General features: G+C 44.8%; 1 protein-coding gene and 1 long non-coding RNA gene across 2 annotated transcripts; one reads left to right on the forward strand and one right to left on the reverse strand.

Moving 5' to 3' along the window:
* The first annotated feature begins 2,132 nt into the window (after positions 1 to 2,132).
* Positions 2,133 to 9,250, forward strand: LOC132388413 (uncharacterized). Its single transcript, XR_009510218.1, has 3 exons — positions 2,133 to 2,273; positions 5,948 to 6,111; positions 9,038 to 9,250. It is a non-coding gene; the product is annotated as an uncharacterized LOC132388413 (long non-coding RNA).
* Positions 9,251 to 25,428: 16,178 nt separating this feature from the next.
* Positions 25,429 to 54,834, reverse strand: LOC132388412 (zinc finger protein 850-like). The gene is made up of 3 exons (XM_059960764.1): positions 54,723 to 54,834; positions 48,503 to 50,479; positions 25,429 to 26,926 (listed from the first exon to the last, which is right to left on the reverse strand). The coding sequence occupies exons 2-3, from the start codon at positions 49,624 to 49,626 to the stop codon at positions 26,005 to 26,007; spliced, it is 2,046 nt and encodes a 681-aa protein (XP_059816747.1). The 5' UTR covers positions 49,627 to 50,479; positions 54,723 to 54,834; the 3' UTR covers positions 25,429 to 26,004.
* Positions 54,835 to 72,089: the final 17,255 nt, after the last annotated feature.

Raw genomic sequence — 72,089 nt, forward strand, 5'->3', positions numbered from 1 at the left:
TTGAGAAATATACCTGACATAATCACTATATATACCTGAAATATAATCACTATATACTGTTACATATTCAGGCACCAATAACCAGTTCAGGCAACAGTTCGGGAAGGGTTTATATAACAAACAACACGTTTATTAAACACTGAAAACAAACCCCGCCAAAAGTAAACAAACACTAACGTAACCGGAAACAGCTGCTGTGGGGCAGCTCAAACAGTTCTTAAAGCGATGCAGCTCAAACAGTTCTTAAACCGATGTTGCAAAAACAGTTCTTCAAAGTAGGATTGCCAAAAGTTCGAAATGCTCACAGTTCATTTAAAAGGAGAGACTTTATAAGACGATTTAAATTCTCTTTCACGTCGTTTTGCTTCGATCCCCGGCGTCGAACTTCCCACAAAGGATTTACGAAACGAAACGGCTTAAAGGCACTGACCTTTCCTTTATCACACTGTCCTCAATCTCCTGCTATCCCGCAGAGATTAACACGAGAACAGTCAACGAATTCCTTTCAAATAAGGATTAAATAAGTTCGAACCCATTTCACCGTCGAAAATAGATTCTCCTCGATCTTTAACTCCCCAACTCCGATCTTCACTCTCCTCTGATTTTTGAACTAGCAGTATTGTAAAGAACCTCTTGGCAATGACCTTTTAAACTTTAGGCATTAAATAAAACTTCATCTTTCAACTAAACTGCGTCATCTCATTTAATCACGCAGTGGCATGAAGTCAACATGGCAAATCCAGCCACGAACTGGCCCTCCTTACAGGGTGGGGTCTTCCTTTTATAACTTGTAAAAAAAACCTGTCACATGATCTCTACTGGCGGGAAAATGACGTCACTCCACCATCACAAGACCATTACCTCAAATCCAGTAGAGCTTCAACCCCAGTCACGTGACAAGGGTTCCACTGTCATGTCACGAGTACGTAACGGTACTAGCTATCTACTATACAATGTAATCACTCTTATGTACTGAATATCACCATGTATTATTTTACTAGACACATTTTGCTATGTATTTTTTACTAGGCACCTTGTATTCTCTTAGCTACATACTGCGGCAGTTAATGAACACCTGTTTCGCATAAGCAACACTAGTGAGCAGAAATGTACATATATACAACAGCATGGCTTCAAAAGAGATAACAGGGAGGATGGTATGAACAGGAAATATAATGTGAGGGAGGTGAAGGGAGGCTGACTGAGAAACATCCGTGGCCAGGAATGAGGCCCAAGAGGTGAAGTGGAAAGAAATACTGGTGGCGCACCGAGAGCTAGGCAAGAGCGACTGATTAGTTAATGTATCGATGATATGCAACTAAAAGTTGATTGGGTATGCTCATAAAACTGAAATCTAACTGAGATAAGAAATTACTATAAAGAATGCTGTACACCGGAGCTCAGAGGGCTTTCGGTGAGAAGTTCATTGATTGCCTCAGCCTTTGTTTGCAAATAAAGGTTTAAACTTCTCGAAGAATTGTCTGCGTCTCCTGGTCATTTCAAGTAACCACGACAATATCCACCACAGAGGGCGGAGGAGACTCAGTCATCGTTCTCACATAAAACAGAGGCCGGCAGATGTGTGGAGACCGAAGGGATCGAGGAAATGAGGATCGGACAGAAATGTGGCCGAGATGGGAGAGCAGTCACCATCTTGCTGATGGTTAGCGGGGCTGAATGGCCACATCCCGTTGTTTCTCACTTGATATTTCAGTGTTCCTGTCCAGTGAGGCCACAGGAATGTGAAGAGGAATGAGTGTTTATAAACATAGACTGATTTAAATGAAATCTGCACATTTCCTGTGTGGTCCTGAATTGTGTGTCGGGACGGGATGGGAATCGAAATTATAACTCTGAGAACTCTATGACCTGGGGGTGGCTGAAAAGAGATCAGGGAAGACATAGAGGGAAAAACTAAATACGTGTCTGGTGTAAATATGGAAATAATATAGGGAAATAATGAAATAATTTGGGAAATGAGGCGGTGGGTAGGGCAATGTGTGAAGGAGGAGACACAGTCAGCGAGTCACGTGATCCTGTTTTACCGCAGATCAGCAGCATCTGCGGATTTGATTCCGAGGCTCCGCCCAACGACTGTAACGCAATGAGCACACTGCGCATGCTCACAGTCCCGGGAAAGGCAGTGTTGTTTTTTCGTTCTTTGTGGAAGTCGGTCGGCGGTGTGTTCGGGATCGGGAGGGGGTTCTCGCCCCTTTGGACGGGAGCCGGAGGCGGATTATTCTCTGCGGGGCAACACCAACAATTTACGTTCGGTGAGTATTGAAGCCGGTTCCGAGCGGGGAGGTCTGACGGTGTGTAGTGAGTTAACTTTCCAGAACTCAAGCAAGATAAAGCCTGCAGATGTTGGGAATGGGAGCAAAGCGCACAAAATGCTGGAGGAACTCAGCAGGCCGGGCAGCATCTAGGGGAAGAATACAGTCGACATAACCGGCCGAAACCCTTCGGCAGGACTGGAGAATAAAAGGTGGGAGTGAGGAAGAGAGAGAGAAACACAGGGTGATCGGTGAATCCTGAAGGGGGAGGGGATGAACTTTCCCGAACTGGCTGCCTCGCCTCACTTCCTTCACAGAATCTGCCGGGGTCGGTCTGGGTTGTGAGACCTTCACACCGAACCGTCTGAGATGAGCCGCCGCTCAGCCCGTTGTTCTGGTCCTCTTAGCAGGATGAAGTAAAACATGTTTCTATCTTGTTACTGACAGAGAATTGTATATTTGCTGTTCTCTGTGTTATCTGAATGTACTTGCCTGTGATGCTGCTACAAGTCAGTGTTTCTCTGTACCTGTACCTTCCCGTACTTGTGCACTTGGCAATAGATTCAACAGGACCTGAGAAATCTCAGTGAGATTTGATTAGTGATGATCATCTTGGCAACTCGGTAGGTTGAAGGTATGAGACAGTACACTGTAAAATGCAAAACACTACACAGTGTCGATGATCAGAGGGATCTTAGACTCCAAGTTCATGGCTCCCTGAAAGAGACTGCACAGATTGATCGGGTGGTTAAGAAGGCAAATGACATGGTTGTCTTTATTAGTTGAAGCACTGAGTTCAAAAGTCGGGAAGTTGTGTTGCAGCTTTAAAAAACTAGTTAGAGCACATCTGGAGTGTTTCATACAGTTCTGGTCGCCCCCATTCTCGGAAGGATGTCGGGGCTTTGGAGAGAGCGCAGAAGAGGTATACCAGGATAGTGTCTGGATTAGAGGGAATGAGCTGTAACGGGAGGTTGGACAATCTCATGTTGTTTTCTCTGGATAGATGTTTATATGATTACCAGAGGATTAGAAGCAGTGTGTCAGAAGGCAGCGTCCATTGTTAAGGAACTCCAGCACCCAGGGCTGCCCTTTTCTCAATTTTACCATCAGATAGCGAGGTACAGAAACCTGAAGGCACACACTCAGTGATTCAGAAACAGTTTCTTCCCCTCTGCCATCTGATTGCCAAATGGACATTGAACCCTTGTACACAACCTATGCCTCTCATAATCTTATACACCTCTATCAGGTCACCTCTTATCCTCCGTCACTCCAAGAAGGAATGGCCGAGTTCACTCCACCTATTCTCATAAGGCATGCTCCCCAATCCAGGCAACATCCTTGTAAACCTCCTCTGCACTCTTTCGAAGGTTTCCACATTCTTCCTGTAGTAAGGCGACCAGAATTGAGCACAGTTGCGTGTGACCAGGGTCCTGTATGGCTGCAACATTACCTCACACTTCTAATCGCATTCCCACGATTAATGAAGGTCAATGCAATATACATCGTCTTAAACAGAGAGTCAACCTGCGTCGCAGCTTTGAGTGTCCTATGGACTCGGACCTCAAGATCCCGCTGATCCTCCACACTGCCATGAGCCTTACCATTAATGCTATATTCTGCCATCACGTTTGACCAAACAAAATGAACAACTTCAAACTTATCCGGGTTGAACTCCAATTGCGACCCCTCAGCCTGGTTTTGCATGCTTTCGGTGCCCGCTGTAAAAATCTAACACTTTCCACACTATCCACAACACCCCCAAGCTTTGTGTCATCAGCAAATTTACTAACATATCCCTTCACTTCCTCATCCAGGTCATTTTATAATGTTCCCAGATATATGTATACTGTAATTGATTTAGTTATTTATTTTTATGATTATTTTTCTTCTATATTGCGTATTGCATTGAACTGCTCATTCCCTGCCCATCTTGTTCAACCTCTGTCCAGTCTCTCTGCCTCCAGCTTCAGTAATATGCATCAACTATCTGGGTCAAACTTGGTCCACCCTGTATCACTCCCCTTTTCAGTGATATATATCAGCAATCCTTCTAACCATAGTCTTCATTGTGAACTATTCTTTTACACCTTTCACCTCACTGAGTTATTTCCAAAATCACTTTTTGTTAGCTGGAATGCCGGAGGGTCATCAGGTCCCAGTTCTGTTGTGCATTGGTGTGGAGGTGCTCGTTTATGAACAGTGACGGGCTGACACATTTCATTGTATTACAGTCAGCAAGGAGTACTGGGAGAGTTGGTGCTTGGACCCTAGTCCTGTGATGGCTTTGACTTCAGTTAGTGCTTCTGCAGAAGGGGCTGGATGGTCCTCCTTCTGCAATGAAGCAGAAATTTTGAGCAGCTGCACATTGGTTGCGGGGAAATCCTGGACTGCACTACCCAGTGTGCGATCTGTGAGGTTGGGTTCTTGATTTTGTTGGATTCAGTTTTTGATCCAGGTAAAATGGACCCAGGAATCGAGCTGCTTGGGCTTATGGGGTGTTGAGCAAGTACTTCTGTTGTAGGATCAGATGTTAGTTTCTGGAGTTCCTTTGGAAGCATTGACTGCTAATCTGAGGAGTGGCCATGAGTAAATGGGCTGTTCTGTGATAACAACAGGAAAAATAGACCTGCGAGTTTGGTGTTCAAACTGTGTTTAGAAATTCCCCCCCCACTGTCACCTGTTGGCCACTCGGTGCAAGTCAAGCAGAATCTCAAGTTGCTGGAGATCTGCACTAAAAACTGAAAACGTTTGAAGACATTCTGATGAAACATTATTAACCTGAATTGTAAAGTTTGTCCTCTCCCCACAGCTGTTCCTTACCTGCTGAGCATTTCTGGTAATTCCAGCTTCTTTTTATTACATTAATCCTGGACTGGTCTATATTTTCCAATATGGACCTGATTTAACCTGGGAATGGAAATGGCTCGTTCTGTGCTGGTACAACAGTGAAGAAAGCACAACTTTCCCTATCAATTAACCTGGTACCAATTTGTCTGTTTTTCCTGGAAATGTGTTCAGTGCAATTGTTGCCAACAAGGTTCACATGAATGATCGGCTTTATGTATGAGGAGCATTTGATGGTTCTGGACCTGTGCTCAATGGAGTTCAGAGAGACAGTGGGAGTGGTGGAGGGATGTATGCTTAAGTAAAACTACAGAATGCTGAAAAGCCTGGTTACAGTGGACATGGAGAGGATGTTTCCATTAGACAGAGAGTCTGTGATATGAGAGCATAATCTCAGAATAAAGATGCTTCCCTTTAAAACTGAGAAAAACGTTTTGTCCAACAGATGTCTGATCTGTGGAATTTGTTGCAGCAGAGGTTGGTTGAGGTATATTTATGACAGAGATTGATATATTCCAGATGGCTAAGTAGCTGCAGGGTTACAGGAAGAAGGCAGGAATATTGTGTTGGAATAAAAATTAACCATGGTTGAATGGTGGGGCAGACCAGATTGATTGAATCATCTACTTCTGTTCCTGACTGAATGATTGCTCCTTATCCCATATCTTTTTGTGACGTGTAAGGGACAATAAAAGATTGTTTGCTGAGATCATTATATCTGCATTCAACTTTTAACTTTCAGTGAGTTTTGTTCTTAGTAATATTAAGCAGAAATGTTTGGTTCTCCTTTTTATTGTTAATGTGCTTTATTATCTCTCTGGTTAAAGTTCGACCTGCGGTGAGAGGTCTATTGGAAGAAAGGCCCCAACTGGAAGCAAACAACGGCTGAAGACGGGAACAGCAACAAGTGAACCAGCGCGAGGACTGAGAGCATCAACGAGAGAACACTCCTGACTCAGAGTTTCCATTGATTCAGTCAGGAGAAAGTTTGGTGAGTCTCATTTAGTCAAACATTGAAGTCATGGTTCAGCATGGTACGATGAATGTGCTGAGCTGTGTATATCACAATGCAAGAAGCATCGTAGGAAAGCCCGATGAGCTCAGGAAAGGGAATTATGATATTATAGACATTATTGGAACTTGTTTACACCCAATAGTCTGAGGGATTTAGAGGAACAAATTTGTAGAGAGATTGCAGACCATGCCAAGAAAGAAAAGTTGATTCAGTAAGGGATTTTAACTTTTGATATACAGGCTGTCCCCGGGTTACATATGAGTTCCATTCCTGAGTCCGTCTTTAAGCCAGATTTGTACGTATGTTGGAACAAGTACATCCGGTATTATTTAGTGTCAGTTAGTCAAACGTTTGTCTTAGTATACAGTATATATTTTACTTTTCTATGTATATAAAACACTTATAAGTATGTATTCCAATAATTAAACTATTGTGTGGCTTAGTAATAATTATAGCTTTCATCGGGGCAGGGACTTTCACATGCTCCATTATTCTCACTTTATCCATTATCATTTAAAATTGTTACAATAGTTGACCGACTGTAGCCTAATGCTTTTCCAGTGACGGATGGCATTTCACCTCTTTCCAAATGCTTTCTTATTCACACTTTATTTTCAAGTGCGATTGCTTGCTGTCAGTGGAACAGAAACACTGCAGGCGGTGGGTGCTGACCTCTGTCAGCTCCAAAGCTCCACTGGGTCCAAAGAACTGCAACACTAAATTCCCCAGGTCCTAAACTGTACACTGAGACAGGTTAAATGGGACAAGTGGGGGCTGTGCTCGGTTTGGGTATTTGATCCTCCACAATGTTCTGTGTGGGAATTTAAACTGGAGGTGGCAGTGTTTTTTTTACAAGGTCGAGTCGCGAGCTCAACATAAACCCTGCATGGAGGGTACGGGAGTCACTGGATCGACATCAACCCGGCACGGGAGCAGTCTGTCACTAAAACAAACTCGAGAACCTCCGTTCTCTAGCCCAGTGCTGAGCTGACTGCGCCACCAGCTGACAGGAATGGTGGGAGGGGTTTGTGGTGTCAGGGTAAATCTTACTAAGAAAAATTTAAGCCCAATACAAAGTTAAACACTCAACACAGTGTTAGAGGCAATGACTTAAAATGGTGGACTGCATTCTCCTTCCTCGGTTCGTAAGTACAAGTTGCTCGTAAGTCGGACATTTGTAACTCAGGGACTACCTGTATTGATTGGGACTCGAATAGTGTAAAAGGGGTAGATGGGGTAGAGTTTCTCAAATGTGCCCTTAATCAGTATGTAAAATTCCTGACGTAGAAGTGTGCAATAAGCTGTTAGGAAATGATCAGGGCCTGTGACAGAAATTAGTGATCATAATGCCATGAAATTCAAAATAAAGATAGAGAAAGAGAGGTCTGGACCACGGGTTGAGATTCTAAATTGGGGAAAAGTCAATTTTGATGGTATCAGGAAGGATCTGACAAGTGTGGCTTGGGACAGTCTGTTTCCTGGCAAAGGAGTACTTGGTAAGTGGGAGGCATTGAGAAGTGAAATTTTGAGAGTGTAGAGTTTGTATGTGCCTAAAAACATAAAAGTTGAAACGTAACCAGTGCAGGGAACCTTGATTTTCAGGAAATATTGAGGCCCTGGATATTTTGTTCCTCTAAATGCCTCAGACTGTTGGGTGCTGCCAAGACTCATTAATGACTACAAATCATAATTCCACTTCCTGCGCTCATCTGACTTTTTTTTAGTTGTCTTCTGTTAGGTTCTAAAAGCTTCCAAATAATGTTTGCTCTTTTGTTTTCCCCTCTCTTTGGCTTTTATGTTGTCTTTGGCTTCTCATTTCAGCCACGGTTGTGTCCTCCTGCCTTTCCAATGCTTCCACTTCTTTGGGATGCATCGATGACTCAGCTTCCAAAATGCTCCCAGAAACTCCAGCCATTGCTGCTCCGTTGTCACTCCTCCCTTTTCCCTTCCAAACAAGCTTCAACAGCTTCTCTGTCACAGAAACATGGAGAAGTTCAGTAGAGAAATAGGCTATTTGGCCCATCTAGTCAATGCTGAAAAAAACATTTAAGCTGTGCAACTACCTGCACTGGGACCATCGCCCTCCATACCCCTACCATCCACACTCCCATCCAAACTTCTTTTAAATGGTGAAACCGAGCTCATATTCACCACGTGCTGACATCTCATTCCACCCTCTCACAACCATTTCAGTAAAGAGCTTTTCCAAATGTTCCCATTAAATTTTCACCTTCTCCACTTACCTATGACTTCTGGTTATCATTGCACCCAACCTCAGTGGAAAATCCTCCTTCCATTTAACCTATCTTTACCCTCATAATGTTGTATACTTCTGACAAATGCACAAAGCAATGTATAATTTAATTTTTTATGTTTAGAGCATTTTTAGGTGTATAAGCTGATGAGGGGTATTGATCATGTGGATATCCAGAGGTTTATTCCCAGGGCTGAAATCACTAACACGAGGGGACATAGTTTTAAGGTGCTTAGAAATATATACCGAGGGGATGTGAGGGGTAAGTTTTTTTACACAGAGAGTGGTGGGTGCGTGGAATGCACTGCCGGCTATTTGTGTGAGAGTGTTTCAGTTACTGTGGGGGAGGAATCCATGCAGCTCAGTGGGAACAGGGAATAATACCAATCGAGAGAGTCAAACTGAGGCAGGTCACAGATTGGAGATGGCAGAGATGACCCATTCTTATAGAGACAGGAAGAGCATCAGAGAGTTTAATGGTCATTCCAGATACCTGCACTGTGCCCAGTTAGAAGGTGATTTCTCTCTCCAAATTGGGTTAAACTTCACTGTAACAGTGTGATGTCAGAACACACCTTGACAACTCAAGTGATCTCAGCTGAAATGTTGTTCTACACCAATTGATGGATTTTGTAAATCTTTTCACAGGTTAAAAATGACAAGGAATTTGTCTACGGGAATGTATAACATAACACACACGTTTTGCTGTCTCTTTTGATATTTAAGAAGTGGAGCAAGGGATTCACTCGATTATCCTTCCTGCTCAGACTGTGGCGAGGGATTTACTCGGTCATTTCAATTGAAGGTACATCAGCAAGTTCGCACTGGGACAAGGCCGTTCACCTGTTCTGTTTGTGAGAAAGGATCCAGTTGTCTTCCCACCTGTGGACACACTAATCAGATCACACTGGGCAGAAGCTCTTCATCTGCTGAATTTGTGGGGAAAGATTCATTTTGTCATCTAACCTAATGGCTCACCAGCGAGTTCACACCAGAGAGCGGCCATTCATCTGCTCAGACTGTGGGAAGGGATTCACTCAGTCGTCCGCCCTAATGGCACACCGACGAGTTCACACTGGGGAGCGGCCGTTCACCTGCTCGAACTGTGGGAAGAGATTCACTCGGTCATCCCAACTGAAGGTACATCAGCGAGTTCACACCGGGGAGAGGCCATTCACTTGCTCAGACTGTGGGAAGGGATTCACTCGGTCATCTAACCTAATGGCACACCAGCAAATTCACACCGGGGAGAGGCCGTTCACCTGTTCAGACTGTGGGAAGGGATTCACTTGCTTATCCCAACTGAAGGAGCATCAGCGAGTTCACACCGGGGAGAGGCCGTTCACCTGCTCAGACTGTGGAAAGAGATTCACTTGGTCATCTCAAATGAAGGTACATCAGAGAGTTCACACTGGAGAGAGGCCGTTCATCTGCTCTGACTGTGGGAAAGGATTCATTTGCTCATCCCAGCTGAAGGTACACCAGTCAGTTCACACTGGGGAGAGGCTGTACACTTGCTCAGTCTGTGGGAAGGGATTTACCTGGTCATCTCAGTTACTGAGACACCAGTCAGTTCACACTGGTCAGTGGCTGTTCACCTGCTCAGACTGTGGGAAGGGATTCACTGAATCATCTCAACTGAAGGTACATCAGAGAGTTCACACTGGAGAGAGGTCATTCACCTGCTCAGTCGGTGGGAAGGGATTCACTCGGTCATCCGACCTACTGGCACACCAGCGAATTCACACCGGGGAGCGGCCATTCACCTGCTCAGACTGTGGGAAGGGATTCACTCGGTCATCTAAGCTGAAGGTACATCAGCGAATTCACACTGGGTAGAGGCTGATCACCTGCTCAGACTTCGGGAAAAGATTTTCTCAGCCAAATCGACCAAGTGTGCATCATTGAGTTCTTACCGGGGAGTGTCCGTTCACCTGCTGTGAATGTGGTAAGCAATTAACTCAGTAATCAGACACAGACATACTTATTGTTCCTGAGAAATTGGGTTTCGTGACAGTCGCACCAACCAAAAACAGGAAATATAGCAATATGAAACCATAAATAATTAAATAATACTAAGTAAAGTATGCTGTTACGTACCCAGTAACTGGGTTAACAGACCAGCAGAAATGGACGGATACGTTGGTGTCTGGTGGTACTTTAACTAAAGGTGTTTATTAGTAAAATAAGCCAAAGAGTATCAATAATGCAAATATACATATAAAACAGGTTAGCAATAATAAACAAGCTCTATCAATATCTAGGGGTAAATGAATAGTCATAAGAGAATATAAAGTTCAGTTCAGTTCGTCCATGCTGAGGTAGCTGTTGCTGTGCTGCAATTGGAGAGAGAGAGAGAGAGAGAGGGGGGGAGAAAGCGACCAAGAGATTGGGCAGCTGCAGCAGGCAAACCTTCTGTTGTCTTCTTATTCCGTTGTACCATTGTGGTCATTCGGTTATGACCCCTCCGCTCTCAGCTAGACTGTACTTCAGTGGTGGACTCATCACCCTGGCATGACTGGACACACACACAAGTCCCCACCAGCCCTGCCGTCACACTGTGAGCCTTTGTGACTGATCTTCTGATTCGGTCCTCTAAGCCCCCACCCTGTGGGTGCACAACACTCGGTCAGTGTCCACTGGTGTGTCTGAGGAGTGTCTCCCCAGACCCGTCTTTTATCCCCACTGACGGGGTATCAGCCATCCATCAACTCAATATGTCTATGTCCATCAAACTAGGCCACTCCTGCTGTCTCTTCAGGAATGTTAACGAGCAAAGAAGTGTCCCTGCAGCAAAAGGTTTCGTTTACATGTCCATCAGTGAAGCAGCCGTAATACATAAATCAGTCGTCTCTCTCTTATCTGTAGCAAATATCTCTAGCTCTGTTCTTCATCTCTCTCTCGCTCTCATTAGCTGCATAGTCCTCAAAGGGGGGGGGGAAGGGTCAGCTCTGGACCCCATTTCCATCAGGTCTGTTCAGCACACATAACACCCCCACCCTTCAAAGAATCTTCACCGGGTTGAAAATTCACTAGTAAAGCACATTACAGAGTCTAATCTAATACAGAAGTGGTCTTTAACTACAAGGATAACACAGGTATACTTTCAAATTATCACCTGGATAAACAATCAGCAATTACATTGTCATTTCCCTTTACATTTTGTATTTTAATATCAAATTCTTGTAACAACAGACTCCAATTTAATAACCATCTATTTTTATTCTTCATGTTTGTCAAAAATACCAAGGGGTTGTGATCAGTATAAACTATCACTGGTATCTATGCTGGTCAAATGTAGACCTCAAAATGCTGTAATGCCAGGGTAAGTGACAGTAATTCTTTTTCTACAGTGGAGTTAGTTCTTAGCTTAGGTGTATATCACAAAGAGTGAACCACGACATGTGTGATTATAATGTAGTACATTACAGAAGATTGTTCAAATAGTAATCTCTATTTTACTTCTAAGCCTAACTTTCAGTCAACCTACTATGATATCATCTTTAACTTTCACAAGCTTCGTCCAGAAAAACAAAGCTTATCACCGATGTTTTCTAAACTAAGCCCATTTTCTGAACTTCCACACCACTCATTAATTTTAAGCAGGTCATTAATTTTATCTTCAGGATCTTTAATTTGATTAGTTTCCTTGATGACACTAGCAGATGGTCTCTCTGGGCCAAAACAACACTTTAAGTTCTGCCTCTCCAAATCACATACTTGAGCAACATCACCAAGTTGTTTATCCTTAAATTTCAAAACAAACATCTTGTTAACAAACCATTGTTTAGTTAACGGTCCCTTCCCTTTGCACAACAGTCCTGGAACCAAACCCGACTTTACATTTACTTTATTCAAAAGTCGAATAACACTTTTTCGCTCAGTATCTCCAATAACATCCATCTCACCAGCTTTTATCTCATCACTGACTTTTAATACACATGACTGAGAATCCTCACTCTCTACTGGTGCCAAGTTTAACCCTTTCTTCACTGAACCAAGTGCATCTGACCCAAAAGGATTGCATTCCTTTTTAATCAAATCAGACATTTCAGACCTTTCCTGAGTCTCCACACAAGGTTCAGTAACCTGAACACAGGCCAATGGGACAACTGCCTCTTCTAGGCTTTCAATACCAGACCCAGTTTCAAATTCCAAGTTCCCCTGATCCTCCCAGTTATTCTCTGGGCAACACCCATCTGGAGTAAACTCAACCTTGCAGGTTAAAACAACCTCGTCTGCTAACCCAGCGGACTCCCTCAAGGTAGCGGCATCCTTATTATCTCAGAAAGCCTTTGCATTATTGAGAACACATTTAAATTCTTCAACTACAACCAGCTCTATCAATCCAGATACATCATCCATGTCCAACCCTGGACCTTCTAACTGCCACATCTGTTCCTCATCTTGGCTCTGTGCCTCCATAAATTCCTTGCTCACTCCAAAATGTCCACCCAGGGGTATCTTACGGGCCAATTTCAAGATTCTGTTCCTTGACAACACTGACTCTGCTTTGTCTCCCTTACTTTCCTTAGCCCCACTATTCTCCGTTTTACCACCCTCCAACCTCTCCTGGTACAAGGCTGGTAAAAATGTCTCTGCTAAATCAAGGTTGGACTCGGCTAAATCAGGGGTTGTCTTAACAGCTTTCCTCGACATTCTTCTGGTGACTGCACCTGCGGGATTAAATTCAGAAACTATGGGCGGGGGCTCAGTCCTGGCAGGCTTACTCGCGAGCTGAACTGCAGAGAACACATCCCCCCCCCCCCAACCCCCGCCCAGGTCATTCCTGAGTAAGACATCTACATGGGGTATCAGGAGTGCAGACTGTATCCCGATCGTGACTGGTCCAGATACCAGATCACTCTTCAAAAATACTTTATGTAACGGTACGGCCTCAGTTTCTTTTCCAACCCCTTCTATCACGTTCACGTCACCAGTATCTGTCTCACTATTGAATTCCAATGCTCTGTTTAGGACTAAGGACTAAAAAGCCCCAGTGTCTGTCCAGATTCTTACTGGCACTGGGGGTGACCCCTCCCTCACAGATACCAACCCGGTTGAAAGGGATTTCTCACATCACTCCTGAACTCGGTTTAGCTCCTCTTTTAACGGCATTTCAACCGGCTTAACACAGCCCGTCAGCGCGGTCGCCTTTCCTTTCCCCATCTCCTTCTTTGGAGCAAAGCACTTAGATGCTATGTGGCCAGATTTCCCACTGTTATAACACACAACGCTAGGAGACCTGCCAGACGGCTTTTCCTCCTTGTCTTTTCCAGTAGACCCCGGCTTAGTCTCAGACTTAGCCGGTAGGCTTTCTCTACCACCCCTACTACTCCTGTGGTAGCACTTATTTGGGGAAAATTTCATTTGATGGGTTAAGGCATATTCATCTGCTAGCTTGGCAGATTCTGATATGGACTTTTTCTTCTTCTCGTTCAGGTATCTCCGGACATTATCCGGAACACAATCTTTTAATTCTTCGATCAGGATCATCTTTCGTAGGCGGTAGAAATCCTCCTCAACCGCTTCTGCAGCGTACCAGCGGTCAAAGTACACACACTTGTCGTATGTAACCTCTGTGAACGTCTGATTCCACTGCTTCCTTAAGTCCCTGAACTCTTGTCTATAGGCTTCAGGTACCAGCTCATAGGCCCGAAGGATAGCCAGTTTTGCTTCCTCATAATCCTCTGCAGCCTCCATAGACAATGCTGCATATGCACGTTGAGCCTTCCTTTTAAGTACACTTTGTAACAACACCACCCACTTATCTCTAGGCCACTTCTGGATCACAGCCACTTTTTCCCTACAGGAAAGTGTTCTAACAACTCTTCCTTGAATATCTGCATCATGAGATAATGTTCAGCTATCTTACGTTGTATCTCTGCCATCGTCGTCCCTTTCTTAACCTCCTTGAATTCCAAGGACTCCACCATTTCCCAAAACTCAGACTTTTTAGCCTTCTTTAATGCCACAAAGTCTGGACTTAACAGAAACTCGTCAACATCCATTTCTGCTGCCTGTCTTTCTGGTTTCTCACACAACCAGTTCAGATAAGGGAAATCTATCACGTTAGCTAAAGGTGTTTATTAGTAAAATAAGCAAAACAGAATCAATAATACAAATACACATATAAAACAGGTTAACAAAAATAAACATAGAAGTGTAGGAATAATAATCAATAATAAGAAACAAGCTCTATCAATGTCTAGGGGTAAGTGGAAACCAGTCCAAGACCAGCCTATTGGCTCAGGATGTCTGAAACTCTGAGGGAGGAGTTGTAAAGTTTGATGGCCACAGGCAGGAATGACTTCCTATGACGCTCGGTGTTACATCTGTGTGGAATGAATCTCTGGCTGAATGTACTCCTATGCCTAACCAGTACTTTATGGAGTGGATGGGAGACATTGTCCAAGATGGCATGCAACTTGGACAACATCCTCTTTTCAGACACCACCATCAGAGAGTCCAGTTCCACCCCCACAACATCACTGGCCTTATGAATGAGTTTGTTGTTTCAGTTGGTGTCTGCTACCCTCAGCCTGCTGCCCCAGCACACAACAGCAAACATGATAGCACTGGCCACCTCATCATCAGCCTCGTCCGGCAGATGTTAAAGGACCTCAGTCTCCTCAGGAAATAGAGACGGCTCTGACCCGTCTTGTAGACAGCCCCAGTGGTCTTTAATCTAACCACATGTAACTCTCGCTTTGGCCCTCAGCTTAATATGGGGGGTGATAGACCCGCAGCCCGGCCAAACTTAAGAAATCTCCTTTTGTTGGATGCTGTGTGTTGTGTCCCCTGTAGTAAATCAGTACCCTGAAATACAAAACAGTACACAATATGTGATTAAATGATTGAGCTTTATAATTCTTACTTTGACTATAGGGTTAGTAAAGAAAACAAAAAAAAAGAAAAAGGGCCCAGTCTCTCCATTCACGTCTTCTCATCTCTCCCCAGCAAAAGAGCACAAAATCTTTCTTCCAAACTCACAAGAAAGAACATTTCTCTCATTGGATAGCCTCGCACTCCAAAACCCTGTCATCTCTGGTCATAACCTAAACATTGTTACACTTTTGACACACTACCGGTTTCACACTGGGGAGGAAGTTTCAATAAACTGCAGGCTGGATATTTGTCTATCACCGTTGCTGAATGCAATTTTGAGAGTGACTGTCGGTGCTGAACTCTGCAATTATTGCTGCTGCTCACCACACCCAGTTCTGCACCCAGGTCACTGGGCATGGGAGGAGTTTCTTCTGCTGCACATTCACCTTTAATGGGACTGGAGTTTAATATTCTGGACCTGAGACAAATAAATCAGTTCTATTTTAAACTCTGTCTTGGTGAATTTACAACACACCTGGTGTACAGTAGAGTCAACTCAGGCCAGCTGTACCCAGTGATTCTGTTCCACAACAGTCCTTTTAAATCCTCCCGTTTTCACCCTCTCACCATCCCTGTGGTGATGGGTTCCTAACAGTCACCACTCTGTGGGTGAAGAGGTTTCCCTTGAATTTTCTACTGACTGAAGAAGTCGAGCTGACTGCAGTTCTGTCTGAGATGTTCTTCACCCCTCTAATCTCTGGATGAGGAAGAATGACATTGCGAGTTGAACTCCTAATCACGACTCATTTCCACATTATGGGTCACTTTCCCTGCTTCTAAAGTGTTGTTAGAGAACACCACTGTTCTCTAAAAACTGAAAGCAGAATGGGAAACGATTAGTTGAATGCTCAATGAAGCAGGGTCAGAAACCAGAGGCGAGTCTGCACAGGGCAGAGTTTGGGGGTCTGGATGATAGTTGACGTAAGAACATATGATGAGAAGGGGATCAGCAGCAGAATGAGGCAATGAATGACAGAGTAGCAACATTTGGAAGCTGATTGACAGAGAAAATAATTTGGTTGTCTGACTGATGACACAAACAATACCTGGGGTGCGGTGCTCCACTGGTTGAGGAACATGTGTGTGTTGGGAATGGTTTTATCTGTTGGGGGAGTTGTTCCTGTTTGTTTATCCTGTAATATTATATCTGGATGGTTCTTATGGATTGTCCTATCTGAAATAATGTATTGATTATCATCTAATTTGCAAGATTTTGACACTAAAACTGTATTGGGCTTGAATTTATTGTACCTTTATGAAGTGATGGAGGGCATTCATGAGTTTGTATTTTAAAGCAAGATTTTAGTGAATGATATTTGCCATTTCTTTGTAACTTTGTAAGTAATCAGATTGAGTAAATCTGCTGCAGGATCCTGGAATGTGTTGGATTGTGTCTGATTTCTCTGGCATTTTCTGCACTAACTTCCTCATTTGTTAATATTTCATGTATTTTTGATGTTTCCCCCCTTTTGTCAAACAACTTGTCCTGTATTTCTGCAAGGAACTCCTTTGTTTTTTTAGGGGGAGTTCTTGAACTCTCAGTCAGGTGCTCAAGGCTTCCTTGTCACCATCTAGTCTACTCAGATTGTTGGGATGTCTCGCATGGAGGGTCATACTCATTTCACTGGTTAAAGTTTTCTTCCGGTGTGATGATTGATTGTTCTGAGTTGGCCTATCATTTAGGTTTTCTGGTCTGTATTTCTTATCACGATTGCAAATACACACATGGAGTGCTGAATCCTGTTCATTTTTGATGAAAATATATACTTAAAAGTTTTATCTGACTGTTTTTTCTTGTTTTTTTTATTTAAGTTCATCATAAAACAAACATTTCCAGAAGATGTATTTCAGACATTGTAAATATATATCATATAATCATATATGCCACAAATCCCCACATAGAATTTATCTGAGGTATACACTTCTATAAGTGTGAAAGAAAAAACAAGCAAAAGGAAAAAAAAAACTATGTACAAGTAGGGAGTGATCTTTTTTTTACAACATATTCATTGATTTGTGAGAATAAAAGCAGGCCTAGAGGGATTATGTAGTTAAACCATTTTTCCCAGTATGAATCAATTTGTTCCAGATTATGATTATCTTCTCCATCTTGTCCATTGTAATTTCCATCCATGCATTTAAAGTTGGGCTCTCCTGTGATAACCATTTCCTAGTAACAGTCTTTTTACCAGCTGCCAACAATATATTCATTAAATATTTATCTTTTTTCAACCATTCTTCAGGTATACATCCAAAATATATGGTCTTACTCCCCAAGGGTATTTCACATCTAACGATGCCATGTAGGGCATTGTGTATCCCCCTCCAATAGCTTTTGATAACAGGGCAGTCACAAAAAATATAATAATGATTTGCATTTCAATTTCCACAGTTTCTCCAGCAAACAGTGATGTTACTATCATAATGGGATTTCTGGGAGGGTGTAATGAAATATCTTATCAAGTTTTTCCATCCGAACTCCCTCCATTTCTGAGAACTGGTATACTTCCATTGATACCTCCATATTATTGTCCATTCTTCCTCAGATATAATTATCCCTCCTTTCTTCTCCCATTTTGTTTTAATGTTTGAAGTCAAATATGTTTTAAGATTTGACAAACTCTTATGCATGCTTGTAATAATTCTACTACCGTTATCTGAATTATATGCTTTTCTAAATAGCTCTATCATGCATGTGCTTGCCTTGGATACAATTTTAAGCATCCTATTAACATACTGTCGCATCTATAAATACTGATAAAAATCTTGTTTTTCTAAATGTTTCTCTTTCAGCATTTCAAAGCTGAACAGTATTCCTTCTTTCATTATGTTGCAAAGAACTGTTATTCCTTTAGCTGTCCAGTCCTTAAATCTAGCATCCAATTTATTTGGTGTAAAATCTGAGTTATATGCACACCATTGAAGAATTGCAGTATCTCCCTCGAGATTATATTCTTTTATAATAGTTTTCCATATTAAGAGTCAATTTCACCCATGGATTATCAATAGTATTTATGTACCTTTGCAAGTTATTATCAGCCAAAACTGCTTGTATGGGGATGGGAAGTACCCGCTCCTCAATGTTTTTCCTTTGTGCGTCATACGATGGGTTGCTCCAGCATATCACAGCTCTCAACTGTGCTGCAAAATAATAACCTCGAAGAGAAGTTAAGCCGCATTCACCCTTTTCCTTTGCTAATTGCAAAGTTTTGAGATGAACTCTAGGCCTTTTACCTTGCCAAATATACCTTGATAACATCTTGTTCCATTCATTGAATTGATTTTGATTAATCTCTATTGGTAGGGGCTGAAAGAGCTATATCAGTCTGGGCAGTATATTCATTATAATAGACTCACTCCTTGAACTGAAACTGAAAGAAAGGAATCAGGTTCCATCTTGCTATATATTCCTTAATGGTTTTTTATATAAAGGCTGATAATTACATTCTGATAATGTTGCCTAATCTTTTGGCACAATGATGCCCAAATATTTGAAAGACTCTGTTTGCCATGCCCGGGGTTATCTACTTTCAATTTCTCTTGCTGGGCTGTAGTAATATGAAAGTTGTAGCGGTGTTACACGCAGCGTTAAAATTACGACACGGAGTCGGTAACTGCAGTCGAAGGAAAAACTTTATTCGAAAACTTCAGCCTCACTTTTAAGCCTCTGTCAACCGGCCCCCCATGGCGAAGAGGCTCCAAAGCTCTGTGCTCGCAAACCCCCGTAGGCTATCTAATTGTGAGTCGGTTCGGATACGCTAGGAAATGAGGCGCTACATAACCCCCCCCCCCCAGAACCGGCGATACACCCCCCAATGTCCACAGCCTGGGCCAGAACCTGCTTGGGAGGTCGGCCTCTGCGCCGAGGCGCCGGAAACTCGGCCGGTTGCGCCAGGTCCACATGGGCCGGCTTGAGGCGGTCCACCGTGAAAACCTCCTCCTTCCCCCCAACGTCCAGCACGAACGTGGACCAGTTGTTCCGGAGCACCGTAAACGGCCCCTCGTATGGCCGCTGCAGCGGTGGCCGATGCCCGCCCCTTCGTACAAACACAAACTTACAGTTCCGTAGGTCTTTGGGTACGCAGGTCGGGTGCCGCCCATGCTGCGAAGTGGGTATGGGGGCCAGGTTACCGAGCTTCTCGCGAAGTCTGCCCAGGACTGCAGCGGGTTCTTCCTCTTGCCCCCTCGGGGCTGGTAGGAACTCCCCGGGGACGGCCAGGGGCGCGCCGTATACCAACTCGGCCGACGAGGCGTGCAGGTCGTCCTTGGGCGCTGTGCGGATGCCGAGAAGGACCCAGGGAAGCTCGTCCGCCCAGTTGGCTCCTCTCAGGCGGGCCATGAGGGCCGACTTCAGGTGACGGTGGAAACGCTCCACTAGCCCGTTCGACTGTGGGTGGTAGGCAGTGGTGTGGTGCAGCTGAGTCCCCAAAAGGCTGGCCATAGCTGACCACAGGCTGGAGGTGAACTGGGCGCCTCTGTCGGAGGTAATGTGGGCTGGTACACCAAAGCGGGATATCCAGGTGGCGATCAGGGCTCGGGCGCAAGATTCGGAGGTGGTGTCGGTGAGCGGGACCGCCTCTGGCCATCTTGTGAACCGGTCCACGATAGTCAGGAGGTAACGCGCTCCGCGCGACACTGGCAGGGGGCCCACGATATCCACATGAATGTGGTCGAAACGCCGGTGGGCGGGATGGAACTGCTGCGGTGGGGCTTTGGTGTGCCGCTGAACCTTGGCCGTCTGGCAGTGCATGCACGTTCTGGCCCATTCACTGACCTGTTTGCGGAGACCGTGCCAAACGAACCTGCTGGAAACCAGCCGGACAGTTGTCCGGATGGAGGGATGCGCCAAGTTATGAATGGAGTCGAAAACACGTCGCCGCCAGGCCGTCGGGACGACCGGACGGGGCCGGCCGGTGGCGACGTCACAGAGTAGGGTCCTCTCACCTGGGCCCACGGGGAGGTCCTGGAGCTGCAAACCAGAGACTGCAGTCCTGTAACTCGGAATCTCCTCATCTACCTGCTGTGCCTCTGCCAGTGCCTCAAAGTCTACCCCTTGGGAAAGGGCATGAACGGTAGGGCGAGAGAGCGCATCCGCCACGACATTGTCCTTACCCGAGACGTGCCGGACATCCGTCGTGTATTCAGAGATGTAGGACAGGTGGCGTTGCTGGCGGGATGACCAGGGGTCGGATGCTTTCGTAAACGCAAAGGTAAGCGGTTTGTGGTCCGTGAACGCGGTGAAGGGCCGACCTTCTAGGAAGTACCTGAAATGCCGGATTGCCAGGTAGAGCGCCAACAGTTCCCGGTCAAAAGCACTGTACTTGAGCTCGGGTGGCCGCAGGTGTTTGCTGAAAAACGCCAGGGGTTGCCAGCGACCTGCGATGAGCTGCTCCAGCACCCCACCGACTGCCGTGTTTGATGCGTCCACTGTGAGGGCGGTAGGGGTGTCCATTCTGGGATGTACTAGCATTGCGGCGTCAGCCAAAGCTTCCTTCGTTTGAACGAAAGCGGCGGCGGACTCCTCGTCCCAGGTAATGTCCTTGCTCGGACCCGACATCAGGGCGAACAGGGGGCGCATGATCCGGGCAGCTGAAGGGAGGAAGCGGCGGTAGAAATTGACCATACCTACGAATTCCTGAAGGCCTTTGATCGTGGTGGGTCGGGGGAAGTGGCGGACCGCATCTACCTTAGCGGGCAGAGGGGTTGCCCCGTCTTTAGTAATCCTGTGGCCCAGGAAGTCAATGGTATCAAGTCCGAACTGGCATTTGGCAGGGTTGATTGTAAGACCGTACTCACTCAGTCGGGCGCAGAGTTGACGGAGGTGGGACAGATGCTCCTGACGACTGCCGCTGTCTATGAGGATGTCATCCAAATAGATGAACGCGAAGTCCAGGTCCCGTCCCACCGCGTCCATTAACCGCTGGAACGTCTGTGCGGCATTCTTCAGGCCGAACGGCATGCGGAGGAACTCGAAGAGGCCAAACGGGGTGATGAGAGCCGTTTTGGGGACGTCGTCAGGATGCATCGGGATTTGATGGTACCCTCGGACAAGGTCGACCTTGGAGAAGATCCGGGCGCCGTGCAGGTTTGCCGCAAAGTCCTGAATGTGCGGCACAGGGTAGCGGTCCGGTGTGGTAGCCTCGTTCAGCCTGCGGTAGTCGCCGCACGGTATCCAGCCCCCCGTCGCTTTGGGCACCATGTGCAGGGGGGAAGCCCAGGGGCTGTCGGACCGCCGGATGATCCCCAATTCCTCCATTCTCTGGAACTCCTCCTTCGCCAGTCGGAGCTTGTCCGGGGGAAGCCGCCGAGCACGGGCATGGAGGGGTGGTCCCTGTGTCGGGATGTGGTGCTGTACGCCGTGCCTGGGCATGGCTGCTGTGAACTGCGGTGCCAGAACCGATGGGAACTCCGCCAGGACCCTGGTGAAGTCGTTGTCGGACAGCGTGATGGAGCCGAGGTGAGGGGCTGACAACTGGGCCGCGTCCAGGGAGAACGTCTGAAAGGTCTCGGCGTGTACCAGTCTCTTCCTGGGCAGGTCAACCAGCAGGCTGTGAGCGCGCAAAAAATCCGCACCCAGAAGCGGTTGGGCTACGGCGGCCAGTGTGAAGTCCCACGTGAACTGGCTGGGGCCGAACAGTAGCTGCACCTGACGGGTGCCATAGGTCCTTACTGTGCTGCCATTCACGGCCCTCAGGGGGGGACCCGGTGCCCTGCTGCGGGTGTCGTAACTCGTCGGAGGTAAAACGCTGATCTCAGCCCCAGTATCGACCAAAAACCGGCGTCCCGACCTTCTATCCCACACATACAGGAGGCTATCCCGATGGCCAGCCGCCGTAGCCATCAGCGGCGGCTGGCCCTGGCGTTTCCCGGGAACTTGCAGGGCGGGCGGCAACGGCGGGCTTCTGCGCCCCACCGCTGGTGGTAGAAGCACCAGTGTTCATTGGGCCGGGGGTTAGTGGGCTCTGCGGCCGGGCCTGGACTGGTTTGCTGCTGGGAGCGTGGCTGGGAGATCTGTGCGATGGACGCCCCGCTCACCTTTTTGGCGTTCCACAGCAAGTCCGCCCGGGCTGCCACCTTCCGGGGGTCACTGAAATCCGCGTCGGACAGCAGCAGGCGTATGTCCTCGGGCAGCTGCTCCAGGAATGCCTGCTCAAACATGAGGCCTGTGTGTCCCTCGGCCAGAGACAACATCTCATTCATTAAAGCCGATGGAGGTCTGTCGCCCAAGCCATCCAGGTGCAGTAAACGGGCAGCCCGCTCGCGCCGTGAGAGTCCGAAAGTCCTGAGGAGCAGGGCTTTGAATTCTGTGTACTTGCCGTCTGCCGGGGGCGACTGTACGAACTCCGCGACCTGGGCAGCTGTGTCCTGGTCGAGGGAGCCCACCACGTAGTAGTAGCGGGTGTCTTCTGAGGTGATCCGGCGAACGTGGAATTGGGCTTCGGCTTGCTGGAACCATAGGTCCGGGCGCTGTGTCCAGAAACCCGGCAGTTTCAACGAAACCGCATGAACAGAGGCGGCGTCGGTCATTTCTGGTCCAAAAATCGTTTGGACCGTCGGGGTCACCAATTGTAGCGGTGCTACACGCAGCGCTAAAATTACGACACGGAGTCGGTAACTGCAGTCGAAGGAAAAACTTTATTCGAAAACTTCAGCCTCACTTTTAAGCCTCTGTCAACCGGCCCCCCATGGCGAAGAGGCTCCAAAGCTCTGTGCTCGCAAACCCCCGTAGGCTATCTAATTGTGAGTCGGTTCGGATACGCTAGGAAATGAGGCGCTACAAAGTAATTGGGTTTTATCTATGTTGATCTTGTATCCTGATAATTGACCATATTGTTCAAAGGATTGCATCAATCAGGTAAAGAGTATGTTGGTTGCCCTAGATAGATCAAAATGTCATCCACGTAACAAGCCAATTTATGCTCTGCCCCTTTACTAGTAATTCCCCACTTTGTCTCATGTATTGAGCTAATGGTTCCAGATATAATGCGAAGAGTAGTGCTGACCATGCAAAACCCTGTCTTGTGCCCCTTTCTAGGGTAAGACTATTTGATTAAATATCCATTGATTTTAATCCAGCGGTAGGGTTGTCATATAGTGCCTGTATAGTTTTAATAATTGATATGGAAACCAAATCTATGTAAAACTCTGTAAAGAAAATTATAATTAACCGAATCAAATGCCTTTTCAGCGTCCATGCTTATCACTATTGCTTTGATTTTATTTTTTTGTATATATGATCCATAATGTGAAGTATCCTTCGTATATTGTGCAAACACGAGGAAATCTGCAGATGCTGGAAATTCAGACAACACACACACAATGCTGGTGGAACACAGCAGGCCAGGCAGCATCTATAGGGAGAAGCACTTTCAACGTCTCTGGCCGAGACCATTCGTCAGAACTAACAGAAAGGAAAGATACTAAGAGATTTGAAAGTAGGTGGGGGAGGGGGAAATGCGAAATGATAGGAGAGGACCGGAGCGGGTGGAGTGAAGCTGAAAGCTGGAAAGGTGATTGGCAAAAGTGATAGAGCTGGAGAAGGGAAAGGATCATGGGACAGGATGCCTAGGGAGAAAGAAAGGTGGAGGGGAGCACGAGAGGGAGATGGAGAACAAGTGGAGTGATGGGCAACTAAGCATGTCAGGGATGGGGTAAGAAGGGGAGGAGGGGCATTAACGGAAGTTAGAGAAGTCAATATTCATGCCTTTCTTTCTCCCTTATCAATATTGCTTTGATTTTTTTTTGTATATGAATTTGTATACAAGTTCCCTCTCTTCAGCAAGAGTCATTCCTTTGCCGCCTGGCTGGCAGTTTCCGCAGCCACAACCCCCGCATTTTAGCTCGCATTCTGTAACAATACTATCCCACTTCCGATTTCCACACTCCATTTCCATAGCGGTTTTCTAGAACACAGAAGATGACTTCTGCAGTTTTATAAGTTTTGAGGCGAAGGTCTCTTCTGACTTTGTCGTCAAGACTGTCCAGCAGTTGAATCTTTTTCACCTCTCTTGAACCGGTCGGCTCTCGCTGCCTCTAGAGTGCTTCCCAGTCCTTTCTCCACCTGTGAAAATCACGTCTGCTGCCAGTAAACTTGGGAAGGGCCGTCGGTTTCAGTCTGATGGCTGGCGTGGGAAAACTGGAGGAAAAGCCCAATGCCGTCAGTGTTAGTCTTTCAGCATCCTCCTTTCTCCTTGCCTGTATGAAGTGGGCCTTCTTGGAAACCAGCTTGGGGATTTGGAGTTCGAGCCCCTTTAGGCGACTCTGAAGGTGCTTCCGATCCCCTGGCCAGATCATTCGTTCCCACCTCCTTTGCTGTCTTTACCAGTCCTTGCAGATGGTTAAGCATGAAGCCATACGCCTCCTGGTGGCCATCGGGTTGTACAGCAGTGACGTCTTCACATTCATCCTCTGCTGCTTGTAGTACGGTGAGCAACTCAACATTTCCAAAGTTGGTCCAAAGAGTCTCCCGGATTCTGATTTCCTTCAGTTTCAACTCACACTCATTTGCCGTCTTTGCCAGGTCAGCTTTTTGCTGTTCAGTTAACACAGCTACTTTCTCTGTGTTCAGCTCCACCTCCCGTTCTGCAGTGAGTCCGGCCTCCACATCATCATTGGCTTCCATGACTTTCTCGGTTTCTATTGTGAGTTTATTGAAACTCACTCTGAGCTCCTCTTCAGACATGTCTTCATAGGTCCTGGTAATACTGTTGGCCAGACAAGAAAACAATCTTTTTGCTGTCATTCTCTCTAGCTTGAGTTGCTCAACTGATTTCCCAATAGCTTGATCAGACATGTTTGATTCCCTCTGCAGGGGAGAGTACAACTTTTTAGTGATGCTTTGATGTTGTTTTATCTGAACTTGATTTCCTTCCTATTTCAGGACTCCAGGTTATTGCTCTTGCTGTTCCAGCTCAAAGCTCCCAGATTTCTTTTTCCTGGTCAAACAGTGTTGTCAAGCAGTATTTTCACTGTCAAGTCGGAGTTCTTGCTCCCATGTGCAGCTTCCCCACTTGAAAGGGACAGAATACGCCTACCTGAAGGTTTTAACCGGATTCCACTCAATTACCAAACAACTTTCTTTCTTCTTCCTTTTTTATTTTTATTTTCGCAAGTGTGGCAGTTGGTAATTATTAGTCAGTAGTCATAAATAATCAGCGGTAAGTCAGTCATTAGTCTAGTCAAGGATAGTCATAAGTCAGTGGCAGTAGCATTAGCATTAGGATCAGGTGAAAAACTGGCTGCCTCTCGGACTTTGGAGATGATTTTGGACCTGCACCTCTGTTTCTCTACTGGACCGTTATGGTTCCAAACTGGGTGAACTCTCTCGAAGGTTCGCAAGCTCTTCTTAAGCCTCGCACCGGTTTCAAGAAGTCCCTGCATGCGATGATCCCGGTGGCGGAGTTCACCCAAACGCAGTGACAGCAGTGCTCCTTTCCCTGAAACAGTTTCAACAATTATTTAAAGTTCGGCATCTTACCGCGGGTTGTGACGCTGCTCCTGGCTGCCGATGTGACGCTGCTCTCGGACTGCCACTGTGACGCTGCGGGGTCCGCCCAAATGTTCTGGGCAGAAACCGCCCTCAGGCAGTAGGTTCCGTCCTCTCTGCCAGTGAATTCTTGCTCTTCCTTGATACCTTCCTGAAACTCAAGTTTGACTTGACAGTCATGCACATTTGGTGGAGATGGCCGAGAAAATCTCTGACCAAAGACTGAGCAGGTGATCAGCCTCTACCCAGTGTGAACTCGCTGGTGTCTCAGTAGATTAGATGACAGCGTGAATCCCTTCCCACAGTCTGAGCAGGTGAACGGCTTCTCCCCAGTGTGAATTCGTTGGTGACTGTGTAGGCTTGATGACTGTGTGAATCCCTTCCCACAGTCTGAGCAAGAGAATGGCCTCTCCCCAGTGTGAACTCGTTGGTGACTGCGTAGGCTTGATAACTGTGTGAATCCCTTTCCACATTCTGAACAGGTGAATGGCTTCTCCCCAGTGTGAATTCGTTGGTGACGGTGTAGGGCGGATGAATCACTGAATCCGTTCCCACAGACTGAGCAGATGAATGGCTTCTCCCCAGTGTGAACTCGTTGGTGACTGTGTAGGGTGGATAACTGAGTGAATCCCTTCCCACAGTTTGAGCAGGTGAATGGCCTCTCCCCAGTGTGAACTCGCTGGTGATTTTGTAGATCAGATAATTGAATGAATCCCTTCCCACAGTTCGAGCAGGTGAATGGCTTCTCCCCAGTGTGAACTCGCAGATGTCTCTGTAGGTGGGATGAATTACTGAATCCCTTCCCACATTCTGAGCAGGTGAAAGGCCTCTCCCCAGTGTGAACTTTCTGGTGTCCCAGTAGTTGGGATAACCGAGGGAATCCCTTCCCACAATCTGAGCAGTTCAATGGCCACTCCCCAGTGTGAACTGACTGGTGTCTCAGGAGGTGAGATGACTGAGCAAATCCCATCCCACATTCTGAGCAGATGAATGGCCTCTCTCCAGTGTGAACTCGCTGGTGACTCTGTAGGTTGTATAACTGAGTAAATCTCTTCCCACAATCTGAGCAGGTGAATGGCCTCTTCCCAGTGTGAACTCGCTGGTGTCTCAGTAGGTGAGATGACTGAGTAAATCCCATCCCACAGTCTGAGCAGGTGAACGGCCTCTCTCCAGTGTGAACTCGCTGATGTACCTTCAGTGCAGATAACTGACTGCATCCCTTCCCACAGTCTGAGCAGGTGAATGGCCTCTCTCCAGTGTGAACACGTCGGTGCGCCAGCAGGTCAGATGATCGAGTGAATCTCTTCCCACAGTCTGAGCAGGTGAACGGCCTCTCCCCAGTGTGAACGCGCTGGTGAGCCATTAGATCAGATGACCGACTGAATCCTTCCCCACAAATTCAGCAGATGACCAGCCTCTGCCCAGTGTGAACTGACTGGTGTGTCCACAGGTGGGAAGACCGACTGAATCCCTTCCCACACACAGAATAGATGAATGGCCTTGCCCAGTGTGAACTGACTGGTGTGTCCACAGGTGGGAAGACCAACTGAATCCCTTCCCACACACAGAATAGATGAATGGCCTTGCCCAGTGTGAACCTTCAGTTGAGATTACCGAGTAAATCCATTCCCACTGTCTGAGCAGGAGAACGGTCTCTCCCCTGTGTAAAATGACAGACGTGTCAGTTGGTCAGATGACCGAGTGAATCCCTCCGCACAGTCTGAACAGGAAGGATGGCTGATTGAATCCCTTGCTCCTTAAATATCTAGACAGCGACAGCACAACTGGTGTGTTGCGTTTGAATTCCCATAGACAAATTCCTTGTCGATTTTAACCTGCAAAAAGATTTAAAAATCCATCAGTCGGTGAAGGACAACATTTGAGATGAGATCACTTGAGTTGCCAAGGTGTGATCCGACATCACACTGTTACAGTGAAGCTCAACACAAGTTGGAGAGAGAAATCACCTTCTAACTGGGCACAGTGCTGGTATCTGGAACGACCCTCAAACTCTCTGATGCTCTATAAGTATGGGGCACTTATGCCATCTCCAATCTGTGACTTGGCTCTGTTTGACTCTGTCCTTTTGAATTAGTCCCTCTTCCCACTGAGCTGAAAGGGTGTCTGGCCCCACGGGAACTAAACCCTCTCACGTAAATAGCCTTTGTTGACGTGCAGCTGGGGTTTCCCTTTATGTAATGTTAATATAAAGTTCCACAGTTTCAATGCCATGTCATTGCCATGTCCTGACCTGGCTGGTGGCATAGTGGCATCAGTGCCAGACTTCGGGACGAAAGGTCCCGAGTTCGAATCCGGCCGGCTCCCCTGCACGCTTTCCATCCGTGCTGAGTTACGAGCTGGTGATCTCTTTGGAAACTCACCTGGCAGAAGTTTCCCCTCATGTTCCCCTGAACGTTTCACCTTTCACCTTTCACCCTTAACCCACGGCCTCTGGTTATCGTCACACCCCACCTCAGTGGTAAAAGCCAGCTTGATTTTACCCTATCTCTAACCCTCATAATTGTAGAATACCTCCATCGAATCTCCCCTCAATCTTCCACATTCCAAGGAATAAAGTCCTGGCCTGTTCAATCTCTCCTTGTAACCCAAGTCCTCCAGATCTGGCAACATCCTTGTGAATTTTCTCCAAACGCTTTCCAAGTCTTTACATCTTTCCTGTAGGTTGGTGACCAAAACTGCACACAATACTCCAAATTAGGCCTCACCAATGTCTTGTACAAAGTCAACATAACATATAATTCAGTACTTCGGATTATGAAGGCGAATGTGCCAAAATCTTTCTTTCCGTCCCTATCGAAATGTGTCAACAGTTTTAGTGAAATTTTGACCTGTATTCCCAGATCCCATTCTTCAACAACACTCCTCCATGTCTGACCAGTCACTGCGTAACACCCACCCTGGTAGGTCCTACCAACATGCAACACCTCGCATTTGTCTGCATTGAATTCCATTTTCCATTTCTCAAGCCATATTTCCACCTGGTCCAGATCGCACTGCAAGCCATGATAGTCTTCTCACAGTCCGCTGAATCCCCAGTCTCAGTTTCATCCACAAATTTGCTGATCCCAAACCATCTGATCATCCAGATTACTGATATAGATGACAAACAATAACAGATCCAGCACTGATCCCTGTGGCAACCACTAGACACAGGTTCCAGTCAGAGAGGCAACCATCTGCTACCAAACTCTGGCTTCTCCCAAAGACAGTGTCTCACCCAATTTACTGTCTCATCTTGAATGCTGAGTGACTGAACCTTCTTGACAAACCTCCCATATGAGACTTTGTCAAGTGCCTTGCTAAAGTCCATGTAGACAACATCCACTGCCTTGCCTTCATCCACTTCCCTGATAACTTCCTCGAGAGACTCTGTAAGACTGGTTAGACATCACCTACCATGCAAAAAGCCATGCTGTCTATCCTTAATCAGTCCACATCGACCCAAATACTTATATATCCAGTTTCTGCACTTATGTTCTAATAACTTTCCCACAACTGATGTCAAGCTCAATAACGTAACATTTTCTCATTTATCCTTAGACCCCCTTCTCGAACAGTGGAACAACATTGTCTGTCCTCCAATCCTCCAGTACCTCACCTGGCACTACGGATTATTTCAATATCTCTGCTTGGACCCTGACAATTTCTGCACTTGTCTTCCGCAGGGTCTGAGGGAACAACTTGTCAGGTCCTGGGGATTTATCCATGCTAATTTGCCTTAAGGCAGCAAAACCTCCACCTCTCTAATCTGTCCAGGGTCTCTGAAGTTGATGCTGCTTTGCCTCACCTCTATCGACTCTGTGTCCATCTCCTGAGTAAATACGGATGCAAAACCACTATTTACAACCTCCCCCATCTATTTTGTCTCCCGTACAGATTACCATTCTGATCGTCCAGGGTGGGCATGTTTCTTTTCTGACCTTCTCCATGTTTCTGTGACAGAGAAGCTGGCCAAACCTGACTGGAAGGGGAATCTGGTAGGAATGACGATGGAGCAGCAATGGCTGGAGTTTCTGGGAGCAACTCGGGAGCTGAGTGATAGACACATCCCAAAGAAGTGGAAGCATTGGAAAGGCAGGAGGACACAACTGTGCCTGAAATGAGATGCAAAAGCCAACATAAAAGCCAAAGAGAGGGCAAATAATAGAGCAAAAAACATTGGGAAGCTTAAGAAACCAACAGAAGACAACTAAAGCAAGTCAGATGAGCTCAGGGTGTGGAAGTATGATATTGTAGTCATTAATGCATCTTGATAGCACCCAACAGCCTGAGGAATTTAGAGGAACAAAATATCTGGGGCCACGATATCTCTTGAAAACCAAGGTTCCCTGCACCAGTTACCTTTCAACTTTTATTTTGGTAGGCACATACAAACTCTGCACCCTCAAAATTTCACTTCTGAAGAACCCCCACTTACCAAGTGCTCCTTTGCAGAAAACAGCCTGTCCCAATCCACACTTGTCAAATCCTTGCAAATACCATAAACATTGATGTTGCTCCAATTTAGAATCTCAAGAGAGGTCCAGACCTCTGTTTTTCCGTACTTACTTGGAATTTCATGGCATTATGATCACTATACACAAAGTGTTCCCATTCACTAATTTTTGTCACCAGCCCTGGATCAGTTCCCAACAGCTTATTGTACAATTCTACGCCGGTTGTTTTATGTACTGATTAAGGAGCATTTGACAAACTCTACCCCATCTAGTCCTTTTACAGTATGGGAGTCCCAGTCAATATATGGAAAGTTAAAATCACTTACTATATCAATTTTGTTTCTTGGTATAGTCTGTGAACTCTCTAAAAATTTGTTCCTCTAGATCCCTCAGACTGTTGGGTGCAACCAATTCCCAGTAATGCCTACGATATCACAATTCCATGCCCTGGGCTCATCTGGCTTTCCTGCGATGCTTCTTGCATCGTGATTTCCACAGCTCCACGCATTCATCGCACCAGGCTCAAGCATTTGATTACTGACTCTATCTGAGCTCTGAACCACATCTGTCTGGTGTCAAGAAAGCAACCTGTCCCTCAATGTCAGGAAAACATCTGACACTGAATTTTGTGGTGAGGATGCAGGAAAGGTTTTCTTCTGATGACTCTCCATGCAGGTCATATTTGTGCAGGTGTCACTGCACAGTAGAACAGTGCACCACCACTCCAGAGTCTGCTAAATCTTCCTGAATGTTTTTTACAGTCAAACAGGGGTTTTGATTTGCCTTTCTAGCAATCCTACGAGTAGTTCTCCCAAAAAGTTTTCTTGGTCTTCCAGACATCAACTTGACCTCCACCGTTCCTGTTAAATGCCAGTTCTTACTTACATTATGTACTGAGGAAACGGCTACCTGAAAATGCTTTGCTATCTTCTTAGAGCCTTCTCCTGCTTTGTGGGCATCATTTATTTTAACTTTCAGAGTGCTCAGCGGCTGCTTAGAGGAGCCCATGGCTGCTGATTGTTGGGACAAGGTTGGAGGAGTCAGGGTATTTATAAGGCTTTGCAATTTGTACAGCCTGGCCTGTCCTAATGATGATTGCAAACAAGCCATAGCCCTAACAAGCTAATTCAGATCTGAGACCTCGGTAAAATTTAACTGAGAGCTCAAATCTCTTGGGGTGCCCGAACTTTTCCATGGTGCTCCTTTCCCTTTTTTCTCCCACTCTAAAATTGTACAAAACAGAAATAATACACTAAACTCCTGATGAAGGGTTTCGGCCCGAAACGTTGTCACTACCTCCTCCCATAGATGCTGTCTGGCCTGCTGAGTTCTGCCAGCATTTTGTGTTTTTAATAATACACTCATCTTGCTTAAAATGTTGAATGTTTTGTCTTTAATTTTCTGACTTTTGGAGACCAGTTCACCTTCTACTCACTTAACTATTCACAGTAACAGGAAGTTTGACCACTGGTGCCCAGCCGTTTGCATACCACTATATGGGATGGGGTGGAGAGTGCGGGGTGTGACGGGAGAAAGGGGGAGGAGAAGGAGGACTGACAGGGAGCGAAGAGGGAGAACGCGTGGGGTGAGTGGTAGATTTAGAGGATGAGAAAGAGGGGAAGACAATGTGGGATACGGGAGACAGCAGGGAGTGTTTGAGAGAGGGGAGAGGGTGGGATGTAGGGAGAGAGAGAGAGGTTGAGAGTTGGAAATGGAGGTGGTTACAGAGTGGCGGAGGTGAGTGAGTGAGAGACAAGTTTGATTGAGGTACGTGAGAGAGGAGGAGATGGAGAGGGGAAGACAGAGGGTAACTGAGATTGAGAGTGGGATGGCGGGTGATAGGGGTAGGGACGGGTTGTGGAATGGGAGAGAGAATGGAACAGTAAGAGAAATAGATGGAGAGATGGAGAGAAAGAGGGAGAGAGTGAGAGAAATGAAGAGTCATGACAGTGAGGAGATGAAGAGAAACAAGAGAGAGCAGTATGATTTATTACTAGAGGGGTAGAGAGAGTGGCAAAAAAGGAGAGCGCGAGGAAAGGGGTGAAAGAGTGGGAGACTGGTCAAGTAGCAGTGCAACAGGGATAGGGAAAGAAGCGGGAGGGAGAGAGGCGGTGAGGAAGCAAGGATGATTGAGGGGGCGATGATAAGGAAGGGGTGAGGGAGAGTAGAGACAGTGAGGGAGAGAGGGAGCAAGAAGGAAGGGCTGGAGTAGAGGGCCCTATGAGGAAGAGGAACTGTGAGGAGGGTGTGGTGAGGGAAATGGGGTAAGTAGCTAGGGGTGAGGGAGAAAGGCAAGGAGGTTGGTGTGTATGATCTGAATTGTTAGATGAACTATTTACTCAGTCCCCAGTTGCAGGGTCATTAATCACGTATGTTCACAAGTCACGGAACAAATCCACCGTGGGATTACGGTTCCATGCTGGGAATTATGAGTGTGAGGGCAGCTTGCTGTTCTCGGTGTCGGATGTGGGAGGTCCTGGAGTCTCCTAGCCTCCCGGACGTTCACATTTGCGCCTGGTGTGTCGAGCTGCAGTTCCTAAGGGACTGTGCCAGGGAACTGGAGCTGCAGCTCAATGACCTTCGTCTGGTCAGGGAGAGTGAGGAGGTGATAGAGAGGAGTTACAGGCAGGTGGTCACACCGGGGCCATGGGAGGCAGACAGGTGGGTCATGGTTAGGAGGGGGAAGGGGAAGAGTCAGGTACTAGAGAGTACCCCAGTGGCTGTACCCCTTGACAATTAAGTACTCCTGTTTGAATACTGTTGCGGGGGGGGTGAACAGCCTACCTCAGGGAAGCAACTGTGGCCGTGCCTCTGGCACAGAGTCCAGCCCTGTGGCTCAGAAGGGGAGGGAAAGGAAAGAGGAAGGCAGTAGTAATAGGGGACTCGATAGTTAGGGAGTCAGATAGGTGATTCTGTGGATGCAGTCAGGAGATCTGGATGGTGGTTTGCCTCCCTGGTGCCAGGGTCCGGGATACTTCTGATTGCGTCCAAGATATCCTGAAGTGGGAGAGTGAGGAGCCAGAGGTCGTGGTACATATAGGTACCAATGACATAGGTAGGAAAAGGGAAGAGGTCCTGAAAAGAAAATATAGGGATCTTGGAAGGAAGTTGAGAAGAAGGTCTGCAAAGGTAGTAATCTCGGGAATACTGCTTGTGCCACACGGCAGTGACAGTAGCAATGGAATGAGGTGGAGGATAAATGCGTGGCTGAGGGGTTGGAGCAGGGGGCAGGGATTCAAGATTCTGGATCATTCCGACCTCTTTTGGAGCAGGTGTGACCTGTACAAAAAGGACGGGTTGCACTTGAAACCTAGTGGGACCAATATCCTGGCGGGGAGATCTGTGAAGGCTACTGGGGAGACTTTAAACTAGAATGGTTGGGGGGATGGGAATCAAACTGAAGAGACTGGGAGAGAGGAGGTTAGTTCACAAATAGAGAAAGCTTGTAGACAGTGTGAGGAAATCTAGGAATAATGGTGCATATTTCCCTGAAGGTGGAAGCTCATGTGGTGGTGAAGAAAGCTTTTGGTATGCTGACCTTTATAAATCAGAGCATTGAGTACAGGAGTTGGGATGTAATGTTAAAATTGTACAAGGCATTGGTGAGGCCAGAATTGGAGCATTGTATACAGTTCTGGTCACCAAATTATACGTAAGATGTCAACAGAGAACAGAGATTTACTAGAATGTTACCTGGGTTTCAGCACCTAAGTTACAGAGAAAGGTTGAACAAGTTAGGTCTTTATTCTTTGGAGCGTAGAAGGTTGAGGGGGAACTTGATAGAGGTATTTAAAATTGAGGGGGATAGATAGAGTTGACGTAGTTAGGCTTTTTCCATTGAGTGCAGGGGAGATTCAAACAAGAGGACATGAGTTGAGAGTTAAGGGGCAAAAGTTTAGGGGTAACACGAGGGGTAACTTCTTTACTCAGAGACTGGTAACTGTGTGGAACGAGCTTCCAGTGGAAGTGGTAGAGACAGGTTCGATTTTGACATTTTAAAAAAATTGGATAGGTATACGGACAGGAAAGGTATGGAGGGTTATGGGCTGAGTGCGGGTTGGTGTGACTGGGTGAGAGTAAGCATTCGGCACGGACTAAAAGGGCCGAAATGGCCTGTTTCTGTGCTGTAATCGTTATGTGGTTTTACTGCGTACGATTCTGGTCTCCATATCCGACAGCGGGGAGTTTTAACACATACGGGGACCAACTGCATCTCAACCCCAGCTGATGCGGGTGTTTCTACTGTTCAGGTGGCGGTGAGGAAGGCGTTAATCTCGGGTTTGTGTAAATCCAGGGCCGGTTGCAGTGAGAAAGGGCTGAGACCGAGCCGGACAGCAGGAGGCTCCGGGCTCTCCAGTCTTGCATCCCTGGTTTTAGTTTTGCACTGTGTCGGGATCGCGGGATCAGTTTGTTGTGGTTCCCCAAGCTGGGAGGGTGGACGTGGGTGAAGGGGGCCTGTCTATGTGTCGGTGTGGGGTGAATGGTCAGAAGGGTCTGGGGCCACTGGTGGAACGGAGGGTGGTTGGGGTACTGTGGGTTATCGGAAGTAACATGACCTGGGTGGATGGGCAAGGGGTAAATTACGTTGTCATCGAGGGTGGATCTGGTCCAATGAATCAGACAGCTCAGCTCGCGTGTCCTTTCAGGAGGCCACAATTCTCTCATCATCTTAATCACTGACTAATCTTCCTGATAACATTGAGTTGGTTACAGAGCCCCAGAGTCTGGGAATGGCTGGGTGGTAGGAGGCACAGGGTGATGGTGAGAGGCTGTTTCTTGGACTCGAGTCCAGTGCTTAGTGACGTTCTCTGAGGTTACGCCCATTCATACTTGTCATCTATGTCAATAATTTAGTTGAGAAAGTACAGGGTATGGGGAGAGAGTTTGCAGCAAGGTCAAACAATTACTGTTTTTGAAAGACAGTCAGTATAAACACTCCCCTCTCCCCACTCAGAACTGACCAAAAGCTACATCAGAGGATGCAAGATCTTGAACTGAGTAACCACTGTGAGGGAATGGGAGTGGTTTCAAAGGGGTGGGCTGCTGGAAGCACATTACCAGACCTGGAGTGATTGCAACTGGGTCTGACAGAGGCATAACTGGTCCTTCTGGGCACATTCAGTCTCACTCCCCACTATTATGTACCTTCCTTTGTTCAGGTATGTAATGTCTAAAGGACCAGTGTTTGAGTAAATGAGACTCACCAAACTTTCTCCTGACTGAATCACTGGAATCTCCGAGTCAGATGGGTTCTCTCCAGTTGATGCTCTCAGTCCTCGGGCTGGTTCACTTGTTACTGTTCAGTCTTCAGTCGTGGTTTTTCTTCCAATAAATCTCTCACTGCAGATCTAACTTTAACGTGAAAGACAATGAAGCACATTAATAATGAAAAGGAGAACCAAACATTTCTGCGTAATGTTACTAAGAACAAAGCTCACTGAAATTTAAACACTGAAGACAGATTTAACGATCTCAGTGAACAATCTTTAATTGTCCCTCACATGTCACAGAATGATATGGGATAAGAAGGAGCCATCATTCAGTCATGGTAAGACATAAGACACAGGAACAGAATCAGGTGATTCGATCCATCTGGTCTGTCCCACCATTCAACCAGGGCTGATTTTTATTCCAACACCATATTCCTGTCTTCCTCCTGTAACCCTGAAGCTACTTAGCAATCATGAATATAGTAATCTCTGTCATAAATATACCCAAATGGCAGCCTCAACCAACCTCTGTGGCAACAAATTCCACACATCAGACATCTTTTGGCCAAAAATTTTTTCTCATCTGAGTTTAAGGGGAAGCATCTTTATTCTGAGACTGTGCTGTCAGATCACAGACTCTGTCTAATGGAAACATCCTCTCCATGTCCACTGTATCCAGACTTTTCAGCATTCGGTAGGTTTACTTAACCATACATCCCTCCACCACCCCCACCGTCCCTCTGAACTCCATTGAGCACAGGTCCAGAACCATCAAATGCTCCTCATACATAACACCGATCGTTCCTGAGATTATTCATGTAAACCTTGTTAGCAACAACTGCACTGAACACATTTCCAGGAAAAACAGTCAAATTGGAACCAGGATAATTGACAGGGAAATGTTGTGCTTTCTTTACTGTTCTACTCTCACATGTGCTGGCACCTGGCCAAGTGGTTAATGCGTTGGTCCAGTGATCTGAAGGTTGCTAGTTCGAACCTTGGCAGAGGCTGCCTGTGTGTCCTTGAGCGACGACACCGGTGCCATGCTGTATGGGTCCTAATGCCCTTCCCTTGGACAACATCGTTGGCGTGGAGAGGGGAGACTCTAAAAGAGGCCTACAAACTATCACAGCCATTTTCATTTCCAGGTTAAAACAGGTCCATTTCATGAAATATAAACCAAGAAATAAAAAGAAACTGGAATTACCAGAAACACTCTGCAGGTAAGGAACAGCTTACAATACAATTCAATTAATAACATTTCATCAGAATGACTTCAAACATTTTCAGTTTTTAGTGTAGATCTCCAGCACAGCTGCCTGATTTCCACTGTGTGACAGTGGGGGAGGATGGGGGGGGGTGGGGGGTGGATTTCCAAACACAGTTTGAACACCAATCTCTGGGTCTATTTCTACTGTTGTAAACACGGAACAGCCCATTTACTCACAGCCTCTCCCTGTGAGGATGGAATGGGAACTCATCCTCTCCTCAGACTGGCAGTCATTGCTTCCAAAGGAACTCCAGAAACAAACATCTGATCCCAGACCAGAAATACTCGATCAACACCTCACAAGCCCAAGCAGCTCGATCCCCGGGTCCACTTTCCCTGGATCAAAAACTATGATATCCCAGGACCCAACCTCACAGAGTCACACAGCTTAATCTGCCACTCACCGACCCTGAGAGTCTCACACATTGTCCTCCCATCTCTCACTGGGTAGTGCAATCTGGGATTTCCATACAACCAATGTCCAGCTGCTCGAAGAAGGACATCCATCCAGCCTCATCTGTAGAAGCTCAAACCAAAGTCAAAGCCAAAACACCAACAGTTCCATTTGCCTGGAATGCTGATCACAGGACTAGAGCCCAAGCACCAACTCTCCCAGTACTCTTTGCTGCCAGCAAAATGCTGCAGTGTCAGCCCATCACTGGTCATAAACGAGCAACTCCACACCAATGCACAACAGAACTGGGACCTGATGACCCTCCGGCATTCCAACTAACAAAAGCCGATTCTGGAAATGACTCAGCGAGGCCAAAGGTACAAAAGAACACTTCACAATGAAGACAGAGATTGGAAGAAAGTTTGCTGATATATAACATCGAGGAGGTGGGATACAGGGTGAACCGAATATGACCCAGATGGGAGATGTAAATCACTGAAGCAGGAAGATGGGTTTAGGAGACTGCACAGAGGTTGAACAAGATGAGCAGAGATAAGCAGATGGAACCAGGTGGGAGAAGGGATCGTACATTCAGGGGTGCAGTGCTACCAGAGCTCACCGGACAACTGCTCCGATACCTCTGTAAAAAAGTCAAAATAAACAAGCGGGTAATTTAACAGCAGCCACATATTAAATAGAGGGAATTCTACGGAAGCAGGGGGTTGGGAAGTGGGGGTGTTGGCTGGTGGGGAAAAGTACCACTAATAACATTAGGATATTTGATCGTTTTTGGTTTAGTCCTGGAGCTGTGACTGTTTTTTATTTAGGTATTTGTGAAATTCCTTCTCGCTCGACCCATTGTCCAAGGAAGCTGGGAAATAGCTGCACAGAAGTGCAAGCATTTTCCTGCTCTTTCCAACGGGTACCACTGGATTCCAGGAAGGAGCTATATTAAGCAAGGAATGAACATAGAAACCCAAGTTTAGAAGTTGAAAACAATGAAAGAAAAATTCACTGCTCGCTCATCTTCTTCCTGATTTTGATCAAATACACAAGCTAATCATCCAAAATCCTCTTCTACACCTGGATAAATTTAGTTTTGTTTTACAAGCTAAATGGAAAAAAAAAACATTTCTGGGCTATAAGGTAGTTTTACGTCATTTCAACTATCATTAATAGCGGATCAACCCCTTGGCCTCGCTCCACCAACTGTAGCTGATGGGAAAGAGGCTCTTTTTCTCTTTGTGTTGATAGGAAAAAGAGTAATTTAGTGAGGCAATGAATGAGATGAAATGCATTTCCAAAACTCCCAAATGGTTGCTGTCCTCCCGTTAACATTTTTCACTTCCAAACAACGATATTTTCTATTTGTATAAATGCGATAATAATTTATGTAAAGATTCAAACTTCTTTAACTTTTTATATATTTAAAGACTAAACAGGATCTGTAAAGGTCGAACTATGTAACACCCGACGTGTGAGGAGATTGTATCGACACTCACAGATACACATCCCGTCCAACCATTTCTGCGAGAGAAACGGTACGAGGCAGATTTGCCAACCTACCACTTTTGAGAATAACATTCAGCAATATTCGTGGCTTTTGTAATAGTTCATCAGAGTTTATTTTTTCATACTTGATTACTTGGTTCCAATTTAGGTGGCTAAAATTGTAAAAAATGAATTGCTTTATTTCTGTTATTTTTATACCTCTGAGGAACACTGCTAAGCGCTGCAGGCCCTGCCGTCTGCTCTGACTCAGTCGTATTAGTAAGGCTACATCTATGGTGGTCCGAGGATTACTCGCTAATCCTAAAGTAAATTTTTCTCAGTAACAACCCTTTGGCTTCTAAGCAAACAAAGTTATTTTACTTGCTTGATAATTATATTTTATGATAATCGGTTAAGTGCAACAATGCAATATTTTGTCATATTATTAAATTAAGTATTATATGTTTAATTTTACCAGTTATACACTGAAATCTAATGATAGGCTGTCATATTGTTAATGTCTTAGCTATCACTATATTTCTGTGGAGCTCTGGAATTCATATATTTCTTTCACCTTGGTTTACTGCTTGCCATTATAGGAAGCCCTATATATGTCACATCCAATTTGTGCACCTGCTCATTGCACGTATGGGGCAAGGCAGTTGCTCAGTAAATGAGATGAGCATGTACACAAATTGGATATCACAAACTGGAAGTGATTGATAAGTTCATGGCCGAAGGTGGAAGGAGTCAATTTTACAAAACCTAGCAATTTTCAATTATCTGAAACAGAAATACCACAAGAGTTATTAACTTCAAACTTACTCCATAATCACTCAAAGAGTTGAACTACACGTGCAGGCACCGAGCGCTGTATAACTTCACGCCTTCCAACTTAGGCCACGAACTTATCAATCAAACCACCACCCACCCACCCACCCCCCCACAGCTCCGGCAGCTAAAAAATTACCACTTCAGCCCTGCTCCTCAGCCGTCCGGCAGAGCTCGGGCCCGGCCCTTTCCCAATGCAACCGGCCCCCGAGTTACACAATACCGGGATCATTCCCGACTCAACCCTGCTCGAATCGGAGAACCGCCAACAACAGCGGCACTCGGCACCGCGCATGCGTTCAGCAGGCGTTTCTCCGCAGCGCCACCGATGGCCGGAGGTCTGCACATCGTCTCCGAAGGCCGGAGATCTATACAGCGCCACCCGTGGTCGGGGGCCGGAAGGACAACGGAGAGTTAAATCACAAACACGACAAAGTCTGCAGATTCTGGAAATCCAAAGCAACACAAACAAAACGCTGGCCGAACACAGCAGGCCGGGTAGCAGCAGGAATGGAAATCAGAATGAAAATGTTTGGACACCGGGAACTCCCGCACGGAGCGGATAGTTCAAAGGTTAGTTTATTATTAGAGCAGCTATCCATAAATAACACTGAGTTTCTGTTTCTCCATAGAACCACGAAACAAAGAAAGAGCATGAAAGTCGCTCAGGGAGAAAAATCAAACTCCCACCCCACCCCCCGGATCAAGAAGAACGGGATCCCAATCATCAAACCCCAAAACCCACCCCTCCGCACAAAAGGGAACAATAACATCGAGCCCCCCACAAAAAAAATCACCCCTACCCCGCACAACTGCGGTGGAGCCGGTGTCACCAGTGTAGAGGCGGCCGCATCGGGAGCAGCGGACACAACGGGCGACCCCGGAAGATTCACAGGTGAAGTGTCGCCTCACCTGGAAGGATGTTTGGACAACGGAGAGAGTTCGGCCATCCGGCCCTTTCACTGTGACACCCCGAACTCCACGTCAAATCCGTCCAAACGAATCTGGGTGAATTTTAATGACCAATATATATCGATCAGCTGTCTGAGTGATTCCCTGACTCTGAGAGGAAGGGGTATCTATGGTCCACACTGTCAGGGTGTTGAGTTTACCAGGAGACAAAGACTGCAGGGACGAAAGGTTTTCTGTTGACTAATACACTGTGTGTGGACCCCGCTGGCAATTCTGGTGTTGTGACCCGAATCGAGACAAACACCACGCTGCCCACTCCACCAACAACACGGCACAGCCGGACACATAACAGGACACTTTACATCCCACAACCCTGGATTCAGTGATGAAACCCGTGATTAATGTTGTTGTCCCACTGAAAAGTCCATTAAGGTGCTTTTAAATGCCTGCGCTCTCCCACAGGTGACGTCACACAGCTCCTACCCCCCACGCGCCTGACGTCACACATGGGCTCCCCACACCGGGATCTGCCCTCACGTGCGCGGTGTCTTACGTCACCCACGAGCTTCATCGGTACAACGGCTGGGCTAATAATCACGTGACCAGCCCATTCCCCCATCGCTGTCAACAGAGGAGTCAGGAGCTACGTTATTCCCATTGGTGCGAAGCGATGTCAATCACTGGTTACAACCAGTCACGGAGGCGGTCAAGCCGAGTGGGCGTTACCCCGCTGAGTACGTCTCCCGCTCAAGCGCCAACCGCCTCCTCAGAGCGGAGAAAACCTCAAAGTAAATGTCCGCTTTCTGATTTATTTCCATTTCCCTCCGAGGGAAGTTGGGGCGTTTGTGAAGCGTCTCCCGCGGCCGGAGTCTGATGTATCGCTGAGAGGTAGGAGGAGACCGCTCGGCCCGTCGGTTTGATGCCGGTTCCCCGGGGAGGGAGGGATTGTATTGAAAGGATGAAGATGCTGAGAGAGGGGGCGGACAGGATGTTTGTCCCGGTGGGGACAGGAGGGGCTCATCTGTGGAAATGTCTGAGCCCACGGTGGTGTCACCACATTGGGGGCAAACACCGGCAGACTGTTGCCCTGCAAGCGGGGCCAATGGTCCGGGTAAAGTGATAATTATCTGTGCTTTGTTGAGATTGTACCTGGAATATGGTGTAAAATCCCGCTCCCCATACTAACACGGGTTATACAGACCAAAGAACAAACTGCCGGAGGAACTCAGTGGGTCGGGCAGCATCTGTGGAGGGAAATGGACCGTCAACATTTCGGGCCGAGACCCTCCGTCTGGACTGAGAGTGGACGGGAAATAGTCAGAGAAAGGAGGTGAGGGGTGGGGATGGGGCAAGAGCCGGGGAGTGAGAGGTGGATCCAGGTGAGGGGGGAGGTGGGAAGGTGGAAATAGTGACGGGTGGGAGGTGAGTGATCGGGGCAACACGGGGCTGCAGAAGATGGTAATTAATTCTATAGAGGATTAACAAAGAGGTTAGAGAGTATTTGTTAGAGAGAGTGCAATGAAGATACACCAGACTGATCCCTGGGGTGGTGGGGTCATCATATGGAGAAAGATCAAATGTGATAACCCTTTCTTTTAGAGAATCGAGGACTGAGAGGTGAACACACTGAAATGCACAACATCATTACCGGTTGAACCAGGGATCTCAGTCTCTGAAACAGGGATAGACTGTGCGGGACTGAAATGAGGGGAAATGTCTCCATTCCGAGGGTGGTGAATGTTTATAAATCCCCACCACAGAGCGCGGTGAAGACTCAGTGATTGTCCGCACGTAAAACAGATGTGTGGAGACCGAAGGGATCGAGGAAATGAGGATCGGGCAGAAACACATGGCTGAGATGGGTGAGCAGCCGCCATCTTGCTGATGGTTAGAGGGGCTGAATTGCCTCCTGCTGTTTCTCACTTGATGTTTCAGTGTTCCTGTCCAGCAAGGCTCTGGAGGAATGTGAATAGAAATTAGTGTTTAGAAACACAAAACTGATTTAAATGAAACGTGAACATTTCCTTTTTGCGTCTGAATTATGTTTTGGACCTGGATGGGAATTGAGCCGGTGACTCTGTGACCTGGACGTGGAGGGAAAAGGATCGGGGAAGATATGGTGTGGAAAAATAATCATGTATCTGGGGTAAATATGGAATAATGTGGGGAATGCGGTGGATGGGTCGGGCAGCATGTGAGGGGCGAGGAGCAGAGTCAACAGTTCAGGAGGGAGTCCCTCCACCCGTCACCTGATCCCGGTTCCTGTTCACATATTTCTGCAGATCTGCAGCATCTGCGGGTCACTGTTCTATGTGTCCGTGTAGCTTCATCTTTCCCCGTTCAGACAAGGCAGTGAGATCCGGATCTGTCACGTCCTCTCGTTGTGGGTGGACAATGTCTTTTTTCTCTGCAATAGTTTCTGCATGTTTCATTCCACTGTTTTGTGGTGCTGAAGGGCTGCCGATGTTTCTGGGTGTCTGACCCGTTTATGTGAGAATTTAGCCATTTGTATTTATCTGAGTTTCTCATAAATGTGTAAAGTTTAATTCAGCTTCACTTCAGAATTTCCAAAGCAACACCCAGTCAGTCAAATAGTTCCACTCAATTAAAATAGCTTATCACTTTTTTCTCTATTTTTGTACTATATATATGTATATTCTTATTTTAAATCACAATTTTTCAAAACTATTGTTATCAATTAGGTTCTGCTGCTACCGCAGGGACAAATTTCATGACACATGCCGGTGCTATTAAACCTGATTCTGATATTGATATGGGAGACCAACCACCGGTCACCTGATCCCAGTTACCGCAGATCGTAATGTGAGATTGAAGTATTTTCCATATATTTGCTTCCACAGAAATGACAACAGTTCAGTTTCCTTCTGTGGTTCCAGAGCAGAAGCTCAGTCTGTCTAATATTTCCACACAATTAAAATGGGAAATTTGTTTATTATCATCATGTACTGAGCTACAGTGAAAATCTTGCCTGATGTACCATCCAGACAGATGGATACATTTCAACAGTACATTGAGCTGATATACATCAAAATAATCACTGTAACAAAGCATTATGGCTGCAGAGAAAGTGCGGTGCAGATAGACATATGGTGAAGGGTCACGTCCAGTTACATTGTGAGGTTGAGTCCATTTTATCATTCATTTGGCTTATAACTGCAGACAGGAAGCCGTCCTTCAGCCTGGTGTTACGCACTTTAAGGCTTTTGTATCTCTTCCCAATGGGATAGCAGGTTTGCAGCAAGAATGTCTGTGGTTGTGAGGATCTTTGAGTCCGTGGCCTGTTTTTCCGAGGCAGGGGAAGTATAGGAAGAGTCCATGGAGGGGAGGCTTGTTTCTCTGATGTTCTCTGCAGTTCCTTGCAGTCATGGGCAGAGCAGTAGCTAGACGAAGGCGTGAAGTGTCGACAAGGAGCTCAGAGACCTCGGCCTTCACCCTGCCTTGTGTAGCTGGATCCTGGACTTCCTGTCAGATTACCGGCAGGTGGTAAGAGTAGGCTCCATCTCCTCTGTCTCTCTGACCCTCAGCACACATACCCCACAGGGCTGTCTCTTTGGCGCCCTCCTTTACTCTCTGTGCACCCATGACTTGTGTTGCCACCCACAGCTCCAATCTGATAATTAAATTTGCTGACAGCACTACATTGATTGGCCTAATCTGAAATACTGATAACAATCAATCAAATGCCTTCTGACAAGGCTCGGTCCAAACAAACTTTTCACCCTTCTTCAGGAGATTGGTCAGAGGAAGAGCGATAGCAGCAGAGTTCTTACGAAAATATCCATCCATTCCCAGAAACCTTCTAAGAGCCTTCTTTGCAGTCAGAATAGGAACTTGAGAAATTGCCTGGACTTTTGCCCGAACAGGAGCCAACTTCCTTTGACCTACAACATAGCCAAGACAGGTCACACTGGCATGGCCAAATTCACTCTTAGCCAAGTTAACTGTAAGGTTGTCCTAGGAAAGCCTGTCAAACAGCTTTTCTACTGCAGAGATATGCTCTTCCCAAGTGCCACTCCCTGTAACTAAGTCATCAATATAGGTATCTGTGTGTTCTCACCCTCGAATTACAAAATCAATCATTCTCTGGGATGCTCCTGGAGCATTTTTCCTTCCAAAAGGCAAAACATTGTATTCATACAACCCAGATGCTGTCACAAACACAGAAATGTCTCTACCTCTGTCCGTCAATGGAACACACCAATACCCTTTCAACAGATCAATCTTTGTAAGATATTAGCCATTCCAACCTTATCGATGCAATCATCCACCCTAGGGATAGGATAGGCATCAGTTTTTGTTACTGCATTTACCTTTCTACAATCAGTGCAAAATCTAACACTACCATCATGTTTGGGCACAATAATGCAGAGTGACTCCAATCTCATTTTGAAGGCCTAATAATACCATTCTCCAGCATATACTCAATTCCCTGGTCAGCCAATTTACACTTTTCGACGTTCATGCGAAGTGGGTGTTGTTTAATCGGTTTGGCTTGACCAACATCTACATCATGTACTGCGACCGTGGTTTGCTTGGGAACATCGGGAAATAAATCTTTGTACTTCAGAATTAATTCCTTCAGCTGTTGTTGTTGCTTTGGCTGCAGATGAGCCAACTCGTTATCAATGTTTTCTAGAACAACCGAGTTCATTAGCCTAACTGGGACCATGTTTGGCTTGTGAAAAGTCTCAGACGAGTCAATTGTTTCATTCTCAGGGTTACCAGATTCATTTGTTTTGACAACAATACTCACAGATGGTGCCTGCTTGTCAAAAAAGGCTTTATCATATTTATGTGCACCACCTGTGTTAGTTTACGTCAGTCGGGTGTTTTAATAACAGAATTCACATTATTAATTTGAGAGACTATCTCATACGGTCTATTGAATTTCGCCTGAAGTGGATTCGTCAACATAAGGCAAGCACCTTATCTCCCACCTGGTATTTTCTTTCGCGAGCCCTGTTATCAAACCAACACTTCATTTTGTTTTGAGAAATCTTTAAGTTTTGTCTCGCTAGACTACAGGCTTGGTGTAGTTTATTTTTGAACTTCAAAACATAGTCTAACGAGTTAACATGTACATCCCCATCAATCCACGGTTCCTTTTAACAAGGTCAAAGGTCACTCTGCGACCAAATACAAGTTCAAATGGAGTAAAGCCCAGTGATTCCTGTACTGACTCTCTTTCTGTGGACAAAATCAAATGTATTCCTTCATCTGGACAAAAGCAAAAGTATCCCTTCATCCCAGTCTTTTCCATTTTCAACACAATATGTCTTAATCATTGTTTTGAGGGTAGAATGAAATCTTTCTAAAGCCCCTTCTGGTTCCGGATGGTATGCAAATGATGCAATCTGTTTTGCTCCCAATTCATAAACTACCTGCTTGAATAATGCAGATATACAAATACATCCTTGATCAGACTGTATTTCTTTAGACAAATCGAATAAAGTGAAAATCTTGGTAAGAGCCTTCACCACAGTTTTAGCTTTAATATTTCTGAGAGGCATTGCCTCTGGGAATCTGGATGTAGTACACATAATAGTTAGCAGATACTGATGGCCAGCTTTAGACTTTGGCAATGGGCCAACACAATCCACTATAACTTTGGAAAAGGGTTCACCGAATGCAGGTACAGGCCACTGGGGTGAGCTCATTAGGTTTACCCACAACTTGACAAGTGCCTTTTGGAAACTCTTATTCAGGGTAAACATAACTTCATGAATTAAAGCAAACTGATCTGTTAATCCAGCAGATTCCTGCGGAGTGGCAGCATCATTTCCATCTAAATACGTCTTTATGTCATCAGGGACGCACCTTTGGAATTCTTCAATTAAAACCAAATCTCTCAAGCTGTTAAAATCATCATTTACATGTTCAGATGTGCACCAGTGGTCAATAGACACAAATTTCTCATAAGCAAATTCCGTATATCTGGTTCACAGATTTCTTCAAATTTCTAAACTTTTGCCTGTCTGCTTCTGGGACCAACTCGTAAGCTTTGAGCACAGCCTGTTTCACTACGTCATAATATGTGGTCATAATGCGTGGCCATGTGGTTAAGGTGTTGAACTAGCGATCTGAAGGTCATGAGTTCGAGCCTCAGCCGAGGCAGCTTGTGTGTCCTTGAGCAAAACACTGAACCACACACAGCTCCTGCACATTTATAGCCCAGTGGCGATGATTGGGGCAGCATAAATAAGTAAATAATAAGCTGCTTCAGCAACTGTCAAAGCAGAATAGGGTTGCTAAGCCTTCCCCTTAAGTACACTTTGTAAGAGAATTTTCTGTCTGCTTTTCTGCCTCTTTAGCCTGAAACTGCATCTGCCTTTCCGGAGCCTCCATCTTTAATATTTCTAACTTCTATTGGAGCTCAAGCTCACGAGGTTTACATTCAGGAAACACCTCCAACTCCTTCACTTTAAACACATCCTCAGATACATAATGCTCAGCTATTATCTTCTGCATCTGTGCCCTCCTCATTGTCAATTTCACCTTAGCAAGTATTAACGTTCTAGCAATACTCAACAACTCAATCCTTCTGGTGTCCTCTAATGCCTGAGAGGTTCACACTTCCAGATATCTATCAACATCCATTGCTGCTGGTTTTCCACACACAAGTAAATCAAAAGGGATTTCCCCAATGAAATTGATAATTAATCAATCCTTAAATTTGTCATATCCCAGACACAGCCCCATTTTGTTACAAACCATAATGCTTTAGAAATGAACCAACAGCAAAAGACTACTCCCAGTGGCCACACATTTTAATTCCACATCCCATTCCCATGCTGATATGTCTATCCATGGCCTCCTCTACTGTCAAAATGAATCCAAACTCAGGTTGGAGGAACAACACCTTATATACCGGCCGAGTAGCCTCCAACATGATGGCATGAACACTGACTTCTCTAACTTCTGTTAATGCCCCTCCTCCCCTTCTTACCACATCCCTGACATATTTCGTTGTTTACCTGTTCTCCCCCTCCCTCTGGTACTTCCACCCCCACGCTTTTCTTTCTCCCAAGGCCTCCCGTCCCATGATCCTTTCCCTTCACCAGCTCTGCATCACTTTCGCCAATCACCTTTCCGGCTCTCAGCTTCACCCCCACCCCCTCAGGTCTTCTCCTATCATTTGCATTTCACCCTCCCCCCATTACTTTCAAATCTCTTACTATCTTTCAGTTAGTACTGTCGAAGGGTCTCGGCCCACAACGTCGACAGTGCTTCTCCCTATAGATGTTGCCTGGCCTGCTGTGTTCTATCAGCATTTTTTTTGTGTTTGTATTTCCAGAATCTGCAGATTTCCTCGTGAGTGTTATGTGTATGTATGTGTGTAAATATAACTCCCAAACTTCTGAGCTCAGGGGAAACAAGGCTTGGAGTCTGGAGATGTTAAAGTATTAAAGTTCAATTCATTCACAGAATAGGTGATGTGAGAGAGATATTTTTGTAATCCAGGGTAAATGTTGAGAGAAGGCAATTATGTTGTATTCCACAGGTTCCATGGTGGTAAAAAGAGAGAACAGTCGCTCTAGATTTTATCCATCATCTTTACAAATGTACATACGAATTATCACCTAAAGTGAATTGTCATAAGGGGTATCATCAAATGAATGACCACGCCACAGCCAGGCAAGGGTTAACACATAAGTTGTCTCCACAGGATATCCCAAATCAGATCCACTCCTGTGGAACAAATGAGGTGACAACCACACATTCGATGTACGGTGAATCGATAATTAGCCCACCCTTGTGAGCGAAGGAAAGTTCCAAACAGTGATCCTTGGCTACTAGTTCCCTGGTTTTGATCCTTCCATTTTTCCTCCTTTGTCTCCATCTGACTCTGAGTGTCTGTGTCCTCAGTTAAAACTAAACAAGCTGCGAGCAATGTAAACAAGCTGCAAGTCAGACTGATTCACCTTCTTAATTTCTCTCTCTCTCTCTTAAAATGACAGTCTACAGCAATCAAAACCAAAGGATTCATAACAATGGCCTCTCCTTACTGTGAACTGACTGGTGTGCCAAGAGGTGGGATGACTGAGTGAATCCTTTCCCACATTCTGAGCCTCTCTCTAGTGTGAACTCGCTGATGACTCTGTAGGGTGGATGACTGAGTGAATCTCTTCCGACAGAATAAGCAGGTGAACGGCTTCTCCCCAGTGTGAAGTCGCTGGTGTCTCTGCAGGGTGGAAGAGTCAGTGAATCCTTTCCCACACACTGAGCAGGTGAACGGCATCTCCCCACTGTGAACTCGCTGGTGACGCCGTAGGGTGGATGACAGAGTGAATCGCTTCCCACATTCTGAGCAGGTGAATGGCTTCTCCCCAGTGTGAACTCGCTGGTGTCTCCGTAGGGTGGAAGAGTCAGTGAATCTCTTCCCACAGACTGAGCAGGTGAATGGCTTCTCCCCAGTGTGAATTCGCTGATGTACCAGTAGGATGGATGACACAGTGAATCCTTTCCCACAGACTGAGCAGGTGAATGGCTTCACCTCAGTGTGAACTCGCTGGTGTCTCTGTAGGGTGGATGACAGAGTGAATCCTTTCCCACAGACTGAGCAGGTGAATGGCTTCACCTCAGTGTGAACTCGCTGGTGTCTCTGTAGGGTGGATGACAGAGTGAATCCTTTCCCACAGACTGAGCAGGTGAACGGCTTCTCCCCAGTGTGAATTTGCTGATGTACCAGTAGGCGGGATGACAGTGTGAATCCCTTTCCACAGTCTGAGCAGGTGAACAGCTTCTCCCCAGTGTGAATTCGCTGATGTACCAGTAGGGTGGATGACAGAGTGAATCCTTTCCCACAGACTGAGCAGGTGAAAGGCTTCTCCCCAGTGTGAACTCGCTGGTGACTCTGTAGGTTGGATAACTGAGTAAATCTCTTCTCACAGACTGAGCAGGTGAACGGCTTCTCCCCAGTGTGAATTTGCTGATGTACCAGTAGGCGGGATGACAGTGTGAATCCCTTTCCACAGTCTGAGCAGGTGAACAGCTTCTCCCCAGTGTGAATTCGCTGATGTACCAGTAGGGTGGATGACAGAGTGAATCCTTTCCCACAGACTGAGCACGTGAATGGCTTCTCCCCAGTGTGAACTCGCTGGTGACTCTGTAGGTTGGATAACTGAGTAAATCTCTTCTCACAGACTGAGCACGTGAATGGCTTCTCCCCAGTGTGAACTCGCTGGTGACTCTGTAGGTTGGATAACTGAGTAAATCTCTTCTCACAGACTGAGCAGGTGAACGGCCGCTCCCCAGTGTGAACTCGCTGGTGAGCCATTAGGTCAGATGACAGAGTGAATCCTTTCCCAGAAATTCAGCAGAAGACCAGCCTCTGCCCAGTGTGAACTGATTGGTGTGTCCACAGGTGGGATGACCAACTGAACCCCTTCTCACACACAGAACAGGTGAATGGCCTTTTCCAGTGTGAACTTGCTGATGTACCTTTAGTTGAGATGACCGAGTGAATCCATTCCCACTGTCTGGGCAGGTGAATGTCCTTTTTCCTGTGTAAAATGATGGGCGTGCCAGTTGGTCAAAATCACCGAGTGAATTCCTCCCTACAGTCTGAGCAGGAAGGGTGGACAATTGGATCCCTTGCTCCACTTCTTAAGTATCTAGGCAGAGACAACAAAACTGGCGTGTCGTGTTTGAGCTTCCTGGAGATGAATTCCTTCTCATTTTTAACCTGTAAAAAAATTTACAAAATCCATCAATGGGTTTAGGACAACATTTCAGATGAGATTACTTGAGTTGCCAAGGTTTGATCTGGTATCACACTGTTACAGTGAGGTTCACCCCAAGTTGGACAGAGAAATCATCTCCTGACTGGGCAGAGTGCTGGTATCTGGAATGACCATCAATTATCTGATGCTCTTCCTGTCTCTATCAGAATGGGGCATTTCTGTCGTCTCCAATCTGTGACCTGGCTCATTTTGACTCCCTCCATTGGTATTATTCCCGGCTCCTGCTGAGCGGCATGTGTTCCTTGTCCCACAGTGACTGAAACACTCTCATGCAAATTGTCTTTCTTGACGTGCAGCTGGGATCTTCTCTTGTGTATTATTAACAAAATGCCACAATTTTAACGCCATTTAAAAAATTCCCGCTGAAATGACTGGTTGGCCGCACATCTGTTAAAAGGACTTAGAGTGAATTTTTGTATTATTTCAGGTTCTTGTCGCAATCATTGAAAATTTCAACACAGAAACAGGCCCTTTGGGCAATCTAGTTTGTGCTGAACTATTTAAACAGCCCACTCCCACACCCCTACCATCCAGGTATCTACACAAACCTCTTAAACGTTAAAATCGAGCTCGCATGCACCACTTGTGCTGGCTGCTCATTCCACAGCCGGATGACCCTCTATGTGAAGAAGTTCCTCTCATGCTCCCCTTAACATTTCACCTTTCACCCTTAACCCATGGCCTCTGGTTGTAGTCCCACCCAATCTCAGTGGAGAAAGCCAGCTTGCATTAACACTATGTGTGCCTCTCTATCACAATCAAATCTCCCCTCAATCTTCTACATTCCCAGGAATAATGTCCTGATTTGTTCAATCTTTCCTTATAATCCAAGTCCTCCAGACATGGCAACATCCTTGTGTATTTTCTCTGAAATCTCTGAACTTCTTTTACATCTTTCCTGTAGGTAGGTGACCAAAACTGCACATAATACTCCAAATAAGGCCTCACTAATGTCTTCTACAAGTCATCTATTGTTGTCACTACTGTGGTTCATGCAGGGCAATGGGCTAAAATATTTCCTTCCATCCCTATCTAACTGTGATACCACTTTCAGTGAATTAAGGACTTGTATTCCCAGGTCCCTTTCTTCGACAACACTCCTCTGTGCCCGACCAGTCACTGTGAAAGACCTCCCTTGGTAGGTCAAACCAAAGTGCAACAACTCACACTGGTCTGCATTAAATTCCATTTTCCAATTCTCAAACCATTTTCCCACCTGGTCCAGATCACACTGCAAGCCATGATAGTCTTCTTGCAGCCGCTAAACCTCCAGTCTTGTTGTCATCCACAAATTTTCTGATCCAGTTAACCACACTATCATCCAGATTACAGATATAGATGACAAACAACAACAGATCCAGCACTGATCCCTATGGCACACAACTAATCACAGGATTACAGTTATAGAGGCAACCATCTGCTACCACACTCTGGCTTCTCCCAAAGACAGTGTCTCATCCAATTTACTGTCTCATCTAGAATGCTGAGTGACTGAACCTTCTTGACCAACCTCCCATATGAGACTTTATCAAGTGCCTTGCTAAAGTCCATGCAGACAACATCTACTGCCTTGCCTTCATCCACTTCCCTGATAACCTCCTCGAGAGACTCTGAAAGATTGGCTAGTGCCATGCTGTCTATCCTTTATCAGTCCACACCTATACAAATACTTACAGTATATACTTGGTTCCTGCACACACATTCCAATAACTTTCCCAGTTCTGATGTCAAGCTCACCAATGGATAACTTCCTAGTTTATTTTTACAGCCTTTCTTGAACAGCAGAACAACACTGCCTGTCCTCCAATCCTCCAGTACCTCACCTGTCACTAAGGATGATTTCAATATCTGTGCTTAGGCCCTGATAATTTCTGCACTTGTCTTCCGCAGGGTCCTGGTGAACAACTTGTCAGGCCCTGGGGATTGATCCACACTAATTTGCCTCAAGACAGCAAACGCCTCCACCTCTGTAATCTGTACAGGGTCCATGAAGTTAATGCGGCTTTGCCTCACTTCTCCAGACTCTGTGTCCATCTCCTGAGTAAATACGGATGCAAAAAAAATCTCCCCAAGTCTATGCTATCCTTCATATGGATTACCATTTTGATCTTCCAGAGGATTAATTTTTTTTCCCTTGCAATCTTTTTTGCTCTTAACATATCTGCAGAATCCCTGAGGATTCTCCTTCACCTTGACTGCTGGGGCAAACTCATGCCTTCTTTTATTTCTTTCATAAGTGTTCACTTGAATTTCCTGTATTTCATAAGTACCCCATTTGCTCCTATCTGCCTGTACCTGGTATGCACCTCCTTTTTATTGATCTGGGAGAGGAAAGCCAAAGGGGTGATAGATCTGCATGCTGGGAGGTGGGGGTAAGGAGGGTTAAACTAAAGTTGCAGGGGGAATGGGAGCCTGAATAACGGAACAGATAGTGGTGGAGTTGTGGAGAAAGATTTTGTTCAGGCCTCAGACAAAGTCAGGAATGAAAAAGTTGAGTGTGGTGCAGTGAATATGCTGAGCCCTGTGTATTTCAATACAAGGAGCAGCGTAGGAAAGGCGGATGTGTTCAGGGCATGATCAACACTAGGATCTGGCAACTGTGGACTGGGACAGGCTGCTTTATGGCAAAGGTGTGCTTGGTAAATGGGAGGCCTTCAAAGCAAAATTCTTAAAGTAGAAAGCGGGTATGTCAGAATCAAAGGTAAAGATAGAAACTGTAGGGAAACTTGGATTGCAAGAGATATTCAGACCCTGGTAAAGCACAAAATGGAATTACATAACAGGGATAGGCAGTCAGTTTCTTATGGAGTATAAGAAATGCAAGGGAACACATAAGAAATAAATCCGGATGGCTAAAAGATGGCATGAGGTTGCTGTCACAGAAAAGGTGAAGGATAATCCTCAGGGATTCTAGTGATAGATTAAGAGCAAAAGGATTGCAAGGCAAAAAGTCGGTCCTCTGGAAGACCGGAATGGCAATCCACGTGTGGAAACAAAGCAGATAGGGGAGATCTTAAATATTTTTCAAACTCAATTTACTCAGGAGATGGACAAAGGGTCTGTGGGAGTGTGGAAAAGCAGCATTAACCATTTCAACCCTGGGGAAAAAACACTCCTCTGGCCACTCACACGCTCAATACCCCTCATCATTTTATACACCAAAAAATGTCTCTAAATATAAATAAGGAAATTATACATTGCACAACCTACTTTCCATGATTCAGTACATTTACACAGACAGGTGTGTAAGAAGGGCCCAACAAATATCAGGGACAAACGGGCCCAATGCACCCCAAACACAAACTGTTCCTGCTGCCACCATCCAGGAAATGGTATCACAGCAAAAGGACCAACAGGCTCTGGCACATCATCTTCCACCAGGCCATCAGACTGATTAATTCATGCTGATACAATTGCATTTCAATGTTATATTGACTGTCCTATGTGCAAACTATCTATGTAAATTACACGTTGCACATTTAGATGGAGATGTAAGGTAAATATTTCTACTCCTCATGTTTATGAGGTATGTATCTAATAAAGTCAATTCAATTCACCCTCTCCACTATCTGTTCTGTCATTCTGGCTCCCATTCCCTCTACAACTTATTTTAACTACATCACCCCCTCCCCTGCTCACTACCACTAGTAAGCCTTACCACTAGGTTATTCATCCCCTCTTGTTCTGTTCCTCTACCTGACGAATCCCCTATCAGGCCTTTGACTTTCCTCTGCCAGGTAATTCCCCCCAACAGGTTATGAAGTGCTCCACCTGTTGTTGTGGGGGATGGCCACTAGAGTACTCTGCGATGCCTATTTAACCTCATTCCCCTTCCTGATTCTCACCCAGTTTCCTGTGTCCTGTGGGTGTGACTCACCTCTCTGCATGTCATATCTATCACCCCCTCCAACTGCTGGATAATCTGGAATTCACCCATTTCAAGTTGCAGCTCATTGAAGTGCAGGGTTACAAGCTGCACATCTTGTAGGTGAGGGCATCAGGGACACTGGAGGCCTCCCCTCCTTCCCTCCTATACCCCTCTAATTTGTAATAATCTCCCCTCTAATTTGTAATAACCAGTGTGCAGATAAATCTTGTACTGTGCATTTTTTACCCAGTGACAATATGTGCACAGTGAATTTTATATAGAGAGGTATTCATTTTCACAGCTGGCAAATCACTGTTGATAAGTACTTTGATCGAGTTCATCTGCACTCTCACACAACCTATGTAGCAGGCCTGTAACAGGAAATGGAGGATTTTCTCACCAAATCTTTTGCACATTGTCCATATGTGGTTTGCTTGCTAAATTTTGCTTTAAAAAGTCAGATTTCCAAATATCACTCCCCTTCTTCCCACTTGCAAATTCTCCAGCAACTTTTGCATCACCAAAATGCAAACAGGCATCACTAGTTTCTGTATTCTACATAAATATTCCCCCTGAATCCTCCCCCAATGACTGAGGGTGGTGAATTCAGTGAATGCAATGCCAATGTATATGAAGGGAAGGGCCGTTCTCTGTCTCACTGGAGTCTGACACATTTGTGATGTGAAAGCTACTTGTTGCCCAGGGCAAAGTTGTTTGATGTCATTACGTACCCAGAGAGAATGGGACAAAACATGTTCTCACCGGTCGAAAAGTCCAGAGCAAGAGGAGGTAAAGGAAGCAACACACACTAAATACTGCAGGAGTTCTGCAGGCCAGGCAGCATCTGCGGAAAAAAGTACTAATGCAGATTTTCTCAACTGGTGATGTAAAAGATTTTTGTTCCCTTTCTCCGAGTTCCTAATCCTTGCATTTAGATAGCTGGAGCTCAGCTCTGTCTGAGAGATCCATCGGTTCCCATTCCCTCATCAGCCGGAAGCTCCACGGGCTCCGTGTACGGATCGTGGGGCTGAGAGAGGGGGAAGAGGGCAGGACTGTCCCGAGATTGCGGATCACGGTGTCCGGATTTCACAAGAATCGTCCCGAAGTCGGTGTTTAAGATAAAAAGACGGAGAATCGCTCTTACCTGCAACCGACATTTTCAAAGCCTTCAGTGTACTGCGCGCATGCGTGAAACTCAGTGACGTCATCAGCCGGACGCCTGCGCATTTCATCGGCGCTTCAGCGCCGGTGAAATTCTTAACTCATGGCCCCATGGGTAGTCACGGTGCCATTAAACATTTCTGCAAGCACCGGTTCAATGTCCATACCTCATTTTTTTTACCGTGGGTATCGAAAAAATCTGCAGCTGTTTAACGCAGAGAGCGGCTCCCATAAACAATATACTCAATATCAACGTGTATCTAATGCCAATGTAAAATGCAGATATAAAACACAGGAGATTCTGCAGTTGCTGGATATTCCTCTCCAAAATTACTGCCTGACCTGTTGATTTCCTCCTGTGTTTTGCAGAAATTGACCACCTTTTTTTTTCGATCAACCAGTTTCCAAATGCTTCTAATCTTTCACCTTTAACCACATCCTGCTGGTCTTATTCGTCGTCCTCCTCTGGACACCATCTCTCTCTGGAGCCCCTGACTCAATCTGGCAAATCTTCGGTTTCTGACTCTGCACCATCGAAGATTCACTCGCTAGTCTGCTGTCAGATTTTAGAGGTGCATTGTGTTCCGAGACCGCAGGTTCGTTTACTGTGAGTGTCGCTTTAAGGGCCTGAGTGAGGAGGGCTGTGACGTCAGACACAGGCTGCGGCAGCCTGAGGGAGCGGGAGCGGGAGAGGGAGACAAGTTGTTGGAACTTCAGCGTGTGACTGCTATAGGCTGCAACTCTTCCATGCCCAAAAGGTTGGGTTGATTTGATCATCGGCACGCAGTGCACAACTGATCTGTGACTGTCACTTCGTATCATCCATGTGTGTGGATTTGCTGGAGTATCCTGTGGTGTCACTTTTGTTGTCCCTTACCTGGAATCGGGGTGTTCTGTGGTAATCACTTGAAGACGATATTCCTGTTACTGTCACCTGGTGATATTTCTAAGTGGATTTCGGAACTAATCGACGGATAAGATCTTCGGCGACTGTTATTTCGTTTACCCAGCGTGGAATGTGTGTGGAATTCTTCGTAGTTGCCTTCTCTCTACGTGTTCGTGTGGATTTACAAATCTCTCCTCTCACTCGCTTATTCCGTGGATTACTGAACTTTTCCACTTTACCATCTGAAGACTTTAAGCATTGTTTCCAAAGCTTGATAGTTTGGGAGCTATATATACGCATTACACAGTTAACTTCTGTTTACTTCCTTTAATCTTTTATATTTGGAGTAGATACTGTTACGTACCCCGTGACGGGTCAAAGAACCAGCAGAAATAGGAAACAATGTATTGCTGTAAACTAATGCTGTTTATTAGTAACTACGCGATACAGCAATATAAATGCAGATATATCAAACAGGATAGCAATGATTATATGTGTGTGTGTGTGTGTGTGTGTGTGTGTGTGTGTGTGTGTGTGTGTGTGTGTGTGTGTGTGTGTGTGTGTGTGTAAATAGGAAAGCCAAGCTTCTTCACGCCTCGGGGTAAATAGATACCGTCTGACGGTGATGAGTGAAGTTCGGTTCAGTTCGTGGGATTGAGTCGAGTAGTGATGGAGAGAGAGAAGGAGAGGTTTGAGTCTTCAGGTAAGCTGACGCCGTCGATAGTCCCGTCGTCCCCCGAAATCCTTTGGAAGTCACCGACTGTGACCACTACAAACGGGACCGTTCTTCTGTGGTGGAGTTATTAACCCAGGCGAGGGATGGGCACACGAATAACTCCCCACAGGTCACAGCCTTTTCACACTGCGAGAGCCACTGATCGATGCTCCGGATCGATCTTCCAAAACCCACCTTTTTCTGTGGACACAACAAAGCTGATTCAGTGTCCAAAACCATGTGCCTGGAGGTCTATCAGCGGACCTCCTACTTATCGCACCGTGCTGAGCCCCAGCTGTCCATCAAACAGTTCCTCCCTTCTCTCTCTGGAAGAACACAGAAGCTGACAGTGTCCTTGTAAAAGTGTCAACAAGCTTGCAGAGAAAGCATAACACCATCTCCGAGCACTCACTCACTCACTCACTCTCTCTCTCTCTCTCTCTCTCTCTCTCTCACTCTCTCTCTCTCTCTCTCTCTCTCTCTCTCTCTCTCTCTCTCTCTCTCTCTCTCTCTCTCTCTCTCTCTCTCTCTCTCTCTCTCTCTCTCTCTCTCTCTCTCTCGTGTTGAACATCTCCCTCTCTCTTTTCAAAAACACAGTTCATAGGGGAATTCAGGACCCCGTCACAATACTAATGAAGATAGTGGTTTAACATCGAAACCAGACTCCGTTAGTGATCTATTGCTGCTGGTAGGTAACAATTGCAACAACCCAGCTGTCTGAGGCACAGTCCTTTAAAGTTGGTGAAAATGACACAAAACGTTGAAAAGAGCGGGGAAGAAGGAGTTTAACCAACTTCGTCCGGAGCCCTGAACAACGTCACAACCACAGTGAGCTCATCGACTTGTTCAGCCCGGAGACAATCATGCAGGAAATTCATGCAGGTGTATAAGATGATGAGAGGCATTGGTCGTGTGGATAGTCAAAGGCTTTCTCCCAGGGCTGAAACGGCAAACACGAGGGGGAATCGGTTTAAGCTGCTAGGAAGTAGGTACAGAGGAGATATCAAAACTATTTTTTTTTAAGCAGAGTGGTGTGTGGAGTGCACCGCCAGCGACGGTGGTAGAGGCGGATACAATAGGGTCTTTTAAGGGACTCTTAGAAAGGTACATGGAGCTTAGGAAAATGGGTGGCTAATGCGGTAGGGTAATTCTAACTATTTTCTAGAGTACGTTACATGGTCGGTACAACATTGTGGGCCAAAACATCGGTAATATGTTGTAGGTTTCTGTGATTCTACGAAATTGAAGGGAAATCTCCCGTCCCACGGAGTGGTGACTAGTTGCAACTCATCATCTCAGGAAAGGTGAGAGGGGAACGATAGGGAGAGATTTACATATACTGATATGGAACAGAAACATGGGCAGGGACCAACTGGGTCGAGTGGCCTCTCCAGTGAGACACGGGATTTGATACAAACTGATTTATCTTTCACAGATTCACAATATTAAACGCCAGTCTAGTTTAAGGCTAATATCAGCACAACAGACTCCTCCAATGCTCAGTGACCAGGGTTCAGTCCTGGGTGCGATGAGCAGCCGCAAGAACTGCAGAATCTGACAGTAACAGTCCCTCAAGAACCTGCAGCTGCCTTCAGTCACCGTGATGGTTAGACTTTTAATACGGAGCTGATTTGAACTTCCTCCCTGATGTGAAGTTGCTGGTGTTGCAGCAGCTGGGATGATTGAGTAAAACTCTTTGCTCACTCCGGACAGAAATGTGGCCTCTATTTAGTGTGAACTCACCGGAGCATCACAAGGTGGGTTAACTGAATGAGTCTCTTCACACACACGGAGCAGGTGAACGGCCGCTTCCCAGTGCGAAGCTGTTGGTGAATCTGCGATGCCCGACTGAATCCCTTCCAAAATGAGAGCCGGTGAATGACGTCACACTGCTATAACCTCATGGCGATGTATCCAATCAGATCACGGACATGGACAAGTGTTCGGGCTCTCCTTGCAGCGAGTGGGGCGCATCTCCGCCTCCACATTCAAGGATCGGCGGCTTTCAAGCGCTGGTGAACTGACAGATACAGCGGAACTAACGAGCTGTTGTGTTTGTGAGTCCCATAGACAAATCCTTTGCCTTTTCTACACTGTTAAAAGCTTACAAAGCACATCAGTGGGTGAAGGACAACACTTCAACTGAAATAATTTTAGTTTCCATGGTGTCTTCTGATTAAAACACTGTCACATCTCAAAAACAATTTAGAGCAACAAGATTTCGTCTTTTAACTGGCCACAGTTCCGGCATCAGGAACAACATCAAACTCTCCGCTTCCCTCTCTGTATCAAAATGGATCATTCCTCCCCTTCATCAGTCTGTGACTTGGCTCAGTTTGTCTGTCTCCTTCGCATTCTGAGCATGCGCCACACACCTACTGAGATCTCATTTTATTTACACGGCTGTGACCAGAGACTTTCTGATTATTATGTCCCTCCCGGCATAAACTCAGAGTCAGCAATGGTATTGAACATCGGGAATAGGTGATTAGGCTTTTTCGTTGGAGATCGATAAACTGCCGTTAGCGTGTGGCTGGATGAGTGGGTCGTTTTCAGACTGGAAGGAGGTAGCGTTTGAAGTACCCCAGAGATCAGTCCCTGACCACAGTTGTCACAGTTTAATGTCCTGGCGGAGGCAGCGAGATAGACAATAGACAATAAACAATAGGTGCAGAAGTAGACCATTCGGCCCCTCGAGTCTGCACCGCCATTCTGAGATCATGGCTTATCATTCACTATCAATACCCAGTCCCTGCCTTGTCCCCATATCTCTTGATTCCCCTATCCATCAGATATCTATCTAGCTCCTTCTTGAAAGCATCCAGAGAATTGGCCTCCACCGTCTTCCGAGGCAGTGCATTCCACACCTCCACAACTCTCTGGGAGAAGAAGCTCTTCCTCAACTCTGTTTTAAATAACTGACCTCTTATTCTCAATCCATGCCCTCTGGTACTGGACTCTCCCAACATCTGGAACATATTACCTGCCTCAATCCTATCAAATCCTTTAATTATCTTAAACGTTTCAATCAGATCCCCTCTCAATCTCCTCAATTCCAGCGTGTACAAGCCCAAACTCTCCAATCTCTCTGCGTAAGACAGCCCTGCCATCCCAGGAATCAACCTAGTGAATCTACGCTGCACTTCCTCAATTGCCAGAATGTCCTTCCTTAAACCTGGAGACCAAAACTGTACACAATATTCCAGGTGTGGTCTCACCAGGGCCCTGTACAAATGCAAAAGAACATCCTTGGTCTTGTATTCAATTCCCCTTGTAACAAAGGGCAACATTCCATTTGCCCTCTTCACTGCCTGTTGCACTTTCTCATTCACCTTCATTGATTGGTGAACTAGGTCTCTTTGCATTTCCCCCTTACCTAACTCTACACCGTTCAGACAATACTCTGCCCTCATGTTCCAGCTTCCAAAGTAGATGTGAGATGTCCCAGTCTGCTGGTGACGCAGAAAGAGTGGAGTTGGGGGAAGGGAGGCCATTCACATGCAATTTCGTAGCTTTGCAATCTGTAAATAGTGCACTGTGGGGCTGCAGTGGCGGGTTCCAATCTGCTAATTAAATTTTCTGACCACACTACATTGATCGGCCGAATCCCAAATAATAACGAGGCAGCCTACATAGAAGAAGTCATCACCCCGACACAGGGGTGTCAAGAAAACAACCTCTTCCTCACTGTGACAAAAACACAGGAGCTGGTTGTGGATTACAGGAGGAATGGGGACAGGGATCAAATTCAACATTTCCAAGTCTATTATTGACACAAAATGCACAGTTTAATATTGATCATGACACAATGTATTTTATATATTGTTAATGGCATAAAAGATACTTACAGATTATTACTGACAGAGAATCGTATAATTTGTGTTCCGTGTGTTATCTGAATGTACTTGCCTGTGATGCTGCCACAAGTCATTATTTCTCTGTACCTGTATCTTCCCGTACTTGTGCACTTGGCAATAAATTCAACAGGACCTGAGAAATCTCAGTGAGATTTGATTAGTGATGATCATCTTGGCAGCTCGGTAGGTCGAACGTATGAGACAGTACACTGTTAAATGCAAAACCCTGAACAGTGTCGATGATCAGAGGGATCTTGGACTCCAAGTTCATCGCTCCCTGAAAGAGACTGCACAGATTGATCGGGTGGTTAACAAGGCAAATGGCATGGTTGTCTTTATTAGTTGAAGCGTTGAGTTCAAAAGTCGGGAAGTTGTGTTGCGGCTATTACGAGCCTGCGGTCGTACTGTGACTGTTTCTTTAAGAGCGCCGGGGTGTAGAGGCGGGGCTATGACGTCAGTCACAGGCTGACAGCGCTGACTGTGGACTGAACGAGAGAGAGAGAGAGCGATCTGCAGACAGGCAGTCGGCCAGTCTAAAGAGAGAGAGAGAGAGAGAGAGACTGGAAAAGCTGATCGCTTCGGTTAGTCGCAGCTGAGGCTTGGAACTCTCCTATGCCCACAAGAGTGGGTTGATCATCGGTACACGTAACCACAACGAATGTGTCTGGCTGTCACTTCGTATAATCCATAGGAGTGGATTTTGGAGTTAATCGTTGCCTGGGTATGTTGTGTGGTAACCCCTAGAAGACGGTATTCCTGTGACAGGTCACTTTCGTTAACTCGTATGTGGACGGATTCAGCGGATATCTTCGTCGACTGTTATTTTGAAGTAACGGCTGTTTCTCTACGTTTCACACTGGATTACAAATATCTCTGTTCCATCATTTATTCCGTGGATTACTGAACTTTCCTACTTTACCATCTCAAGACACTAAGCTTTGTTCCCTTAGGCTCGATAGTCTGGGGGTTATATTTACACATATATAGACATAACACTTTCCTTTATTTCGTTAACTTACTATGTTATAAGTAGATACTAAGAGTAGTTTTAACATCAAAACCAGACTCCAGTGTGAACTCTATTGCTGCTGGTTCGTTTCTAAAACGTCTCAGTTAGTAACACAGTTTTATAAAACTAGTTAGACCACATCTGGAGTGTTTCATACAGTTCTGGTCCCTCCCATTCTCGGAAGGATGTCGGGGCTTTGGAGAGGGCGCAGAAGAGGTTTACCAGGACACTGCCTGGATTAGAGGGCATGAGCTATAATGAGAGGCTGGACAAACTTGTGTTGTTTTCTCCAGAGCGGCGCAGGCTGAGGTGAGACTGGATGGACGTTTATAAGATTACGAGAGGAATAGATAGAGTAGACAGACAATATATTTTTCCTGGGGGTTGAAATGTCTAATACATTTAAGGTGAGATTAGATGTGAGCGGCAAGTTTGCTTCTTTCCACAGAGTAGTGGGTAACTGGTTCTCTGTCCGGGGTGCGAGACCAAACCGGTCACGTGATCCCGTTTCCTGTTCACGTTTTTCCGCAGATCTGCAGCATCTGCGGGTCACTGCTCTACGTGTAAGTGCAGATTCATCTTTCGCCCGTTCAGACAAGGCAGTGAGATCCGGATCTGTCACGTTCTCTCGTTGTGGTGGACAATATGTTTTTTTCTGCAATATTTTCAGCATGTTTCATTCCACAGTGTTTACCTGCTAAGTGCAGCCGATGTTTCTGGTTGTCTGACCCGTTTATGTGAGAATTTAGCCTTTTCTATTTCTCTGAGCTTCTCATAAATGTGTACAGTTCAGTTAAGCTTGACTCCACTACTTCCAAAGCAACAACCCAGTCAGTCAAACAGTCGGCACAATTAAAATAGTTTATTACATTTAAAAATATATATTTTTGTACTATTTATATAATTTAACTACAAAATGTATATTCTTATTTTAAGTCACAATTGTTAAAATCTATTGTTATGAATTAGGTTCTACTGCTGCCGCAGGGACAACGAATTTCATGACATATGCCGGTGCTATTACACCTGATTCTAATATTGATATGGGAGACCCACCACCGGTTACCTGATCCCAGTTACCGCAGATCGTAATATGAGATTGAAGCCTTTTTCATATATTTGCATTCCTCAGAAAGGACAACAGTTCAGTTTCCTTCTGAGGTTCCAGAGCAGAAGCTCAGTCTGTCTAATATTTCCACGTAATTAAAAGGGGAAATTTGTTTATTCTCATAACATACTGAGCTATAGTGAAAATCTTGCCTGACGTACCATCCACACAGATCGATACATTTCAACAATACATTGAGCTGGTATTCGACAGAACAATAACTGTAACAAAGTATTATGGCTGCAGAGAAAGTGCAGTGCAGGTAGACATATGGCTCAGGGTCACGTCGAGTTACATTGTGAGGCCGAGACCATTTTATAATTCATTTGGCTTATAAACACAGACAGGAAACCGCCCTTGAGCTTGTCATTACTAATAACTGCAGGTCTTCTTTTTTTCTCACTTTCTCGTGGCACCAGACAGGGATGTCCATTAACCCCTTTATTATTTAATCTTGTATTGGAGCCTTCAGCTATAACACTACGTGAAGCTAAAAATATTCTCGGTATCTCTACGAATGGAACCACACATAAGATTTCTCTTTATGCAGATGATCTTTTTGTTTTTATTTTAGATCTTGAGGAATCAATTCCTAATCTTTTGGAAACACTTAAAGATTTCGCTAAATTTTCAGGATATAAACTTAACTTGAATAAAAGTGAATTGTTTCTTTTAAATGTCCCTTTTAGTATATATAATGATATTCCTTTTAGAATTGTTAATTACTAAAAAATGTAAACATCTCTATAAAGCGAATATAGTTCCTTTAATGGACGCCAGGAAATAACTATTTTCTCGATGCTATCCACTTACTTTTTCTTTAATAGGTCGTGTTCGTGCTGTGAAAATGATGATTTTACCTAGATTTTTATATATTTTCCAAAATATACCTATCTTTTTAACTAAAAAATTTTTCGATCAAATTGACTCTCTAATTTCTTCCTTTATTTGGAACAAAAAGAGACCAAGATTTAATAAGTATCACTTAGAAAAATCTAAAACGTACGGTGAAATTGCACTTCCTAATTTAAGACTATTATTGAGCTGTGAAAGTTAGACAATTATGTGTTTGGTTATATTGGCTTGATAAGAAACAAAAATCATTATGGGTTGATTTGGAATTAAAAGCTGTTAAACAATTTTATTTAACTTCAATTTTAGGAGCTCCATTACCTTTACAGCTCTCTAAAGTTCCAAATTTAAATCTTTTCCCGGTTATTAAACAATCCCTACGGATTTGGGTTCAGATCCGTAAATTTTTAGAATTTTAAACAATTTAAGTTGTCTAGTTTTTTGCATCGAAACTTTTCTTTTAAACCTTCAACAACTGACCCCATTTTTCTCCTATGGAAAAATAAAGGGATCCATTCTTTTACAGATTTCTTTTGTGGTGGTCGATTGATGACCTTTGAAGCGTTAATTAACAAATTTTCTCTCGCCCATACACATTTTTTGCAATCTGTTCAGGTGAAACATTTTTTACAACAATGTTTACCTGAGTTTCCATATTTACAAGAATCTGATTTGTTGGAAACCATTTTGAAATTGAATCCCTTAGTGAAAGGTTCCATTAACAGAATTTATAATTTATTTTTGTTACGAAAAGAGAAACTATCACTAATGATTAAACAAGATTGGGAGAGAGAGCTTAAAATGACCCTTGTTAATGAAGATTAGCTTCGACTTTTGAAAAACGTAAATTCATCTTCTTTATGTGCCAACCATTGTTTAATTCAATTTAAAATTGTTCCCCGTTATTATTTAAGAAAGGAGAGAATATCTAGAATATTTCCTACTATAGACAAATGCAGTGATAGATGTGAAACTGAAGTAGCTACTTTGTCACATATGTTCTGGTCATATTATTCATTAAAATCGATTTGAAAATCTTTATTTTCTACAATTTCTAAAGCTCTGAAAATTAATATACAACCTAATAGAATGACTGGTCGATTTGGAATAGCTCCACATCATATTCAGGGTATTTCACCTTCAGATCAACATGTAATTGCATTTGTTACGCTACTGACAAGAAGGGCTATTTTATTAAACTGGAAAGATATTTCTTCCCCTACATTAACTGAATGATTTTCTCAAGGAATGTTATGCCTTAGTTTGGAAAAAAATAGAAGTAGAACTTTGGATCCTCGATTCGATTTTGAGAAAAGATGGGGTTCTTTTGCCAAATATTATCTTTTAAATTGAATTACACTATATGATTTCCTTCCAATTTTATTTTTTATATAAATCTGAAATGGCGGTTGATTTTTCTTATTTTCATACTTAAATGATGATTGATGGTCAAATGTGTGTTTCTCATGTAGTTAGTGGGTTTTTTACCAAGTTAGATGGGGTTCTTTTTCCCCCATACATATATATATTTCCAATTTTATATTTTACGATCAGTTTTTTCAGTTTTATTAATTGTATACATATTAATCTATTGAAGTTTTGTATCATTTTGTAGCTGTAGAAGATTCTGTACCAATAAAAAAAAATTCTACAAATGAAAAAAAAATGAAAACGACAAAACAATAACTGCGACAAAGCATTATGGCTGCAGAGAAAGTGCAGTGCAGATAGACATATGGTGCAGGGTCACGTCGAGTTACATTGTGAGGTCGAGTCCATTTTATCATTCATTTGGCTTATAACCACAGACAGGAAGCCATCCTTGAGCCGGGTGGTTCGCGCTTTAAGGCTTTTGTATCTCCTCCCCGATGGGGGAGCGGGTTTGCAGCAAGAATGTCCAGGTTGTGAGGGTCTTTGAGTACGTGGCCTGGTTCTCTGAGGCAGGGGAAGTGTAGGAAGAGTCCATGGAGGGGAGGCTTGTTTCTCTGATGTTCTCTGCAGTTCCTTGCAGTCATGGGCAGAGCAGTAGCCCGTACGAAGCCCTGAAGTATCGACAAGAAGCTCAGAGACCACGGCCTGCACCCTGCCTTGTGTAGCTCGATCCTGGACTTCCTGTCAGGTCGCCGGCAGGTGGTAAGAGTGGGCTCCCTCACCTCTGTCTCTCTGACCCTCAGCACACATACCCCACCGCGGTGTGTCCTTGCCCCCTCCTTTACTCTCTGTACACCCATGACTTCTGTTGCACCCACAGCTCCAATCTGCTAATTAAATTTGCTGACGACACTACATTGATCGGCCTGATCTCAAATAATAACGAGGCAGCCGACAGAGAAGAAGTCATCACTCTGACACGGTGGTGACAAGAAAACAATCTCTCACTCACTGTGACAAAAACATAGGAGCTGGCTGTGGATTACAGGAGGAATGGAAACAGGGACCAAATTCAACATTTCCAAGTCTGTTATCGACACAAATACACATTTTGGTATTGATCATGATACAATGTGTTTTGTATATTGTTAATGACATAAAACATATTTATAGATTGTTACTGACAGAGAATCGTATAATTTGTGTTCCGTGTGTTATCTGAATGTACTTGCCTGTGATGCTGCCACAAGTCAGTGTTTCACTGTCCCTGTACCTTATTGCACTTGGCAATAAATTCAACAGGTCCTGAGAAATCTCAGTGAGATTTGATTAGTGATGATCATCTTGGCAGCTCGGTAGGTCGAATGTATGCGACAGTACACTGTTAAATGCAAAACCCTGAACAGTGTTGATGATCAGAGGGATCTTAGACTCCAAGTTCATCGCTCCCTGAAAAAGACTGCACAGATTGATCGGGTGGTTAAGAAGGCAAATGTCATGGTTGTCTTTATTATTTGAAGCATTGAGTTCAAAAGTCGGGAAGTTGTGTTGCGGCTGTTCCGAGCCTGCGGTCGTACTGTGACTGTTTCTTTAAGAGCGGCGGCGTGAGGAGGCGGGGCTATGACGTCAGTCACAGGCTGACAGCGCAGACTGTGGGCTGAACCATAAGAGAGAGAGAGAGCGAACTGCAGACAGGCAGTCGCCAGTCTAAAGAGAGAGAGAGAGAGAGAGAGAGAGAGAGAGAGAGAGAGCGATCTGCAGACAGGCAGTCGGCCAGTCTAAAGAGAGAGAGGGAGACTGGAAAAGCTGATCGCTTCAGTTAGGCGCAGCCGAGGCTTGGAACTCTCCTATGCCCACAAGAGTGGGTTGATATTCGGTACACGGAACCTCAACGAACGTGTGTGGCTGTCACTTCGTATAATCCATAGGAGTGGATTGTGGAATATCTTGTGTTAACCCTTGCCTGGGCATGTTTTGTGGCAACCTCTGGAAGACGGTATTCCTGTGACAGGTCACTTTCGCTGATAACTCGTATGTGACGGATTCAACGGATAAGAACTTCGTCGACGGTTATTTTGATATAACGGCCTTTTCTGTACGTTTCACCCTGGATTACAAATATCTCTGTTCCATCATTTATTCCGTGGATTACTGAACTTTCCTACTTTATCATCTCAAGACTCTGAGCTTTGTTCCCTCAGGCTGGATAGTCTGGGAGTTATATTTACACATATATACACATAACACTGGTAACATTCCTTTATTTCGTTAAGTTACAATTTTGTAAGTAGATACTAATAAAGAGAGTGGTTTTAACATCAAAACCAGACTCCGGTGTGAACTCTATTGCTGCTGGTTCGTTTCTAAAACGTTACAGTTCCTAACACAGTTTTATAAAACTAGTTAGACCACATCTGGAGTGTTTCATACAGTTCTGGTCGCCCCCATTCCCGTAAGGATGTCGGGGCTTTGGAGAGGGCGCAGAAGAGGTTTACCAGAATACTGCCCGGATTAGAGGGCATGAACTGTAACGAGAGGCTGGACAAACTTGCGCTGTTTTCTCCAGAGCGGCGCAGGCTGGGGTGAAACTGGATGGACGTTTATAAGATTACGAGAGGAATAGATAGAGTGGACAGACGATTTATTTTTCCTGGGGGTTGAAATGTCTAATACATTTAAGGTGAGAGGAGGTGTGAGCGGCACAGAGTAGTGGGTAACTGGAGTCACTGCCTGCGGTGGGAGACCAAACCGGTCACGTGATCCAGTTTCCTCCTCACGTTTTTCCGCAGATCTGCAGCATCTGCGGGTCACTGCTCTACATGTACGGGTAGCTTCATCTTTCGCCCGTACAAACAAGGCAATGTGATCCGGATCTGTCATGTCCTCTCGTTGTGGTGGAGAATATGTTTTTTTCTGCAATATTTTCAGCATGTTTCATTCCACTGTGTTTACCTGCTAAGTGCAGCCGATGTTTCTGGTTGTCTGACCCATTTATGTGAGAATTAAGCCTTTTCTGTTTATCTGAGCTTCTCATAAATGTGTACAGTTCAGTTAAGCTTCACTCCACAATTTCCAAAGTAGCAACCCAGTCAGTCAAATAGTCGACACAATTAAAATAGTTTATTACATCTTTTTTTTTCATTTTGTACCATTTATATCATTTAACTATGTAATACTTTTATTTCTTATATTAAATCACAATTGTTAAAATCCATTGTTATGATTTAGGTTCTACTGCTGCCGTAGGGACAACGAATTTCATAACATGTGCCGGTGCTATTAAACCTGATTCTGATATTGATATGGGAGATCCACCACCGGTCACCTGATCCCAGTTCCCGCAGATCGTAATGTGAGATTGAAGCCTTCTCCATTTATGTGCATTCCACAGAAATGACAACAGTTCAGTTTCCTTCTGAGGTTCCAGAGCAGAAGCTCAGTCTGTCTAATATTTCCACACAATTAAAATGGGAAATTTGTTTATTCTTATCATGTACTGAGCTTCCAGTGAAAATCTTGCCTGACGTATCATCCACACAGATCGATACATTACAACAGTACATTGAGCTGATATACGACAGAACAATAACTGTAACAAAGCATTATGGCTGCACAGAAAGTGCAGTGCAGATAGACATATGCTGCAGGGTCACGTCGAGTTACACTGTGAGGCCTATTCCATTTTATCATTCATTTGGCTTGTAACTGTAGACAGGAAGCCGTCCTTGAGCTTGTCATTGCTAATAACTGCAGCTCTTCTTTTTTCTCACTTTCTCGTGGCACTAGACATTAACCCCTTTATTATTTAATCTTGTATTGGAGCCTTTAGCTATAACACTACGTGAAGCTAAAAGTATTGATGGTATCTCTATGAATGGAACCATACATAAGATTTCTCTTTATGCAGATGAACGTTTGGTTTTTATTTCAAATCTTGAGGAATCAATTCCTAATTGTTTGGAAACACTTAAAAGATTTCGGTAAATTTTCAGAATATAAACTTAACGAATAAAAGCGAATTGTTTCCATTAAATGTCCCTGTTAGTATATATGATGATACCCCTTTTAGAATCGTTAATACATTTAGATATTTAGGTATTATAATTACTAAAAAATATAAAGATCTCTATAAAGCGAATGTAGTTCCTTTAATGGACTCCATGAAACAACTTTTGATTTTATATATTTTCCAAAATATACCTATCTTTTTAACTAAAACAAATTTCGATCAAATTGACTCTCTTATTTCTTCCTTTATTTGGAACAATAAGAGAGCAAGAATTAATAAGTATCATTTACACAAATCTGAAAAAGATGGTGGACTTGCACTTGCTATTTTAAGACTATTATTGGGCTGTGAATATTACACAATTATATTTTTGGTTATATTGGCTTGATAAGAACCAAAAATCATTATGGGATGATTTGGAATTAGAAGCTGTTAAACAATTTTATTTAACTTTTATTTTAGGAGCTCCATTACCTTTACAGCTCTCTAAAATTCCAAATTTAAATCATAACCCGGTTATTAAACTATCCCTACGGATTTGGGTTCACTTTCGTAATTATTTTAAAAAGTTTAATCAATTTACGTTGTATAGTTTTTATATCGAAACCTTTCATTTAAACCTTCAACAACTGAACCCATTTTTCTCCTATGGAAAAATAAAGGGATCCATTCTTTTACATTTATTTTGTGATGGTCGATTGATGACCTTTGAAGAGTTAACTTTCTCTCGCCCATACACATTTTTTGCAATATGTTCAGGTGAAACATTTTTTACAACAATCTTTACCTAAGTTTCCACATTTACAAGAATCTGATTTGTTGGATACCATTTTGAAATTGAATCCCTTAGTGAAAGGTTCCATTAGCAGAATTTATAATTTATTTTTGTTGCAAGAAGAGAACCTATCACTAAAGATTAAACAAGATTGGGAGAGAGAACTTAATATGACCTTTGTTAATGAAGATTGGCTTCGAGTCTTGAACAACGTAAATACTTCTTCTATATGTGTTTAGTTCAATTTAAAATCGTTCACCGTTATTATTTAACAAAGGAGAGACTATCGAAAATATTTCCTAGTATAGATAAATGCTGTGATAGATGTATAACTGAAGTAGCTACTTTGTCACATATGTTTTGGTCATGTTTTCATTAAAATCGTTTTGGAAATCTTTATTTTCTACCATTTCTAAAGCTCTGAAAATTAATTTATAACCTAATAGATTGACTGTTCTATTTGGAATTTTGGAATAGTTCCACATCATATTCAGGGTTTTTCATCTTCAGATCAATATGTAATTGCATTTGTTACACTACTGACAAGAAGGGCTATTTTATTAAACTGGAAAGATATTTCTTCCCCTACATTAATTGAATGGTTATCTCAAGGAATGTTATGTCTTAGCTTGGAAAAAATTAAAAGTAGAACTTCTGATCCTCGATTCGATTTTGAAAGAAGATGAGGTTCTTTTGCCAAATATTATCATTTAATTTGAATTACTTTATATGGTTTCCTTCCAATTTTATTTTTTCATAAATATGAAATGGCGGTTGATGATTTAATTTATATTTAGATGATGGTCAAACGTATCGCTTGGGGGTTTGATTTGCTATGAGTGATGAACAGACCTGATGGACAATGGGGTACAGAGTTAACAACCCCCTCCTGAGAACCACGAACTATTACTGTTGCTATGCTGACCATGAGAAAGAGAGACGGAAAAAGCAAGAACATCGGCGACAAATAAGAGAGAGGTGGAAATTGCTGATTAACCGTATTGTGACTCCTTTTTGAATTATTTACTCTTTCGCTGCTAGGACAATAATTTGCTCATAAACATTCCTCAGTGGATTGAAGGAGTGGCCTTATTTGATGGACACAGTCATTCAGGAGTGATGGATAGCTGAGTCCCCGTGAGTAGGGATAAAAGACAGGTCTGGAGTGACGCCCTCCAGACACGTCAGTGAACAATGATTGAGTGTTGGAACCCACAAGAATGGTGGGGGCTTCAGAGACCGAAACAGGAGATCGGTCAGTAAAGCTCACAGTGTTAAAGCAGGGCCGGTGGGAAATTGTGTGTGTGTCCACTCATGCCAGAGTGACGAGTCCACCACAGAAGAACGGTCTAGCAGAAGGACCGAGAGGTCATAACTGAATGACCACACCGATACGACGGATTAAGAAAGCAAAGGAAGGTTTGCCTGACTGTAGCTGTGACATCTCTCTCTCTCTCTCTCTCTCTCTCTCTCACGATTACAATATAACAACCATAACTACATCAGCACTTAAGAACTGAAATTAACTTAATACTTTTCTATGACAATTTATTTACCCCAAGACAACGATAGAGCTTGTTTATTATTGATTATTATTATTCCTACACTTTTAGGTTTAATGCTGCTAACTTGTTTTATATGTATATTAGCATTATTGATAAGCTTTTGCTTATTTTTTTTATTAATAAGCACCTTTAGTAGAGTACCACCAGACTCCAACGAATTCTTCTTTCATTGCTGATTGGACACCCAGTTAAGAGCTACGTAAAAGATTCCTAATGGATTGGTTTTTCCTTTTTTGTAGTTAGTGGGTTTTTTTCGGAATTAGATGGAGTTATTGTTTTCTCCTTCTTTTTATATATAACTTCAGGAGATTAGTCAGAGGAAGAGCGAGAGCTGCAAAGTTCTTACTATAATATCCATCCATTCCCAGAAACCCTCTAAGAGCCTTTTTAGCAGTCAGAATAGGAACTTGAGAAATTGCCTGGACTTTTGCCCCAACAGGAGCCAACTTGCTTTGACCAACAAAATAGCCAAGACAGGTCACAGTGGCATGGCCAAATTCACTCTTAGCCAAGTTACCTGTAAGGCTGGCCTGGGAAAGCCTGTCAAACAGCTTTTCTACTGCAGAGATATGCTCTTCCCAAGTGTCACTCCCTGTGACTAAGTCATCAATATAGGCATCTGTGTGTTCTAACCCTCGAATTACAGAATCAATCATTCTCTGGAATGTTCCTGGAGAATTTTTCCTTCCAAAAGTCAAAACACTGTATTTACACAAACCAGATAGTGTCGCAAATACAGAAATTTCTCTACCTCTGTCCATCCATGGAACACACCAATACCCTTTCAACAGATATATCTTTGTAAGAAATTATCTATTCCA

Source organism: Hypanus sabinus, unplaced genomic scaffold (genome assembly GCF_030144855.1).
Source record: "Hypanus sabinus isolate sHypSab1 unplaced genomic scaffold, sHypSab1.hap1 scaffold_322, whole genome shotgun sequence".
NCBI lineage: Eukaryota > Metazoa > Chordata > Chondrichthyes > Myliobatiformes > Dasyatidae > Hypanus > Hypanus sabinus.

Coding starts and splice junctions, on each gene's coding strand:
- LOC132388412 (XM_059960764.1), bottom strand. CDS start 49,626: ATGGCTCACCAGCGAGTTCACACTGGGGAGCGGCCGTTCACCTGCTCA. Junction 26,927..48,502: donor CGACTTCACACTGGGGAGAA/GCCGTTCACCTG, acceptor CACTGGAGAGAG/GCCGTTCACCTGCTCAGACT.